Genomic DNA, 72,089 nt, shown 5'->3' with positions numbered 1-72,089 from the left:
AAATATCTATTCCATAATTTTTAGAGCACCTGCTATGTGCCAGGCATTGTTCAAAACACTAGGGATATTAAAAAAACAAACAAACAAAACAAAACAAAACAAAAACACTAGGCATATAGTGCTAAACCGGACTAAATTCCTTTTTCTTATGGAGCCTACATTTTCATGAGGTGGAGAGTAAATTTTAAAATAAAATGAAGAAAAAAAAACAAAATAAAATGAAGATAAACTGAGATAACGATAAAGACTAAGAAAATAGGCACTATACTAATTAAATAGGCACATAGATTAAAAGGGGTGTGCTAGTATAGAACTGCGGTCTACTCTAGGTAATTAGGGTGGGTAGGAGGTGCTTCACCTACGAAGTGCCATGCGAGTGGAGTTCTGAATGAAGAAGCATACTCCAGGTAAAAGTCTGGAAGAGCACGTGTAGAAAAACTGCTTTAGCAAAGATCTGCAGTGGATGACCTGGGCTAAAAAGACAAACCAACAAGCTGGCCAATAACCTATATTGAGGGGATAGAATCTTTTTTTCTAAATGAAATGAAATAAGAAAATTTTGCCAAGTTTTTGAAGAGAAGAAAAGAATGGCTTAAGTATCCTGTCCACATCTGCTTAAATATTCTTCAGCTGATTTTCAACTGCCCGTATCTGCACCTCTTTGGGGCTTTCTCCGAAGCTTTGTAAGGATGAACTGCTCTCACATGAGTAGGCAAACGTATTGAAAATCCTGAGGCAGCCCTCGGGCAATGACTGCTGTCTATAAATACCATAGTTCTCTCACCTTTCTGGTGGGATAACTCCAAGAAGTCATTATCCAGAGTTTCTTTGGGAAAATAAGCTTTAATAAGCCACAGAGATAGCACGCTTTATTGGCTGTCTTCCTTCCTTTTTCCACTCCCATCTTATATATTGTTTTTCTTCCAAAAAAAGATTCTCACACATGAATCTTTGTCTAGCATCTGCTTCTGGTGAGAACCAAACTGAAGCAACGTTGATTTACTTTCTAAAATGATGACTTTGGTTCATGGTAGAAGAAAAGATTCGTGAAGCACTCTTAAATCTTTGGCTTGAGCAACGTTGTTGATGGTGATGCCATGTGCTGACATTGGAGATTTGGAGGCTAGCCAGTCAGTGGAATGAGTTAATCTTATTTGCAAAATGCTAATTGTGAGTAGAGTTCGGCATCCCAACAGTGACATCAAGTAGACAGAACTTTAATTTGCTGGTGCTGAGAAGGAGGAGAGATCAGGGTGGGAGATGTTCTAGAAGTCAGCAATGCCTAACCAATCTTTCACTTCATAGGACTAAATGAGGTCAACTAGAAAGAGTGTAATAAGCAGAAGAGAGTTTTGAGGACAGAGCTGTGGTGCACAAACTTTGGCGAAAAGCTAGAAGGGAGATAACAAAAAATATAAATAAAAATTTAAAAAAACATCCAGGGAGTTGATGGACAGTTAGGCAAGAGTGGCAGCTGCAAGAAAGTTTGAGCAAAATGATCCAAAAAGATTGGGATCCTCAACTGTGTCATATGGCGGTGACAATTCAAGGAACGTTTAAAAAAAATGTTGCATTTGGTAAGACAGAGGTTATTGCTGATTTGACAAGTGTCATTTTGCTGAGCTGGTAGGAACAAAACCTTAATGAAGGGAGCAAAGAAGAGACTTGAAGGTGAGATGACCGATAAAGAAATTATAGGCTAATGGGAGATTGTTAAGAGGGATAAGCTGGGAAGTGTGTCAGTATCTGGACACACACATAATCGATTCCAGTCGGTCTCCCCATTTCCAGTGATATTGTGTTTGTACGCTGATAGGATGGAATCATATTTACTGTCTACTGATAGAATGGAGCCATCATCAGAAGAGGTTTTAATGACTTTTATAGCAGTTTGTCAACACACACACACACACTCACACACACTCACACAGTATGACTAAAAAGTAGAAGTTGCTTGAAGGCATATTTTGGCTGAATGCTGAAAGGCTGCAGGTTGAAGTCAGTAATAGTCTAAAATTAAAATTGAAGCTCACATCTCTTGTTTAATGAACACCTCTGATTGAAGAATAAATAATAAATTGAGACGCCTGGGTGGCTCAGCGGTTGAACCTTTGGCTCAGGGTGTGACCCTGGAGTCCCAGGATCGGGCCTCGCAATGGTCATCCCGCATGGAGCCTGCTTCTCCCTCTGCCTGTGTCTCTGCCTCTCTCTGTGTGCTCTCATGAATAAATAAATAAAATCTTAAAAAAGAAAGATAAGAAAGATCTTTCAAAAGAAAGAAAGAAGAAAGAAAGAAAAGAAAGAAAGAAAGAAAGAAAGAAAGAAAGAAAGAAAGAAAGGAAGGAAGGAAGAAAGGAAGAAAGAAAAAGAAGAAAGAAAGAAAGAAAGAAAGAAAGAAAGAAAGAAAGAAAGAAAGAAAGAAAAAGAAAGAAAGAAGAAAGGAAGGAAGGAAGGAAGGAAGGAAGGAAGGAAGGAAGGAAGGAAGGAGAAGAAGAAGAAGAAGAAGAAGAAGAAGAAGAAGAAGAAGAAGAAGAAGAAGAAAGAAAGAAAGAAAGAAAGAAAGAAAGAAAGAAAGAAAGAAAGAAAGAAAAGAAAGAAAGGAAGAAAGAAAGAAAGGAAGAAAGAAAGGAAGAAAGAACCGGACTTTCTATAACACATTAAACACATACATCATGCATTCTTAAAAAAATAAATAAATAAAAATAAATAATAAATTTGTCGATGGCATTTGTGATAGTGTTGTATGGGGACAGAAGGTGGCTACCCTAGTGGCGAGCACAGCCTAATGTATAGAGTTATCAAATCACTGTGTAGTACCCCCAAAACTCCTGTAATGTGTGCCAGCTATACCCCTGTAAAGAAAAGAATAAATAATAAATTATACTTAGATTTAAGTAATCATATTTCATTTAAAAATTACATCAACCAAATTTAAGCTTGAGAATACAGTGTAAGACAATTATTTCTCAGCACCGTCAATGGCTAATTTCTTCTGTGGTCACTAAACTGCTCATTGTGATGCTGAAACACTTTTATTTTCAGGCAGCCCATGTAAGAATATCACTCACCTTTTGATGCAAAGCCCAATATTTTTATTCAGATTCATAGCTGGAAGAATTACCAAAAAAAACTTTGTCTTCAACTAATATAAATGGAGGCAGCTTATACAAATCATGTCAACAATCTTCGTTTAAGTTTTTGACCTCCAAAAATTCAAACTGAAAAAAAAATCTTTTCAGAGCATTTTTTTGTCAAGTCTGTTGTTTTGAAATTTGATTAGTGAGAACAATACATGTTTTGAGTACCTCAATTTTCTCTAAACTTCTTCTCTTTTGTTCCTGTTCCTTATATAATTATAGTACCTGTCGAAGATGATTCTTCATGGATGTTACTCTATTGTATAAGATTTTTTAGTTTTTCCTATTTGTAAGATGAAGGGTTGAAGTGACAAAACAGATACTCTGATTTTAATTCATTCTTACAAGGTCCAAAAGATTACCAAGCAGGACCTTTCATGGAAAATAAAAGGATGACACAGATGGAATTAAAGGACTAACAAATAATCATTAAAATTTTATTTTTAATGTAATTAATGCATGCATACTAAAAGACCCTGCAAAGTTAATATTATAATGTAATTGCAAAATTCTTTAAATGATTACTTAACTTTTATAAGCATATTTTGACCCCAAAAAGGTATAATAGCTTTTCTACATTGATTTAGCAAATGCATTTAGTTCTGCTACTTATATTAGCTCATAATCTATTTCTTTTCTTATCTAACTACTCAACAGCTCTTAATAGTTTCATACATAAGTAGATATATGTGTATACATGTTTAAGTTGCATGTACTTTGCATGTATCTAGTTCCAGATCAGCTGTCACTGTGAAAACACACATCTTGACCACTTCCTGTGTGTAAAGCACATTTTCCAGTTTTCCTGTATTGTGGTTGCCCTACAATAAACTCAATTTTCCCCTTTGTTAAATACAATCACAGAGACCTTTTAAGTATTCCTTTTCTCGTTCTATTTGATAGTTGTTGGTTTTTTTTTAATAAGGAAAATAAACAAAAAGCTATAATGTAAATAGTAGCTTAAAAACTCCAATAGGAGAGGCGCCTGATGGCTCAGTTGGTTAAGCATCTGCCTTTGGCTCAGGTCAGGATTCCAGGATTCTGGGATTGAGCCCTGCATGGGCTCCCTGCTCAGCAGGGCGTCAGGTTCTCCCCCTCTCTCTGCTTCTCCCTTCCACTGGTGCTTTCAAGTAAATAAATGAAATCTTTCAAAAAAACCCCAATTGAAGAAAATTTGAATGGAATGGCTCCCCAACTTCATCAATTGGCCCATCAATCTCCCAGGCCCAGGCAAGAAGGTAGACATAAGATCACATGGCTATTTTTTTTTCAGGATCTTTGAGGTCATAGATAGGCATATATATACATATACATATATATAGGTATATATATATATATATGACTATATGTATATATATATAAACATATATGCATAGAAACTAGATAACACAAGGAATAAATCCTCCTCTAGTTCCTCTGGAGAGGGTGAGGCCTTCCTGACACCCTGATTTCATCCCAGTGACACTGATTTTCAAACTTCTGGCTTCTAGAACTGTGGAAGAACATTCCTGTTGTTTTAAGCCAAAAAGTTAGTGGGAATTCGTTACAGCAGCCATAAGAAAGTTATATATCTAAATATATTATGTTGTTATTGTATATAGGGATATTATATATTATTTTATTACATAATATATAAAATATGTAACATATAATTTTTATAAATCATTATATATCTATATTATATATTATGATTATATATCTAGATACATATATAGATACAGATAGAATTATACAAAAAGAACTATAGATATATAGACGACATAGAGATATAGCTCTCCTTTTCTGTCTTTATCTATGTTCATTTCAATTTAATTCCTACATCCAGCAGGTAAGTGTTTTAAAAGATCCTGAATATTTATGGATGAATGTGACCATATCTTTGATTGATTCAACACATACTCATTGGACTTGTAAGATACTATTCTATTAAGATGCCAATGTTTTTGAACACTTCAAACATATGCCCTTCGGGTCCTTTATATTTGTTGTTTTCTTTTTAACTTCTCCACTCCAATTGTACTTACTGCATGCATCCTCATAGCTCTCTTGCTTACTGATCTCGTGAATATACTCAAATGTCCCCCATCTTAGTGAGGTCTTCTCAGATCATCTATTTTTTTAACCTTTTGAAAAATATAATCTCTGTTGCCATGGAAGGCATTTTTATTTCTATTTTTATTTATTTATTTATTTATTTATTTATTTATTTATTTATTTATATTTATTTGTTTATTTGTTTATTTATTTATTGTCTACTTGGTATAAAATCTCAGCTTCAGGAAGCCAGGGATTTTTGTTTTTTTGTTTTATGTTTTACTCATTGCTATACCTCGATAACTAACACATACTAAGTACACAACAAAATATGTAGTGAATGAATGAGTGGAAGCAGATGAGAATGAATTAGAGTCATGAAGACCTATATTTAACTCCCTTGTGATTTTTCATTTGCTTCAAATGTGTGTAAATTAATTAATTAATTTGCTTTAGATACTGGATTTTAAACTTCTTTCATGGGAATAATGAAAATAAATTATGAACCAAGTTGTCATTCTACTAATAAGATCAAGGAACAATCATTTATAAAGTAGGATTAACATATATTGCCACATAGGAAGTCTATCCATTATAGATTATAATGACATAATTTATAATGTTCTCACAATTTTTAAATAAGTTAGAATTAAAAACAATGTTTTGAAATAGTGAGCTAATGTATGTTTTTCTATATGTTAAGAAAGAAAAGATATTTGGATATGAGCCTGAAGTCTGACAATATTTGAATAATAATGTAGTCTAAATTGTGCATTAATCCCTCTTGTCTAGTTAAATAAGCTCCTCTTCTACCCATATGACCCACTCTTTTAAGCTCATTATGTGTTTTCCTGAGCTACCTTCTCTAATTTAATTTTAAGTAATATCCTCAGTGATTTTTTTAGCTTGTATAAGAAGATCATTTTTAAATCTTGTCTTAAGACTTCTCTTCTGCATACCAATTCCATAATCTTTGCTGCTCATATCTACTTACATGTCCAAAGCTATTCCCTAATTACAACAAAATTATCTTTGTTTTCTCTAAAGAGCTATTTATCTTTCTATACTGAATGATGATATTTGTTCCTTTCTACCCTTTGCCTTGCTCATGGTATCATTACTGTCATCATTATTATCATGATTATCCTTCACGTTCTGCTTATGGATTAGCAACTGGGCAGCCTATATAAACTAAAAGCTTCCTGTGGGATCATTTAGGATGTGATATTTGATTTGTCTTCAAATGGCCAGTACATTATTATTCTTGGTTTCTCACTGAGTTGAACATAAAAATAAAAATATATTTTCAGAGTATATTTTGGTTTAAATAATTTCACAACGGCATATTTTTATCTTCCCGGCAATAATAGAATCATTTAGTTAGAACATATATGGTATCGTAGAAAGATCGAAGCTTGCCTGAATTCTCAATTCATCACTACTTACTAGTATGACCTTGAAGAACTCAAACATATTGTCACTTCAATTCCTTATTTATTATAAAGGGAAATATAATAAAGTCTACTATACATATTTTACTATACTATTATCAGACTGAAGTAAACATTATGTGAAGAGTACTTTGAAAAATACAAAATCATATTAAAATGCAAGAGCACATTCAGACAAAACAGATATTTATAAAGCTGTTTTATTGATTTTAAAACTTAGGAATAAAAATATTTAGTTGGAAATAAAATACAGATCCTTTGTATCATAAAGCTTTAGAATTATATTACCCTAATTATAACACAGATACTTAGAAATTATTCAAATATTATACTGTTTCTAAGATAGTTGGAAGAGAACTGAACATCTCACTTAAAGTTTTATTTTTTGTTTTCTGAGTTTTTTTTATTAGTATAAATGCATGTTGAATAATGTGACACCAATGCAAGTCTAGCTAACTTAAACAATGGAAGAGAACTGTATTCTTTCAAACAGGCATATATACATACTTGTGCATATATAAATTTGTTACTGAAAGAGTCAACAACAAATGTTATCTATACCTAACACTGTGGACAAAGGAAAAAACAAAACTATATATAGGTTATGGACTTACCTAACTAAAGAACAAGCTCAAAACTTTAAAAAATACAGAGATAAATTTATTTGGGATAAAGGGAAATTTATTAGACAGGTTAGGATAATAAACATTAACCATAAAATAAAGGAATTGATAAATTCAACTATATTAAAATTCAGATCCTCAGGACACCTGGGTGGCTCAGTGGTTGAGCCATTCCTTTGGGCTCAGGGCATGATCCTGGAATCCCAGGATCAAATCCCATATTGGATTCCCCTCAAGGAGCCTGCTTCTGCCTCAGCCTATGTCTCTGCCTCTCTCTGTTTATCTCACATGAATAAATAAATATAATCTTTAAAATAAATAAATAAAATTAAGATCCTCTGATTATGAAAAAACACCTGATACAAAGAAAAAGTCAAGCCAAAAAGAAGATATTTTAACACATATAACTATCAAAAGATTAGTGTGAAGAGCATATAAAGAATCCCAACAATCAATAAGTAAAAGAGAAACAATTCAGGAAAAATATAGGCTTAGTGCAAGTATTTCATAAGAGAAATAAAAAATACTTTAAAAAAATGTTCAGACACTCTGGAAAACAGTGTGGAGGTTCCTCAAAGAGTTAAAAATGGAGCTACCGTACGATCCAGCAATTGCACTACTGGGTATTTACCCCAAAGATACAGATGCAGTGAAATGCTGGGACACCTGCACCCCAATGTTCATAGCCACAATGTCCACAATAGCCAAACTGTGGAAGGAGCATCAGTGTCCTTCGACAGACAAATGGATAAAGATGTGGTCTATGTATACAATGGAATATTCCTCAGCCATTAGAAAGGACAAATACCCACCATTTGCTTTGACATGGATGGAACTGGAGGGTATTATGCTGAGTGAAGTAAGTCAATTGGAGAAGGACAATTATCATATGGTTTCACTCATATGGGGAATATAAGAAATAGCGAAAGGAATTATAAGGGAAAGGAGGGAAAATGAGTGGAAAAATTAGAGAGGGTGACAAAACATGAGAGACTCCTAACTCTGGGAAAGGAATAAAGGGTAGTGGAAGGTAGGTGGGGGGTGGGATGGGGTAACTAGGTGATGAGCACAGAGGAGGGCACTTGATGGGATGAGCACTGGGTGTTATACTATATGTTGGCAAATCGAACTTCAATTTAAAAAAAAGTAAAGAAAAAAATGTTCAGAGGTGCTAAACTATTTTACTAATTTGAGAAATGCAAGTAAAAACCACAAAGTAGAACCATGTAAAACATAGTCAATTGGTTAATATAAGTAAGTCTAATATTGGAGAGAAGTGAAAAAGAATATATATAGTCATCACACATTTTATTATAATACAAATTGTTATAATTACCTCAAAAATGACTTGACAAATCTTATGAAACTGAGTATCACTTTCTTAATGACACAACACTGATATCCTCATCAGGAGACACGCATAAGTTTATTCATACACTGTTCCTTATAGTAGCACAGTGAAACAAGCCAATGCCCCCCATCATGAGGGAAAGGAACAAATGACTATTATATATTCATATGATGCAATATTAGATGGTTATATGAATGAGCTAGAGCCATATGCAACTACATGTATAAATCTTAGTAACATAACATTGAATGAAAAATGCAAGTCATAGTAAACTATGTAAAATATGATTGAATATTTAATTCTAGAATTGGATAATAGATTATGAATATTTCCATAGTATTCAACATCAATAAATCAGTGAAATAGAAGAGCAGAGCACATGAAACAATAAACACTGTGACTTTAACCAAGGACATGATTAATTAAAATGCACCTGCATAAAAAAATACAGAGGTGGGAAATGATAACTAAATTTGAAGTAAAGAATCTGCAGAATTACACAACTCTACCAGTTACCATAATTAAATAGACCTCCATCTTCCCATCATTAATAAAGGAATGACCATATTATCTATTTCACTAGGGTGTTGTAAAAATTAAATAAAACATATAAATAACATAGCTAAGTAGAATAATATTTACTAAGATAATATGTAATTAAAATAATAATTAAACTAAATAAAAATAAATCACAGTTAACCCGGGCTGTGTGTTTTTTTTTTTTTTTTCAGAGGCTTAAGCCTCTGCTTCTCACTTATTTTATTTTACTTTTTTAAATCCTGTTTTGAAGATCTCTTTTGATGATTGCATCCAGTTCAGACGCTCAGCTAAACTTTCTCCAAGGGCAAACTACAAAAATAAAATTTCTCTATTTTAACCTCCATACTAAAGTTTATGGATTCATTTTTTCATCAGTTCACATGTGGATTAAATAGATAGATGACAGATACCACGGTGGAGGCAATGTGGCACTGGAGAAAGAACCGTCGCGTTAAAATCAGAGTTGAATTTGAAATAGTATTTTTTTGTAATGACATTGGAACATTCATTTTTGCCATGTTTTCTGTCAGATTCACTTATTATTAAATCAGAATAACAAAGCTCACCTTTGCTGACCATTGTGAGAAAAATGACCCCAGAAACCATCCACTAGTTTTCACAAAACCCCTAAGTCCTTCTTCCTCCTTTTCTGATTATCATGACTGAAATCCAGTGTTTGACACAAAAAGCTAGAAACGTTGAGTAACTCTGCCTTAACTCAGTCTCTTTCATTTTAATTTGTATATATTTTAAAGTCACCTTTAAGAGGCAGAGAGAAATTTGAAGTCAAGGGACAAGAAATGGCCTTAACTGAATGTAAATCTTGGTTGACACACATCAACTCACAATAATAGTAATGGTACGTAAGGTATACCTCATGCTTAAAATTTGCCAGGCATGGTTCCAGGTGTGGCTTTGTATATTTCATTTGATCCTCGTAATAGATTTAGAAGATTAATAGTCTAGGATGCATTTTCGTATAGATGAGAAAACCAAGACATAAAGTATTATGGGCCAAATTGTGTGTGTTTCCCCCCCCCCCAATTTCATATCTTAAAATCCTAAACCCCAATATCTCAGAATCTGTCTCTATTTGCAAGTAGAATCTTTAGAGAGGAAAATAAGGTTAAATGGGGTCCCTAGGGTAGGTCTTTAGCTAGAATGACTGGTGTCCATATAAGAAGGGGATATTAGGACACACACACACACACACACACACACACACACATATGAACACACCGGAACAAGAAGGCCATCCATCAGTAAGCCAAGGAGAGAGGCCTTAGGAGATCTCAGACTTTCAGCCTCCAGAATTGTGAGGAAATAAATTTCTGTTGGTACTTTGTTTTGGCCACTTGAGCAAACTATTGCAGGTTCAAGTTCATCCAGCTCCTAAATTGTAGAGGTGGAATATAAATCAGGCTACTCATCTGAGTGTGCACTGTGAACAACTCCTCTGCAAACTTCCGCTGAGAAAACAGGATGAACCCAAGATGGTCTGAGACTGGGAAAGTCCCTGAGGCTTGCCGAGGCTGTGCAAGACACATCCTTTCTCACAATCTTACACTACCAACACGTTTATTTAGTTACTTTTTTTTTTTCTATAATGAACAAGTGGCTTAAATATTTGGCATGCCTCAAATTATCTTACTTGCTGTATCTGCTTCCTTTCTTCCTCGATGTGTCTCTTTCCTCCCTGTCTAAATTCTAAATTTCCTAGCGCTGCTATAACAAAATATTACAAACTTTGTAGCTTTAAACAACAGAGATTTACCCTTTCATAGTTCTAAAGGCTATAAATTTGAAATAAAACTGCTAGGGAGACCACTACCCTACTACACACGCACACGCACACACACACACACAGAAAAACCATATGAACACACTGGAACAGGAAGGACATTAGTAAGCCAAGGAGAGAGGCCTTAGGAGATCTCAGACTTTCAGCCTCCAGACCTCTACCCTGTGGTCTCCCTAACAGGTCCAGGGAAGGATCTTGACTTGCCTCTTCCTAGCTTTTGAGAGCTACGGTCAATCCTTGCCATTTCTTGGTTTGTGACAGCATAATTTCAGTCTGCCTCCATTTTCATTTAGCATCCTTCTCTCTGTCCATGGCTCTGTACCAAAAATTCTGTCTTATAAGGAACAACATCAGACATTGAATTTAGGGCCTACTCCATTGACATATGAGTCCATCTTAACTTGATTTATTCTACAAAGACCATATTTCCAAATAAGGTACTGGAGGTTACCAGTACCAACACACACATATCTGTTGTGGGGCACAATGTAACCACAACACCTCTAGAGACTTTTTTTTTCAGCCAAAGAACTACATGAATCAAAAATGAAGTCACACTGAATCTAAGCAGACCAAAATATTTGCAGTAGGTATGGCTTATTTTTGAACTTTTGTTTTTTAATATCATATAGAGTGATTAACTGTATTTGGTCTCCTCTATGAATCCAAGTATAGGACCATATCTCACTAGATACTTAATAAATGACTAATTAATGGAAGCAAAAATGATTTCCAAAATGTTCTATTTTTCAATATTGGGATACTGACACAGTGAATCTTCTTCATTCACTTTTGAGTTTAGAAATATGATTATAACCCATAGAGAAAAAGAGACTAGGAACCAACAGTGGCTGGCAAAGTTTATTACTTTAGCTAGATTAAGCTTCTTAAAAACTGGTGCCATATGGTATATTTCCATGGGGCCTTTTTTTTTTTTTTTTATGTCCCTCTGACATCTTGCACGTTCCTATTATAAAAGATCACTGATAGAATAGTTGTTCCAAGTTTGCATCAAGTTTCTCCTTGTTGTCCATCTTCATTTACTCATTTTGTAAATATATACTGATTGCCCATATGTGCCAAACACAATGCAATGAAGATTAAAAAACGAACATGAAAAATCTGTACCTTAGAGTTTCCAATCATTTTCACATTTGTTATATGTATTTTTAAAGATTTTATTTATTTATTCATGATAGACACAGAGAAAGAGAGAGGCAGAGACACAGGCAGAAGGAGAAGCAAACTCCATGCAGGGAGCCCAACGTGGGTCTCGATCCTGGCACCCAGGATCACGCCCTGGGCTGAAGGTGGCGCTAAACCGCTGAGCCACTCAGGCTGCCCTGTTATAATTTTTTGAATTAAAAAGCTAATGCCTTCCAAATTATTGTGTTCTTTTACTTATTTTATGTCTGTTGCATCACTCATGTCCAAGCAGCAAACAAAACAGGAATCAAAAAAATACAAACTCCTTGAAGACAGCCTGCCTTGGATATTTCATGAATATCCCTTGAAGATCCTGTGAAGTGCAATGTGTTGTGATAAATTATATATGTGCTGCATCACCGTGAGATAATAGAGAAGAAAGAAAATGAATTTGTAACTTTAAAAAGAAAAGCTTTTATGTTGTAGAGATTGGAAGTTGATATTGCAGTTTTCTGCAGCAGAGTTTAAATCATCGTAGTATATTTGATAATATCACACGTCACCACCCCCATCCTTCAATATATACCAATTGCCAAAAGACAGATGAACAATACCTTGATCAATAAGGTAGATTCATTATGCAATTAGGGAAGTAATTAAGGATGTGAAAGACACACCAATACTTTTGCCACGGTGAAAACCAAATAGAATGCCACTCACAGAATTTAGACTGTTATTGCCTTTTCTGGAAGGAAAATGTACAGATTTTATTCCAGGTCAGCTAAAAACTTGCATTATGCCTAAGAAAGTAGAACATTGCCACAGCCTTTTATGTTACCTTGGAAAAGGTTATTTCAACATTATCATTAATTTATTAGTACAAAACTGGCTAATTTCCCCAAGGTTCTTAAAATTTGAGAGCACATCTTTGAGGCTTCTGAAGTGCAATTATTGGAAAATGAATAAAAAGCTTAAATTGGAATAAATGTAATAATCTTTGTTTGACTTCTCCTAATATCACAATCAATCCAAAGAGAGTAGTTTTACCCTGTGTAGACTTTAAAATGAAAATATGCCTCTCTCCCAGCTTAGTGTTTCAATATATGTGTGTGTGTCTTATTTATTAAAAAAAAAGAGAGATTTGTGAGATAGAGTAATCATACCTCAATAAAAAGAAAAATAATTAGAAACTAAAATCCCTAAAATCATTGATATATCACAACAGATTTTGGAGGGTATACAAAGTCCAGATACATGTTCAGACAATTGTCTATTTCTGTGACTTTGACCCCAAGACCCATGTAATCTCTAGACCTGATGGGCCCTGAAAACTCTTTAGTCTCTGAAATGCAAATGTCGCCTAAGCAAGATAACCCAGAGAAACATTGCATTTCTGAAGCTTGGCTAGAAGTCACATCTGAGATTTTGTCTTTCTCACGTGATCAAGGAAAGGGGGAGAGTTTGAAGGTTGGAAAGTGAACAGTCTGGAAAAGGGAAGCAGCTGAATGGACAAAATCCAAATGCCCTTTTGCTGGTAGGAAAGTTGTGAACACCATATTTTAAAATCTTGTGTCTTATCTAGCATCTCTCCTTAATTCACACAGTAAAACAAGGCCAGGCCTAAACAGTTTGCTTATTATTGTTTCTTTTCCTTTTTTTTCTCTGACTCACACAGTGGACATCACTTAACTTCCCAAGGACAAGAGTCACCTTCCAAATAGAAATTCTTTTTGGGGTATGTGATGCCACGCAGTGTCTAAAATGTAGGTTTCTAAGGATTGTATTATTCCTTAGCTCGTTTCAGAATTAAACCTTTTTGGAGGCTTAGGGCTGAATCTTTTGTACCCTGATGCTTAGAATGTAACACGGGCAAAATATGTCTTAATAAAAGGGAAGGCCCAAATTAAGGACAGCTACTTAGATATACTTGGATATATCTGAAAAAAATCGCTATTTTTATTTCTTTATCAAGAATACAGAATTGCACTATTGAACTATGTTGCATGTAGCTCCTTAGGGGAAAAATGATGTCATCCTTTATCATTGCTTAACTATGAAGCTTGGAGAAGTTTTCCATGCTCACTCTTTTCAGACTGAAGCTATATTCTTGACATTAAAGAAAATACCATCATATAAACTTTCATTTAATTGTATTTTTAGTCAGCAAGCTTAATCTAATTTAAGATTCTAGAATTTATAACTTGAACATATAGATTATTTTTAATAAGAAAGAAAATCAAGTTTAGTATCATAAACCCAAGCATTTACTTTAAGAAATTAATGAGAGATTTTATAAGGACAGACATTTCATTGCTAATAATTTCTTAGCTAAGGAAAAAATTCAGCTATATTCTTCTACTGTTCACTTTAGATATTCAATTTTCTTAAATTTGGCATCTACAAAAATGACCTGAACTATAAGAGGTTATGCACAATAGAATTACTAAAATGCTTGGAAATTAAGGATTTTAAAATCAACCTACAGCCTTCTAGACAGTCTTCCTACAAATATTTTGAGCTTTAATATTAAAGAATACCAAGCACCATAAATATTCTTCTGTAAATCTAGATTAAAAGATGAGTATCTTAAAGTTATACCTTTGTGATGCATTGTTGTTATGTTAAATTTGAAAATAAACATCTCAAACTACACAAAAAAAGGAAACAAGGTCATAGTTAAATTACCAATTTTAATGAAAAACAGCTCAGCTAAACAATAAGCCTAACTAATAAAAGGCTTTATTGCAATTTAGAGCCAATTGACAAAATGATTATCAATGAGTGGCTGTTTTACAGAATTGCTTTTACTCTCCCCAAACTGTTATGCTTCTCCTGAAACATTTTTCATGTACAAAGCTCAACATACCAACATTTTCTCCCTCAGCATGGTGAAGGTTATGTATTAACTTTCCATTTTGGAAGACTGTTTTACTTTCTCTTTATAGTCTTTATTCTTAAGTCCCTCCTTTTCTGGAAAACTCAACTAGACAATTTCAGAACCAGGAGTAAATAAATGTTTGATTTGGTCTCATTTGCTACGCCGTAACAAATAACAGCAGTTCTTTAACTGATGGTAGGTCGACCTCAAAATAGTAATTTGTATCCATCAGAGGTTTTCCAAACAATGAAAAACAAAGTACTAAAACCATCCATTCACATGCATTTTGCTAGTTATTGGTGACTAGAGCTAAAAGTGAATGAATGCACAAGTCCTTCAATTTTTTTAAAAGATTTTATTTATTTATTCATGAGAGACACACACAGAGAGAGGCAGAGACACAGGCAGAGAAAGAAGCAGGCTCCATGCAGGAGCCCAGCGTGGGACTCAATCCTCAGACCCCAGGATCATGTCCTGAGCCGAAGGCAGACCCTGAACTGCTGAGCCACCCAGGTGTCCCACTCCTTCAAATTTTTAAACTTCTTATATCACAATCAGCATTTGCTTACCTACTTTCGGATAACGAGAATTGTACTCCTGAAAAATCTAGGAAAAAAATAGAATTCTTCCTCTCATGAAGTTGATATCAAACCTAAGGCCCACCTTATGTTATTGTGTTTTGCTTTATCACTTTGCAGACACTGTGGGGAGGGTTGTTTTTGTTTTTTGTTTGTTTGTTTGTTTTCTTTTTTTTTTTTTTTCACAGATCGAAAGGTTATGAAACCCTTCATCAAGCAAATCTATGAGTGTTATCTTTTCAACATCATTTGCTCGTTTGGGGTCTCTGTATCACATTTTGGTAATTTTCACAGTATTTCAAACTGTTTCAGTATTATTATATTTGGCATGGTGATCTGTGATCACTGATTTTTGATATTCCTATTGTAGTTGTTTTGGAGTGCCAGGAGTTGGGCCTGTAGAAGACAGTAAATTCGATTGCTCAATGTTGTGTGTGTTCTAACTGTTCCATCAAGTGGCCATTCCTCTGTCTCTCTCCCCTTCAGCAGGCCTCCCTCTTCCCCGAGATGCAAAAATGTTGAAATTAGGTCAATTAATAACTCTGCAATGGCCTCGAAGTGTTCAAGTAAAAGGAAGAGTTGCATGTTTTTCACCTTAAATTGAAAGCTAGAAGAGATTTTATTTAGTGAGGAAAACATGTCAAAAGCCAAGATGTGCCAAAACATGGCCTCTTATGCCAAGCAGTTAGCCAAATGGTGAATGCAGAGGAGAAGTTCTTGAAAGAACTCCAGTGAACACATCAATGATAAGAAAGTGAAAAGCCTCGTCGCTGATATGGAGAAAGTTCTAGTGGTTTGGATAGAAGATCAAACTACCCATAGCATTCCCTTAAGCCAGAGCGTAACCCAGAGCAAGGCCTTAATTCTCTTTGATTCTATGAAGGCTAAGAGGAGTGAGGAAGCTGCAGGTGACAAATTTGAAAATTAGCAGAGTTTGGTTCCAGAGGTTTAAGGAAAGAAACCTTCTCCATAACATAGAAGTGCGAGGGGAAGCAGCAGGTGCTGAGGGAGAAGCTGCAGCAAGCTGCCCAGATCTACCGAAAATAATTAATGAAGGTGGCTACGCTAAACAACAGATATTCAGTGTAGATGAAACAGCCTTATTCTGGAAGAAGATGCTATCTAGGACTTTCTTAGCTGAAGGGAGAAGTCGATGCCTGGCTTTCAAGCTTTAAAGGAGAAGCTGACTCTCCTGTAAGGGACTAATGCAGCTAATGACTTTAAGTTGAAGCCAGTGCCCACTTACCATTCCAAAAATTTCAGGGTTAAGAATTATGCTATATCTACTCTACTTGTGCTCTATAAATGGAAAATAAAATCTGGATGACAGCACATCTGTTGACAACATGGTTTACTAAATATTTCAAACTCACTATTGGGAGTTACTGCTCAGGACAAAAACAAAACAAAACAAACAAACAAACAAGCTAATAAACAAACAAGAGGCCTTTCAAAATACGACCCAATGACAGAGCACCTGGTTGCAGAGCAGCTCAGATAAAGATGTACTGTAAGATGAATTTTTTTTCCACGCCTGCCAACACACACGTATTCCACAGTTCATTGATTAAGGAGTAAAGGTTTTATTTATTTAAATACATGTCTTATTTAAGAAATACATTTTGTAAGGCAATGGCTGACAGAGGCAATGTTTCCGAAGGATCTGGGCAAAGTAAAATGAAAACCTTCTGGAAAGGATTCAACAATCTAGGTGCCATTGAGAATACTTGTGATTCGTGGGAAGAGCTCAAAATATCAACATTAACAGGACTTTGGAAGAATTGGATTCCAACCCTGATGGATGATTTGGAAGGGCTCCAGACTTCAATGGAGGAAGTAATTGCAGATGTAGAACCAGCAGGAAAACTAGAGATGGAAGTGGAGCCTAGAGATGCGATTGGATGGCTGCAATCTCATGATCACATTTCCATGGATGAAGATGAGCAAATAAAGTGGTTTCTTGAGATGGAAACTCTTCCTGGTGGAGGTGCTGTGAAGATTGTTGAAATAACAAAGTCTGTCACTCCATCTCTCTCTTCCCCCTCCTCCCACTCTCTCTCTGTCTCTCTCTCTTCTAAGAAATAAAAAGAATCTTTTAAAAACTGACCCCTCAAAAGATATACAATATCACATAAACTTAGTTGGCAAAGCAGCAGCAGCGCTTGAAAGGGTTGACTTCCAACTCTGAATGTTCAACTGTGAGTAAAAGGCACTCAAACAGCATCACATGAGACAGAGGAATTGTTTGTGAAAGGAATTGTTTGTGTGCTGCATCATTCTTTCAAATGATGCAGCACACTTCATTGTTATCATGTTTTAGAAAATTGCACAGCCACTCCCATCCAGATCAATCAGCAGCCATCAACATGGATGTAAGACCCCTCCACCAGTAAAAAGATTACAATTCCCAAAAGCTTGGATGACGGTTGGCCTTTTTTTTTAAGCAATAATGTATTTTCTAATTTAAACATGTACATTGTCATTTTAGACATAATGCTATTGCACACTTAGTACACTACAGCACAGGGCAAACATAACTTTTATATGCACTGAGAAACCAAAAATTCATTTGACTTGCTTTATTGCAATATTCACTTTATTGCAGTGGTCTGGACCTGAAGCTGCGGTATTTCCAAAGTATGTAAATTGTAGAATTTGTACAAACTTTGCATTTGCAAATTGCAAAGCAAAACAAAAATATTCGCAATTCTACTCTGCTAATGCTGAACACAAGTGGAATAAATGGATTGAAGTAGCCATTCGTTCACTTACTCGTTCATTTCTCTTTTCTTTGTAAATTATCCCTTCAACATTTTTATGTATGTTTACGTGCTAAATTCTTTCATTATGAAGAAAAACAAAACAAAAACACAAACACAGAGCCTGCATCTAGGAGCTTGAAGTCTAAGGTGCACATGCAAGTACATAATTACCATATATCAAGTGTTCCATTCTCTCATTCATTACATGTTCATTGAAGCCCTTCTGTGGACCTGTCTCTATGCCAGGGGCTGGAGATACAATAGTATACGAAACTGTCTCAGTCCTGCCTTCATGGATTTCTACATCTTGAGAGATTGTAGGACTGGGGGAGACATCTGGTTGTAAAAATCCTACAAATAGGACCAGATGGATTTCACAGATATCTACAGAACTTTACATCCAAACTCAACTGACTACACATTCTTCTCAAGTGCACATGGAACTTTCTCCAGAATAGACCACATATTGGGTCACAAATCGGGTCTGAACCGATACCAAAAGATTGGGATTGTCCCCTGCATATTCTCAGACCATAATGCCTTGAAATTAGAACTAAATCACAACAAGAAGTTTGGAAGGACCTCAAACACGTGGAGGTTAAGGACCATCCTGCTAAAAGATAAAAGGGTCAACCAGGAAATTAAGGAAGAATTAAAAAGATTCATGGAAACTAATGAGAATGAAGATACAACCGTTCAAAATCTTTGGGATGCAGCAAAAGCAGTCCTAAGGGGGAAATACATCGCAATACAAGCATCCATTCAAAAACTGGAAAGAACTCAAATACAAAAGCTAACCTTACACATAAAGGAGCTAGAGAAAAAACAGCAAATAGATCCTACACCCAAGAGAAGAAGGGAGTTAATAAAGATTCGAGCAGAACTCAACGAAATCGAGACCAGAAGAACTGTGGAACAGATCAACAAAACCAGGAGTTGGTTCTTTGAAAGAATTAATAAGATAGATAAACCATTAGCCAGCCTTATTAAAAAGAAGAGAGAGAAGACTCAAATTAATAAAATCATGAATGAGAAAGGAGAGATCACTACCAACACCAAGGAAATACAAACGATTTTAAAAACATATTATGAACAGCTATACGCCAATAAATTAGGCAATCTAGAAGAAATGGACGCATTCCTGGAAAGCCACAAACTACCAAAACTGGAACAGGAAGAAATAGAAAACCTGGACAGGCCAATAACCAGGGAGGAAATTGAAGCAGTCATCAAAAACCTCCCAAGACACAAGAGTCCAGGGCCAGATGGCTTCCCAGGGGAATTTTATCAAACGTTTAAAGAAGAAACCATACCTATTCTCCTAAAGCTGTTTGGAAAGATAGAGATGGAGTACTTCCAAATTCGTTCTATGAGGCCAGCATCACCTTAATTCCAAAACCAGAGAAAGACCCCACCAAAAAGGAGAATTACAGACCAATATCCCTGATGAACATGGATGCAAAAATTCTCAACAAGATACTGGCCAATAGGATCCAACAGTACATTAAAAAAATTATTCACCATGACCAAGTAGGATTTATCCCTGGGACACAAGGCTGGTTCAACACCCGTAAAACAATCAATGTGATTCATCATATCAGCAAGAGAAAAACCAAGAACCATATGATCCTCTCATTGGATGCAGAGAAAGCATTTGACAAAATACAGCATCCATTCCTGATCAAAACTCTTCAGAGTGTAGGGATAGAGGGAACATTCCTCGACATCTTAAAAGCCATCTATGAAAAGCCCACAGCAAATATCATTCTCAATGGGGAAGCACTGGGAGCCTTTCCCCTAAGATCAGGAACAAGACAGGGATGTCCACTCTCACCACTGCTGTTCAACATAGTACTGGAAGTCCTAGCCTCAGCAATCAGACAACAAAAAGACATTAAAGGCATTCAAATTGGCAAAGAAGAAGTCAAACTCTCCCTCTTCGCCGATGACATGATACTCTACATAGAAAACCCAAAAGTCTCCACCCCAAGATTGCTAGAACTCATACAGCAATTCGGTAGCGTGGCAGGATACAAAATCAATGCCCAGAAGTCAGTGGCATTTCTATACACTAACAATGAGACTGAAGAAAGAGAAATTAAGGAGTCAATCCCATTTACAATTGCACCCAAAAGCATAAGATACCTAGGAATAAACCTAACCAAAGATGTAAAGGATCTATACCCTCAAAACTATAGAACACTTCTGAAAGAAATTGAGGAAGACACAAAGAGATGGAAAAATATTCCATGCTCATGGATTGGCAGAATTAATATTGTGAAAATGTCAATGTTACCCAGGGCAATATACACGTTTAATGCAATCCCTATCAAAATACCATGGACTTTCTTCAGAGAGTTAGAACAAATTATTTTAAGATTTGTGTGGAATCAGAAAAGACCCCGAATAGCCAGGGGAATTTTAAAAAAGAAAACCATATCTGGGGGCATCACAATGCCAGATTTCAGGTTGTACTACAAAGCTGTGGTCATCAAGACAGTGTGGTGCTGGCACAAAAACAGGCACATAGATCCATGGAACAGAATAGAGAATCCAGAAGTGGACCCTGAACTTTATGGGCAACTAATATTCGATAAAGGAGGAAAGACTATCCATTGGAAGAAAGACAGTCTCTTCAATAAATGGTGCTGGGGAAATTGGACATCCACATGCAGAAGAATGAAACTAGACCACTCTCTTTCACCAGACACAAAGATAAACTCAAAATGGATGAAAGATCTAAATGTGAGACAAGATTCCATCAAAATCCTAGAGAAGAACACAGGCAACACCCTTTTTGAACTCGGCCACAGTAACTTCTTGCAAGATACATCCACGAAGGCAAAAGAAACAAAAGCAAAAATGAACTATTGGGACTTCATCAAGATAAGAAGCTTTTGCACAGCAAAGGATACAGTCAACAAAACTCAAAGACAACCTACAGAATGGGAGAAGATATTTGCAAATGACATATCAGATAAAGGGCTAGTTTCCAAGATCTATAAAGAACTTATCAAACTCAACACCAAAGAAACAAACAATCCAATCATGAAATGGGCAAAAGACATGAACAGAAATCTCACAGAGGAAGACATAGACATGGCCAACATGCACATGAGAAAATGCTCTGCATCACTTGCCATCAGGGAAATACAAATCAAAACCACAATGAGATACCACCTCACACCAGTGAGAATGGGGAAAATTATCAAGGCAGGAAACAACAAATGTTGGAGAGGATGTGGAGAAAAGGGAACCCTCATACACTGTTGGTGGGAATGTGAACTGGTGCAGCCACTCTGGAAAACTGTGTGGAGGTTCCTCAAACAGTTAAAAATAGACCTGCCCTACGACCCAGCAATTGCACTGTCGGGGATTTACCCCAAAGATACAAATGCAATGAAACGCCGGGACACCTGCACCCCGATGTTTATAGCAGCAATGGCCACGATAGCCAAACTGTGGAAGGAGCCTCGGTGTCCAACGAAAGATGAATGGATAAAGAAGATGTGGTTTATGTATACAATGGAATATTACTCAGCTATTAGAAATGACAAATACCCACCATTTGCTTCAACGTGGATGGAACTGGAGGGTATTATGCTGAGTGAAGTAAGTCAGTCGGAGAAGGACAAACATTATATGTTCTCATTCATTTGGGGAATATAAATAATAGTGAAAGGGAATATAAGGGAAGGGGGAAGAAATGTGTGGGAAATATCAGAAAGGGAGACAGAACGTAAAGACTGCTAACTCTGGGAAAAGAACTAGGGGTGGTAGAAGGGGAGGAGGGTGGGGGGTGGGAGTGAATGGGTGACGGGCACTGGGGGTTATTCTGTATGTTAGTAAATTGAACACCAATAAAAAAAAAAAAGATGATAAGTCAAAAAAAAAAATCCTACAAATAAATGGCAATTTTAAACTGTGGGGACTATTATGAAGCATACACAAATTGTATATATGAATAAGATGCAACAGAGTCTAGGCTGAGGGTGAAGTTACCCATAAGGAAGTGACTTCAGTTAAAAGCTGAAGGTTTTATAACAAGTAAAGCCAAGTGATGAGCAAATGAAAAATAATGTCAGAAGGGAGCTGGTTAGAGCCATATTCTTGATATGCTGGTAAGTGAAAATAAGGGATTTGTGTGGAAAAATCTAAATATGTGACCATTACTCACTTTATGCAAGGAGTCTTTCCTTTTGGGGTCTTTGGATTTTTTTTTAAGCAAGCTGGCCTTTCTTTATTTTCATTTCACACTCTCATTTAATATGTGGAGCATTTAGTGCCCACTGTAATAATTAGTATAGAGAAATGGAATCAATTAAAATGTTTCTAGAATTTATGTAGTAGTAACCTCATGAAAGTTTAACAGACTTCTCCAAATAATCATTCCAAATTAAAGGATGTATACCATTCATGAAAGATTTTATACTATTCACAAAGATGCTACTAAATTTTCCCAGATTGCTCATGGCTTTGTTACTTAAAACTCATGGCAACAATAAAGTATCTAATGAAAAAAAAAATAAAAAAAGGAAAGAAGAGCAAGAAAATCAGTGTGCAGAAAGACCTAGTCCTACTAAATTCCTATAATCTGTTCCCAGACAATGTGCTCTCATGGAGAGCATTGAATATAATTGGACAGTGATCTAGCAAAAAATGTCAATAGAGGACTTGCAGTAAATCACTCACTGTTCTCTTGCTCTTAACTAGGATTTATAGAACTGTCCTGTGGAACACTAGTATTTCTCAAACTGCAGACAGAGAGAAAGGGGCTGGGGGTGGAGAGAGAGAGAGAGAGAGAGAGAGAGAGAGAGAGAGAGAAAGAAGTTATATTTTCAAATAACTGTGAGCTAAAAAGTTAGTGACTTTGTAGAATCTTCAGTTATTAGACCTAGTATGTACAATTGCCCCAATTACTTTGACCTACAAGCGTTGTTTTTTTAATGAACAGCTTTAAACATCTTCAGAGATATTCCTAAGAACACACACTTTGAGAAACACTGGTTTCAATGACTTCTTCTTATGGCATAGTTTTGTTCTGCAAAGGATCTAAAACTGTAAAGAAAACTTATTATATTCATGAGTGTTATTCACCAATTATATCCTGCTCTTCACTTTCCAGAAACATAGCTGTATTGTATTTTCTGCCCCCTTTGTTGTAGAATTGGTCAAGTGACGTTTCATACAAATATTTATTTATTTTTTTAATATCTAATTTTTAAAAAGTTTTTATTTATTTATTCATAAGAGACACACAGAGAGAGAGAGAGAGAGAGAGAGAGAGAGAGGCAGAGACACAGGCAGAGGAAGAAGCAGGATCTATGCGGTAGCCCGACGTGGGACTCGATCCGGGGTCTCCAGGATCACACCCTAGGCTGCAGGCGGTGCTAAACCGCTGAGCCACCGGGGCTGCCCTCATCCAAGTATTTATTAATATAAATGACAGCTTTCAAATTTCAACTTGAAGAATTTAATTGGCACTTTGAGATTCACAAAGATTTTTTTTTCCCTCTTCTACCATGTTGGCCAACAACATTTGAGATGACAAATACTCTGTTGACCTAAGTCCCTAATTGTGATGAGGAAAGCTTCCCTCATGACTAGTGATCTGCCTTTGCCTCAGGTTGAGATCCCAGGATCCGGGGATCAAGTCCCACATCCGGCTCCCCCACAAGGAGCCTGCTTCTCCCTCTGCCTATGTCTCTGCCTCTCTCTGTGTGTCTCTGATGAATAAATAAATAAAATCTTTAAAAAAAACTAAGAAAAAAATTAAGAATATCAGTATTCCATTGTTTTCTCTCTTTGGAATATCAAAATCTACCATTAAAATTTTATGATTTTTCCTACCAGAATTGTGATATATCTATCCATTGACCATATGGCATTAAGTCAATGATAATTGATTGAGTATAATTTTAAGCCAAGGTTACAGTTAACTTAGATGAGCATGTTCTCTAAACTCTAAACTGAAAATTATCTTGAAGAAATCATCGGTTAAGGACAGAGTATTTAAGTTAGATCTACATATGATGGGTTTTGGCCCTCCATCTTAAATATATGACCATGTGCTCTGTGAATAAATTGGCTCTCTAATCCAGAAATAGGAAAAAATAGTACCTAGCTTATAGCTATATTTTATACATTAAGTAAAAATAATAGGGCTGTAAGCATCACACTCATAGTAAAGAGTATTATCTTCATGGAAATAATTTGATAGTAATAGGAGCATTTAGAAATGGAACATATGGGGCAGCCCCAGTGGCTCAGCGGTTTAGCACCGCCTGCAGCCCAGGGCCTGATCCTGGAGACCCTGGATCCAGTCCCACGTCAGGCCCTCTGCATGGAGCCTGCTTCTCCCTGTGCCTCTGCCTCTCTCTCTCTCTCTGCATCTCTATGAATAAATAAATAAAAAGTCTAAGAAAAAAAAAAAAAAAGAAATGGAACATATGTTCAATGAGAACCAGAATTTATTTATTTTTTAAATTATATTTTACTCTATTACATGTATCTTTTAGGATAGTCTAGTCTCCTGACCCACATCTGAGGAATTATTATCTCATATATGCAATGATTAAAGAAAAGATTAATATGTACAGCTATAAATCATTTTAATAGTAATCTATTGTGGCTGATGGAGTTTTAATTTTTAATCATGTTTATTATTGATGAGAAAAGTCCTTTTTCTATCTTACTCATGTAGACTTCTATACAAAAAAATTACATCAACACTAAAATATTGTGTCATTTTATGAAGATGGCTGATGAGTGTTTTACAGACCAGTTTGTCATTATTATGAAAACTGTATTAGGCTTCTGCAAGGAAGCAGAACCAATAGGATGAGTGTGTGTGTGTGTGTGTGTGTGTGTGTGCACATGGAGGGAGAGAGAGAGAAAGAGAGAGACAGGTTTTAAGGAACTGACTCACATGATTGTGAGGTCTGGTGAATTCAAAGTCTACAGAGCAGGGTGGCAGGCTGCAGACCTAGGGAAGTATTGATGTTGCAGCCTTGAGTTCAAAGACAGTCTGGACAGAATTCCTTCTTTCTTGAGGGATCCTGAAAAAATTTTTAAGGCCACCAACTGATGAGATAAGGCCCCCTCCAACCCATTGTAGTGGTAAATCTGCTTTACTCAAGGTCTACTTATCTAAATATCGATCACATCTAAAAAATCTCTTCACAGCACTATCCAGAATGACGTTTGGCCGAATATCTGGGCACAAGAGCCTATCCAAGCTGAGACATAAAGTTATCACAAGAACAAACAATCTCATGTCAATTTGAGTACAGAGAGCAATTCTATTTTCTAGTAATAAATTAATTTCAACAAATCACAATGACAGATAAAATCTTATCCTTGAAGCCAACTAGATAGAGTAAGCTTTCTTTGATTGCTTGAGCTCAAGAGTTTAAAAACTATAGTTTGGGAATTGGAAGTAGCAAAAATGTTTTTAAGTGATTAAAACTGGCCCATAATCTAAGCCCAGAGGTGTTTCATAAAGAATTTTTATATACAAATATATTTTATACAATATTATAGGGAAAAAGAGAAGACAGTTTCTGCTTTGTTGAAAAATCTAAGAATGTTTTCCAATTAGAACTAAAAATACAAGGAAAGGTATAACTATAGAAACCAAGCTTTCTCCTTTAAGCCTTATACTACACCTCTAGGATAGCACATTTGACATAGAATGGCCTTGATTTATTTGTTTATATGCTTGTCTCTTCTGCTAAAATATTAGCTCTTTGAAACCAGGGATGGTATCTTGGCTTTCTCTTTTCTTCCTTCCTTCCTTCCTTTTTTTCTCTTTCTTCCTTCCTTCCTTTTTTTCTCTTCTTTCTTTCTTTCTTTCTTTCTTTCTTTCTTTCTTTCTTTCTTTCTTTCTTTCTTTCTTTCTTTCTTTCTTTCTTTCTTTCTTTCTTTCTTTCTTTCTTTCTTTCTTTCTTTCTTTCTTTCTTTCTTTCTTTCTTTCTTTCTTTCTTTCTTTCTTTCTTTCTTTCTTTCTTCTTTCTTTCTTCTTTCTTTCCTTTTTTTATCTTTGGTACTCATCCTGTAGCTCTTAACAAATGTTTATTGAATCAAATCCATATTTTGACGTTTGAAATGCTTTCACATATAGTTCATATTTGTTCCAACCATGATGTATTAGTTTCTATTACTGTTGTAACGCATGAACACAATTTTAGTGGCTTAAAACAACACAAATGTATTATTTTATATTTCTGCAAGTATGAGCAGGCTGCATTCCTTGCTCCTTCAGTTGTTGAGGGAATGCAGTTCCTTTTGGTTCTATGACTGAAGTTCTCAGTTCCTTGCTGGTTGTCATCTAAGAGCTGTTCTCAGCCTCTAGGGCCTGTCTGCATACCTTGGCCCATAGTTCCAGTCCTCTATTTCCAAAGCCAGCAACAGTGGTTCAGCCTGATTCCTGGTTTGATCTCCACTGCTTTCTCTGTCATCAAACCTCTTAACCATTCTGCCTTCTTCTTTAGCTATAGGGATCCATGGGATTACATTGGACCTACCCACATAATTCAGTTGAACTCCCTGTTTAAAGTCAAAAGTCTTAATTCCATCAACAAAGCCATTTTTGTTATGCAAAGAACATATTACAGGTTCTAGGGAATAGGGTGGGGGCAATTTGAGGGGGCCATTATCCATTCTGCCTTATGAAATATCATTTTAAGAATCTCTGTTTAATAGGTGAAAAAACAGAGATGACATGCCATCCCATGGTCTACAAATGATAATCACAAACCTTTAACCCTAATTATCAGCAGTAGGTCCCTCTACTGTACTAAACCATCATTTTGTCCCCTAAAATAATAATTAGAGAAGCCTTTCTGGATTTAGCACTGAGATCAGAATCTTCAAGTAAAAACATAGCCTATTGTGGCTTTTGAGGTAAGTGGGTTAAGTTTATATGTATCTTATAAATAATAAATAAATAGATACATGCAAAGTGTATATGCATTCAAAATAAAGGTGAATCGTAACTAGAAAGAAAAGCAAGGGAACTGGAAGCATATATGCTAATGAGCCCTATTCTTTGTTTATTTCCTTCTTCACGGTTGGACCACAAACCTTAAGACCTAAAGCAAAATTGATGTCAAACAATGAACTGTTTGCAGAGTTTAAACACAGATAAATTCCTATCTACTGGGCTAACAGTATAAGAGTAGGTGGAAAAATAAGCACTACAGCCTATGGAACAGACAGAGGATTTGTATAGATTGGCAATAGCTACCTTATGGTTTCAACAGTCACTTTATAGCACTACTTACTTCATGATGAGGGTTGGCATAGCTACGCATCTTAATAAATTCATATCAAAGAATGACATACCTTCTCAGAGATAGAGAGACAATTTCTTCACATACTCTAAAGCGTCCAGATTACATTTTGGGCATAAAATATAAAATCTAATAGCTGTGTTTTGCAGTTAGTATGTGGTTTGTGGCTGTTGCCATCAAAGAGAGAGAAAAACACCATAAGTACACTAACATTGTCTTAGCAGTGAGGTACTTTAAGAACTACACAAAACAAAAACTCATGAATTATTCATTTTAAATTGTAGCCATTTCACTAGAAGCAGCTCAGTGTCTATCTACAGCACAACCCCAAAACAGACACACACACACACACAAACACATACACACAATCATATTTCTCTATGTGAAAAAAGAATGCAGGCTTAACAGAATAAAACTCTTCTAAAACTGTAATATTACCGTTGTAAATGCTAACTTTACATTAAATAAAACTGTAATTATATTGTAATGATAATACTCGCCAGTTTACTTTTCCCAAGTAAGTCCAGTGAATGTATTGCAAAACCAGTAAGAAAAACAAATCAATTTTGTTTTGTTTCCTTTTGATTTTTCATTTTTTCCCCTAGCTTAAAAGATTGAAATTTTAAAAATGTGCAGATTTAAAATTTTGCCCTTAACACTTGATATGCATTAATGAGAGATCAAAGCACTGGCATTCAAAAACAAAAGAAAATCCCCAAAACATTTGTGTTTATGATTGGAATGTAGTCATATAGACAACTGTATAAACACGAATACTCTGTCCACATGACAACAAATCAACTGGTTAAACAGTGAACAAGTAACCAATACTTTATTTATATGATGCCAAGTGCTTGATATTTTGTTTGTGTATAATTTTGATAACGATATTGGTGGTTTAAGCCACTAGATGTTTTAGATAAAGAATATACTAGAATATTCTAGACAAAGTCACATGTAATGTATATGAAAATATTTCTATATAGAGCTTGCTCTGTGTCTAGCTTCTACAGAGATCAGAATCAACCTTATAGGATAGATGTGGTATAGTGAAAGTTGAGAACTATGCATGAAACAAATCATCTTTTCCCAGTGAAGCAGATATGTGTGTGTGTACATGTGTATGTACATGCATGAAAACATTCCTTGCCAAACTTTACCTGATTGCAGACATCATGGTGGTTGTTATCTTTATTATTATTTTGCTTTAATTTGGGAGTGGTAGTATATTTATATGTAAATATACACAGGAGGTAGCTGGAGGAGAGGAGCACAAAGGTTTGGGAATTAGAATAGCTGGGCTTTAGCTCCATCTGAAGATGGCCTTTTCATGTTATTGGGCAAATCACTTAACCTCTCTAGATCTTGGATTTCTCATCCTTAAAAAGAGTCTTAAATGAGTTTATTATCTCTAAGAAATTGACTCATTCCTGGCAGACAGTGTGTATACTTTCAGATAACGTCAGATCTGTCTGGTTTCTCCGTTATAGCCAGCCTAGACTATGCCACAAATAGCAGCTCCGACCATCTGGGAGCTAGGAAATAAACCTGCTTTTCATACATGACTTAGATCAGAGTTTCTTAAACTTTTATGTACATAAGCATCACCTAGAGGCTTTCTTTAAAAATACTGGCTTCCTCGTCCCAGCCTCAGTGACTCTAATCCAATAGACATGTGGCAAAGCCTAAAAACCTGCACGTTAACTGTCATCCAAAATGATTCTGATGCAGGTGATCCTCAGACTATGCTTTGTGAAAAACCTATCCACACCTAACAGAAGCTCTAACTGCATAGTGAGCATCATCTGCATAGTGAGCGGTTAACATTTGTCCTTGGATCATGGCTATAATTCAAATCGAGTTGCTGGTATAGTCCTGATTGTTTTGCAGGTGGTTTAGTCTGGTTTCCCCAGAAGAGAACACTGAGAGCGGAATTTGTGTACAAGTGTTCTCAGGAGAAAACAGAACCGGAGTAGAGCTAACGGAATAGCTTAAGGCCAAGAAAGAAAGCAAGGTGAAATTGCAGGTGCTGAGATTGCTGGAGTATAAATTACATTGCAGTTTGTCCTATGTCAGGGTAAGGCAGCTGGGCCCTTAACTATGACACCAGTACCTCATTGGCTGCTATATGCCCTGTGGGAACTGAAACCCCTAGGTATTTTCCTCTCTGGGAGAAGTGGCTTAAGCACCAAAAGGACAGTCCTCTGAAGATGACTGCAGATCCCAGCCCTTCAGAGAGGAGCATGTGGAAGTTGGGAGTGCATTTTTCCAAGGCTATCTAATCAGGTGAGACGCCAACAACTTCTACTCAGCTGGCTGTCTCATATTCTTATCTTCCTTTGTTAACTCTGTTTAAATATTAGAACCTTGCAAGCTAGACATTTCTAGCTGATGACATTCAGTTGGTCTGAAAACCCTGAAAATGGAAATCAAGTAGTAAAGGAGTAGAATATGTCATCCCAAATATGCTGCTTTGGCATATTGATTATTTTTGAGTTAGGGGCTATTTAGAAATAGCAGGTACAAGAAGGACATTCTGATCTTCCTTTTTCATCCTGGAAGCAGGAGAAAAAACTCTGAGGGGAGGTGCCCTTCCTATACCCTGAGGACAAAAGACATTGTTTTAATGGAGACAGGGGATTGAACCTGAGAAATTTGTACAAAGGGACCTCATTAAACTAATCCTTTACCTTCCTACTCTGTTCCCTGCAGTTGACTGCCTCAGGTCAAACCCCTTTATCTTTGTTTATCCAAATGGTATAAATTTCTGTTCTGGTCACTTGTTTGGGTCTTTGTTCTTTTGTGATAATTCCCTTGTAAAAATGTCACCAAATATGTATGTTTTTCTCCTGTTAATCTGTTTTGCTTCAGTTTAATTCTTAGGCCCAGTCAGAGACCCTGAGAAGGGAGATTTTTTTTTTCTCCCCAAGGGTAACCAATTCACTTGGCTTTTTCCCTCTATGTTCTTCTGATTCATTTGCATTGCCTATTTCTGACCTCAGTGTGATTTCTCAGGGCTCCATCATAGTGTATAATCCATTCGTTGTCACAGAACATTCAAAGTTCAGAATATAACATTGCTTCTTGTCTTTAGCAAACCCTCAGGAATTCCCAGCTCCAGTCCTCAGGCCTCAGGCCACTGCCTTCTAAGGACCTGCTCACTTGCTGTACATTCTATTTACTTGACCTTTCCTCTCAGTGACTCTTAGACTCTGCTACAGGATAACAGCCCATCAGAACACGTCCAGTTTGAGTCCATTCAAATAAACCAAAATTAACTGGAATCCTTGGACCAGCTCAGAATTAGGTTTGGTAAAAAGAAGTCTTTGTGATTGCATAATGGTGGGGGGAAAAAAAAAAGATATGCTTATGTAACATTTTAACACTGGAGTTAAAATGTCTTAAAATTCTTTATTTAGTTAATTTAATCCAATGCACAAAACAGTCTGTTCTCTAAGTCCTATATAAATAAAAAATGCTAATTAGGACTATATAATAAAGATAGTAAAAAAAATCATTGGATATTTTTTTAAAAATCAAGTTGGAAACTATTTCATGTGCCTTTAATGTCTTACTATTGGGCTATTAAATTGCATATAAATCTAGAAGTAGCTGCAAACAGTTTTTTCAGTGGAAACATGTTTAGAGATTTTTTTCTCTCTCTTTTGCTATGTCAAGTGGTGATGGTATTGCTAAGTCAAAGTTCTAAAAACACATTTCTTGAAGTTGTACTGTACCTTTAGTGAATAGCAATGAATAAGGCTGATTCTGGGTATATCAACCTAAATTACATGACTGAAGGAAAATTAAATAGAACTCAAAATATTGAAGACTTTTTTTCTACAAGATGACAGATTTAAGGTACCTGGAGGTAGTCACATATTTATATACTGTTTACATTTTTTACAAGAATACTTCTCTGCCTATCAGACAAAAAAAAAAAAAACTTAGAGCTGTATGCATGTGTATAATGTGTTTTTTTTTTTTTAAATCAACTAAGTAAATTTGAAGATCTAATTAGCTTTACTCAGCAATTCACGAATGGAGCAGTGTCCCATCTAACGAATAGAAAAGAGCTCCAAAGAGCTGTAGAAAAGGTAAGTTTTTAAAGACAGAAAGGGGTGGGAAAAAGAAGTTTATTAGCAAAAAATGTGTTGTTTCATGCAAGCACCTCCTTCTAAGCCACAAGAGATATGTTGGGAAGATTTCCTCACTAGTGCTGACCTGGTAGTTCTAGTTAATGGTTACATTTTGAGAGATGCTTAAACTGCAATTAGGTTAGGTATTAAGTCTTGATTTGTGCATTTGGGACTTAGCATACGTGGCTCCATTTTGTCTGTTGTCTTCTTTTTGACAGTGTGTAAATGAGGATTTCTTCAATATTGGAAAATGCATAGCATCTGTCAATCAATTCCATTGGTTCTAGACACATGATGATTTGCATACTACTGTTATGTATTACAAGGATTTTGATCAGTTATTTATAAAGATCTATTCTACTGGGGATCCCTGGGTGGCGCAGCGGTTTGGCGCCTGCCTTTGGCCCAGGGCGCGATCCTGGAGACCCGGGATCGAATCCCACATCGGGCTCCCGGTGCATGGAGCCTGCTTCTCCCTCTGCCTTTGTTTCTGGCTCTCTCTGTCTCTCAGTCTTTCATGAATAAATAAATAAATAAAATCTTTAAAAAAAAAAAAAAAAGATCTATTCTACTGAAATTACTAGTTTGAATATTTTCTTTGCATATATTTGATTAGATATAAGGTGAAAATTAACTAGTTGCTTTGGTTCATTGAGGAATCTAACACACACTAGAACTTAACAAAATAACTTTTTGGCACCCCCGAGCATTTATTGAAATGGTATGAATTGCCCAACAACTAGAGTTTATTGTTGACAAAGGAAGAGGTAGATTCCAAAACAAGACAGTTGAAAATTCAGATTTTGTGAATGGAAAACAATGTAGGTACAGGATCTTTCCATGAAAGCAAAAGATGCTGGGGTGGATATTGTAGGGATCCTGTTTAGTTTAGAATAGCAGAATATAGGGCAAACAGAATCTTATTTGTAGGAAAAAAGTGTGGTCATAGTTATAAACTTCAAAGTATTTTAGGTTTGATTTGAGTGTATTTTTATGTGAGAATTTTAGTTATATCTAACTAGATCAAGTGAATAGGGCATAGAATGCTTTCATATACTGTTTTGTGGCATGTGTGTATCTGCCAAACTCAACCTAATTGACTCAGATGTTTTGCCATATAGACAAGCCAAGGTAAACCACAAGGATTGTATTTTTGTAATACTAATTAAATTTAATTTTTCACTGCTCAAAGCCAGTCATAATAGTCATAAAATCTAACTTTCCCCTGTTTTGGATAATGCCGAACTTTTGTGCCAAAGAGCCCTGATAGTTTACATTAGGGATTCCACTAGAATGATTTATAATAGCTCACACAGACTAAAGTGCTTTTAAATGTTATGTTGGGTTACTAAAATTATTGAGAATTCAAACAGGATATGACAATTTAAAGAATAAATTTGTTTATCGATCTCTCTTCTACCATCTATCCTTAAAGTTATAAACAGACACATGCACCCATACACACACACACACAAATACACACATGTGCAAAGGAAAGTGAAATTGAATTGAATTGAATTTTGTTTGAATCACAAAAGCATGTAAGAGCACGGTATATTTTGGGACTGTCATTATTTCTACCATTTGGTTGGTTTTAAATAAGGAAATAGTCCAACACTGCAATTGATTCCACATTATTTTATAAGACTCTTTCATTCACTTGATTTTACTAAAGTTATTCTTTACCTAAGAATTAATGCATATGAGCTAAAATTTTCCAAGGAAATTTTCTTCAAAATCCTAATTTTATTTTCATCTACCTCAGAAAATTGACATTTATTATAAATTTGTATACTCCATTACATTAACAATAATATGTAGGTCTAAAATAGCATTAAAGAATTTGAACCACTTAGAAATTGATATCCCTCCACATTGAATAACCAATGGTATTGCAAGAATTAACACAGCTCTAATGTTCATTTAAATCCAGAGCTATAAGAACCATTTAGAGACAGTTTGTGATGAAAAGATATGAAAAAGAATAGGGAGAAAGCTGCTACTCCTTGTCAGCTGACCTCATAGGAGGTAAGTTTCCTTAGACCTATCCTGCAGGGAACCAAGAAGTCTTTCCACAGGTTGGCAAATGTCCTTGTGATTTCAGTTTCCTCATTGATTCAAAGATTCAGAAATACAAAGTAGAATTTAAATCAAAATCAAAATTTGTGCTTTAAAGGAATTTCAAATGATGAAATGTCATGCTAAAATGTGATGTACTGTATTATCTTTTAAAGATCTTTTTTACTCCTCATATTTTACTAGTGATTTCAAGTTGGCATATCCTTTAACCTCTAAAATGTCTATTTAAGTAAATAATTAGATTAAACTTAAGATTTTAAAAAGCAATAAAATAATAATAATAATAACTAAAAAATAACATAAAGTAGAAATTAAAATTATGAAGTTCAGTTCTTTTCTGCATTTTCCAGTTTAGGTGTCTTTGGAAAATATACTCATATTTCAATGGTCTGAAATTTATAGCTTTTAAAAAAGAAAATGCATTCTACAATTATAGCTAATAAATTTGATGTATATTAAATATTACAGCTAGTGAGTAGATATTCATGTCACTTACTAGATATCGACATCAATAACAATTGGTTATAACAGAAAATCATATCAAATGATTTTTGGAAAGAAGCACAAGTTATTGATTCAACATACGTTCAAAAATAAAAATAAGTATAGTGTGCTTATGACAACAGATGTATATATAAAAAAAAGCAAGATGATTTTAGTTGACAATCTGTTCAATGATTCAGCAGTGTCATGTCGTTCCCCTCAAAATGTTTATATTATATAATTTTAGTCTCTTCTGAAAATACTGGTCTATAATCTTTAGCTGGTAGTCCCAAGCTTCCTCCTTCTTTTCCTTCTTCTCCTTCTCACTCTTCTTTTAACTTTTTTTTCATTGAACTGTACCCACAGTATACAGTTCTCTGCCATATACAAATGGTGGGCTAATGACAGTTTTAAAATTTTGTTCTTTCTTTCATTAAGAGGTAAAATCTATTTCCCTTCCCTCTGAACCTGGATTCACCCTCTAACTTGCTTCGATCAAGAGAACGAAGCAAAAATGACATGGTCTAACTCGAGGGTGAGTCCCAGATCTGAAGATTCTGTTTTGGCACTCTTAAAACACTTTACCTTAGAAACCAAATGGCATGTTGTGAGAAGGCCTCATTCTGTGTGAAGGCCACGTGACCGGGGACTGAGGCACTCTTCTTGATATTCCTAGGTGAGCTCCAAACAGAGTGTGGGCATCAACCATCAGTCATGAGACTGAGCTCTGTTGAATACACCAAACCAGCCTCCTAATAATTGGAGTCTCAGTTGACTCCACATAAACCAGTATAATCACACAGCTGGTTCATGTCAAACCAAAGAATCATGAGGGATATTTTTTTAGAAAAAGTTGTTTTGCTTTGTCACTAATTTTTTTAGTGATGACTAATTGATTTTAAATTATCTATTACCAGTTTGTTAAATGCTAACAAATAACAAAACAAACTTTTAAGGGTTGCAGGCAAAAATGTAATGTATAGAGAGAAGAGGTCTAAGTCTATGACACCTTCATGACTCATAAGTATTAGCATGGACTCTGAGATTAGTGTTATGGCTCTCAGATTGGCGTCAAACATGGCAAGTGTTCTCGACTTCCCTCTGGGCTTTTTTGCCTCCCCAAGTCTTTGTGGTACAGTCTCTGGGTCAGTTCCTGTTCAGCACACTAAAGCTGTTCTGAAACTTCAGTTCTTTTCTGAATCCAAGAGTGGTGATACAGCCTGGACAACCTGTCTGACATTTTTCAGGCCCTGTTTCTGCCAGCTGGCATGGTTCAGTGGATTTATTCAACTAAATGGTGGTCTAGTCCAAATGAAATAAGTCAGCAGAATCCACAACCCTTTCATTCAATTGACTTTAAAGTCACATGGTTTTCAGACCCATGAATAACTCATGAAATTCTCTCTAGAGGTCTCTTGTAGAATAACCAAACGGTTTTATTATAAATAGTTAGAGGAGACTGGACTATTCTAAAGTGTGTTTTGTAACTGTGAAGGCCACATTGGAATTTCATGATAAATGTAATAGTGAATAGTGTAATTCAGTGATGTAAAGAAGGGAGTAAGGAGCAAAGAAGAAAAATGTTTGTAATTCTAATTTGAATATTTCATGGTAATTGGCTCATGTATTCACCAAGTTCTGTGAAGCTTACACATGAGTAGTATTAATATCTAGTTCTGGTGACAGACATGTAAACAGTTCACTATAGTGTAACTCAAGATGAAATGAAATCTAAAAAGGGGGGCTTAAGGAACATTCTTCATTCATACATAGAAAGGAAAGGTTAATTCTGACTTTAGAAATTAACTGGAGAGGAGAGAATAAGGTTTGAGGAAAGCTTCTTGAAAACAGACACATAGGAGTTTGTATGAGAGATTAGGTGATAAGCAATGAAGAAGGTAACTAAATTCCAGATTCAAGAAGTGCAATGAACAAAAGAATAACAAATATAGGAAATTTAGGAAGTTTTATATGACTAAAGTAACGGGAAGATAAATATGAAACAGAAGATTGGAGCCAGGTTTTATCAGCCCTCACTATGCAGTGTGGACATTTGGGGGTGGGTGGGTGATATGGCACTAGGGAATATTTTTGGAGGGCTAGTTGGATGATATGACCAAACTAGTATTTTAGAAAGATAGCTAATGACAGCAAGGAGGATTCTCTGAGGAGTGGATCCCTGTGTAACTTGTATAATATTTAAGAGTCTGCAGCTATAGTTCAATAGACAAAAGATGAAAATATGTAAGAGTAAATGGAAATTAAAAAAAAAAAAAGGATAACCAACAAAGACTAATTGACCAAATGAAGAATTTATCGTGAAAGTGAAGATGGAAAGAAACAACTTGGAAGTTTCTAAACCAGGAGACTGAGGAGATAGTTTGGTAATTTTACTGGTGAAGATGATAGGAATCTTTTGGTACAAAGAGGGAAAAGAGGTATAATAAGAATATGCTAATTTACAGGGAGATTACAAGCAAGCATGTGCAATTCATTTGTATAACTCACAAGAAAAAAAAAACTGAAAAAGTGACATCAGTAGAAGATACATCTGTTGTAGAAAGAAACTGAAGCCATGAGAAGAGAGGAAGTGTGTGGAACAGAGTAGAATAAAGCCTCTAGGAATCCTGATGATTCAGGAAAACATGAACAGAAATGTCAGTGAAGCAGAATAAGAAACTCATGAAAGAATAGTATTTTATTTTGTTTTGTTTTGTTTTGTTTTGTTTTAAGAGAAGTGTTATTGAATCAAGGGAGAAGTTCATGGAGATGGGTGATCCAAGGATCCAAATACCCAGAAAGGTTCAAAATGAAGAACAAAACCCATAAAATTAGATCCGATAATGAGAAGAGAGTACTAAGAAAATCTAGAAAGCAAACATAAACCTATATTTCAAGACAGTTGGCAGAGAAAGGAAGAGAACATTATAAAAATGGTATCTGAAGTACACAGATTATCAACATATACAACAGCTTCTCAGAAGAGATCAGTCATAAATGATCCAAATATGCATCTGAGTGTAGAATAATGAATTTTAGATTAGTGATTTACAACATGAAGTATTTCATTTAAGGAATATGCTATTATAAATTCCTAAACGATATTGGCACTGCTAGAACAGAGAACACATGGACTATTTAGAAGCCACATCTGGGTAGTTTTCATTTATTTTCATCTAAAGTTATAGCCAAATTTGTCTTAAACATTTTGTTGTATAATTTTATATGATTTGAATATGCATTGGGCACATCCAAGGGAAATGTATAATTAAAACTTGATTATGATTTCACTTAAAGCTATAAATTTTTTTAAAAAACCTAAAACTAATTCATTATTTCAATACCACATATGATCGTTAGTGATCTTAAAATTCAACGTTCAAGTTTTTCATTCTACCTGAATAGTGTCAGGATGCAGAGTAAATAGACAATGTTGTTCATTTTAATACTTGATACTGTCCATTTTGTTTCACTTCTATGAAAGGATCACAAAGTTCCAGAGTTTGCTAACAATAGAACAATAACACAGTATTTTAATTTTTTTTCTTGAAAGAAAGAACTATAGAATCCCCATGTTTATAAAGAACAGAAAACATATGAAACTAAGCAATACAAGGCAACTTACTCTCAGAAATTGTTTATAAAACTCTTTTTAGATTGCTTTCCATCGAATTAGAAGCACCTCTTCCACAGATTCACTTCTGCTAATGGTATTTTAGCTCAACACAAGGTTAGTAGCAGTTTCATTTTCTGCAATAAATATTTTGAGGCAAAATCCTCTACTTTTATAGTTAGGGAGTTCTAGATGAATCGTGACCAAATATCCCAGCAAATATTCTAACAGGTCAAATCTGCGAAAGTGATAGCAAGTCTTCCACTACCTGTTTTGTTTAAATATAGTTGGAAAACTTGAGAAAATACCTCAAGGGAATATGGATATTTTTCACTTGTTTGTGATTAAAAACAAATAATAAAAAAAAAAGGTCTCCTCTAACTGAAGACACTTAATTAAAGCTAAAGAAGAAAGCTAACCACTTAACAGCAGGGGTACTCATGGATACAAATGCTTCATTAATTGGATAAAAGATGAGAAGAAAAACCTTTCCAAAAATATTGCTATGTGTTTCTAAACACATTTCATTAAGTGCATTGTTTAATCAGTGGTCAGCATAGTCTAAAGAGAGACCGCCCACAGTCATGGCTCCAAGACACTTTTAGATAACACATCAAAATAAAAGAGCTGGATGAAAAATGAGAATAAGACATTATTTTTATTATAAATATAGAGCAGAAAAACCACTATCTGCTCATATGTAAGGCATATATTTCACTGTAAAGCAAAAACCATTCATTCATTCATTCAATCAATCAATAATGATTTCCTATCTACAATGCTAGGTCATATGCAATGGGCTAAATATCGAGTATTGAACAAGAAGGACAGAACTCAAGAACAGGGAGTTCCAATTTCATGTGATAAGTGCCATAACACAGCGGAATACAAAGTACTCAGAGAAAATTGAGGTGATACAAAGAAATCAGTCTTGGGAGGACAAAGAACATTCTTCGGAGGAGTTATTTCTATGCTTATTCCTAAGAATGAAAAGGAATTAACCAGCCAAAGAAGAGGGAAAAGAATGTCAGAGGTGGTTTTAAAAGATAAGCTGGAACATTTTCAATATTTTTAAAGTTTGAGTAAAAATCGACTCAAATCAGACAGTGCCAAACCTGGAAGTGGTTAGCAGAGCTCCACGGACAGGAACTGGGGGCAAGACTTTTAGGGTGAAGACATGGAGGCCAACCAAGGAAATTATTTGATTGGCTATAGCTTAAGCTCTGGCCTATTTGAGAAAACTTAGCTGGCTGTTTGTGATTGGCTGTCCCTAGTTTTTGCTATCTCATCCTTGAGATGCTTACAGTCTTCCTTGTTTAACTAGTCTAACAGCAGAAAGCACGATACACACAGAGACCAAGAAAACCATGAGACTTGGAACTTCTGCTGTCTTCCACGTGGCTAGACAACAGCAGAGTAAGGGATACGGAATGAAGGGAAGAGCAGAGATAACGTAGAGGCAGGGCCCAGACCGCGGTAGACCGTCATAAACTATGTTCACGAGAATGGATTCCACTTGAGAAAATTGGAATATGTATAATCCATGTCAATAACTGTAAATTTTTAGAAAGTGGGTTATATTTTTAAAATATCACTACACTATATATGAAGCACAAGTAAGTGTTTAAAATCCATTTTTTTACATCTATCCAAAGAAATAATAGACTGGAAATATCAGTAATAATATCCTCCTACAAGATGAATTCACAACATCACAAATTTCATGCAATAGTTGTTTTGAGGATGATGGTACTTATCACCCTGGGCGCAGACTGGCTATTTAACTCTAATAATGCAATTTTTAAAGACTAAAACTCATTAATAACGAGATCAAATACTCCAGAACAAAGTGTTTCCAAGTGAGACTGAAAGCCAAGTTTGTCTGAAGAATACAAATCTTACCACGTATGTGAAGGAACTCTTGAAGAACTGCACATGATGGCAGAGACCACCTTTTATATACAAGTGGCACAAAGATCTGCAACCCCTCACCTCCACCCAAAAAATGGATTTGGCAAAGGCGATAAAGGTGGCATCAGCAATATTATAGACATTGTATAAAGCTTGGCTTTGCCTACTTACACAAGAAATAAACACAAGGTGCAAATTCTCATTCACTTATTTTTAAGAAAAGAGTAGTGAGTGAATGAAGAGGAACTTTCTTTTCCACTCACTCACCAAGCTGTTTTAGGGAAAAGTCTAATCTAAGCAATAATGGGGGATATTTTAGCAATAGCAGCTAGTGCATTAACTTGATGAAGTGAAAGCAGTCAGTGTACTGATAATACTAAAATAAAAGAATGAAATAATAATAAGCTAATGGTAACAGAATGAATTCTTTAAGGCATAAAAGGTTTAGCTTCTGGTGCACTAATCACTAATGGAAGCAATGATAATTCTCCTCTAACAAGATATGCCATAAATATCACCTGATAAGCCTCAAACTACATTTCAACTTTAAGAGCTGGATTTTTTCCAGAGATACTCAGCCACATAATGCTATGTATCTTTTAAGATCAGTTATTGCACATGTGCGGTGGAAGATATTATACGATTTGTAGCAAAAGCAGTTATGCTTTGGAGATAAGAATCCTACTTTCGAAGGGAGCAGATTTGCTTCAGTGTTCTTCAGTTTATTCTTTTTTTAAAAGTTGTAAATATTTTTCTCTTGTGGACCAGACTGATATTGATTTTATATGTTTTATAACTACTACTTATGACATAATCCAAATCCTAAAGATGTATTACAAATGTCTCCACATTCCATTGCTGGTTATTTTGATTAGCCGGAAATTGAGTGTAATCTTTGAATGGTCTTTTTCTGTGGGTATTTCTATTATTGTGTGAGGCCAGGAGGCATTCCCTTTTGGGTTTTGCCTCTTACAGCACTCTTTTTTCTAATCTTTTTCTTCACTGCATCACGATCATGCAAAGACAAGGGAAATAAGAGTTTTCTGTTGTGACAACAAGACAAAGTACTCTCAGTTTAAATATACTCCTGGCTAGAAAAATGCAATAAACCATGGTACCTATGGAAATACATTAAGCATTTCTTGAAGTTAGATTGAGGAATTTTACATGGACATAAACAGAGAGCATTTGTGTGAATGATTGGATTTTTTTCCTTTGAGAACAGTAGAGTATATCAAAATTTTTCAGAGCAACTCTCTGCAGTTGGGAAACATACTTAATTTCAGCAAAACTATTAAAGCTGGGAGAAAAAGAGAATCAATAAAAAATGCAAATCAATCTTTATTTGAAGCATGACCTGAGAATATATTTTAATAAGCAAAGTGCTCTGCTCACAAGCTTTTATTAGAAAATGTCTAAGGCCCAAAATATGATTTAAAGGGAAGCAATTAATTGTTGGTATTAATTATCTTAGGCATCAAAAACTATTTTCATGTTCATAATATCAGATATCTTTTATTTTGTTTCTAATACAAATGATTCACCACTTTGTCTATCCTTCTTTATCATCAGTAGTTCTCATGATGTTAAAGATAGAAAGAGGGCAGCCTGGGTGGCTCAGTGGTTTAGCGCTGCCTTCAGCCCAGGGCGAGATCCTGGAGACCCGGGATCGAGTCCCATGTCAGGCTCCCTCGTGGAGCCTGCTTCTCCCTCTGCCTGTGTCTCTGCCTCTGTGTGTGTGTGTGTGTGTGTGTGTGTCTCATGAATAAATAAATAAAATCCTTAAAAAAAAGGTAGAAGTTAAAGAGTAGCTTCTCTTTTCTTTTTAGTGACTGTAATGATTGATAGGACTACTTACAACAGAAATATCAAGAAATATTATTTCTTAATGTAGGAAGAAAGGAGGATATTAAGAAAGACAGACACATAACTCTATCTGTGCTAATAAAAATACCCCAATTGACAAAAAGCAAAGATGCCATGACTGAGATTTAGAAAAATAAAAAAAGGAATTGGAAAAAAGGGCGTAAGGGCATTAATTATATTAGGGAAATAAAGGGGAAAAAAGGAAGGAAAGAAAAGAATAAAGAATAAAGGGTCTTACTGGTTAGTTATACGTGTGAACTTGGCTAGGCTATAGGACGCAGTCATTCAATAAAACACTAATCAACATTTTGCTGTGAAAGTTTAACGCAGATCCGGAGATATGGTTAGGATCTACAATCAATTGACTTTGAGTAAAGGACATTGTGCTGGTAATATAGGTGGGCCTCATATAATCAGTTGAAGGTCTTAAGAACAAAAAAAGAAGTTCCTTGGAAAATTTAAGACTTCTCAGTCCCCATAATCACAAGAGTCAATTCCTTAAAATGAATCATCTCTGTCTCTCTGTCTCTTTTTCTGTATCTATCTCCTCACTCTTGATCTCTCTTTCTCTTGTTGTCTCTCTCTACATATCTGGTATAAAGTTGGTTTTGTTTCTCTAGAGAACCTTGACTGATACAGAAGGTAGATCTCTTCTAAATGTTCTCCTTCTGCTGTTGAAGCAACATTTCTTTAATCTCATCCTGTACAGAGAATTCACTCACAAGTATTGCTAAAAAGAGGAATTTCTGCTATCATGTAAGAACCAACTGTTTCTGAATGAAAATGTCCCATTTTTTCACAGTTGCATTCTCAGTAATTTATTTTCTTATTTTCTTTTCCAAAATATCTGAAAAGAATGCTTTTGTAAGAAACTGAGAACATTCCTTAATGTACATTCACACAAAACAAAGTACAAAGATATGCTTTGGGCCTCCAAGTTTTCCATTCAGAGATCAAGAACGAGGGCTTACGTTGTTTATAAATCTGCACTCTCATGAAAAGTCCCATTCAAGTGTATGATAAGCACATAAATAATTATCATTATTTTCCACTAAGAGGACTGATAGAGAAGTACCCACGTAATGTAATCACAGACCTAATAATTAGTATGTAAGTATGCCATGCTATGTGAATATTCCTGTTCGTGAGAATATTTCTGTGATATATTTGATATATTTTTATACGTACATGTGAAAATGTGAGCAGTGATTAGATGATCAAATCTTAAATCTCCAGTGATGTAGAAGTGCTCTGGTTCTTGTACTGCACAGATGCTAAGTTTATCAGAGTAGTTAGAGAAGGTATCACGAAGGTGATAGGACCTGAGACCGTTCTGAGGACAGGCACAACTTGAGCACCACATGGCAGGTAGGGGCACACTCAATCTGGGATGAGTTTGAGGCAAAGGTTCAAAAATGGCTGAAAGCCTTAGGATGTTGGAAGCCACTACAAAGGAGGGTAACATAAAAGGAGATTTCACATTTTGCCATTTTAAATTCAAGAAAACAAAACAAAACACAACTTTGTGCTCCCAATTCAGGCTCCCTGGGTGATTACATGGCTGCCAATAAAGAAAGGTTTACTAAAAAAAAAAAAAAAAAAAAAATGAAGATGGTATAAATTGCAATAAACAGTAACACTTTAAAATAATTGCCTAATCAATATTAATTCCTCTGGTATCTATTTAACAGCATTAATCACAGTGAACTCATTTAGTATTAATGTGAATGTCACAAGTAATTCAATTGGATTTCCACTGCAATTCAACATTAATTACCTTAACTGGGCCATTATTTTAAAGTGTTACCCAGTAAACATGAAAATAAAGGCAATAAAATAATGAATTAAAGAATTATAGTGGGGTGCTATATATTTTATCACTATATAATAAAATATTTGATTCGTTTGAAATATTTTCATTGGAGGGTTTCATTTGTTAGTTGAATCTATACAGTCACATGTGCCCATGAAACTATGAGATGTCAGTTATCATATTTGTAAGAAAAAGGGTAGGGTTTTGTAAAGAAATTTGTTGCATATTGAGATTTCTCATTTAAGTTCCAATACCTAGTAACACTCGTTATTTTAACTGTTGACTCCCGATCTCCAAGGGAATATATGTATGTGTATTACCACTGAAATGACTCATGGCAACTGGTTTTATGGTATTTATGCTAGTTTTTCAAGTTTTTTTTTTTTTTTCAATTTTCTCACTATCAGGTAATCAGCTTTCAGATGTCACTTGTATGAAAAACTTAATCTAGCAGTCTTCTTTTCAATTTTAATTTTCTTTCTAATATACTGAAAACTGTAAAGATAAGGAAGGGAGAAAGGAAGGAAAAGAAGAAAAGAAAGAAAGAAAGAAGAAAGTAAAGTAGAAAGAAAGCAAGGAAGGAAAGGGAAAAAAGGCCCCAGGCTTGTTACGAGTATGTGTGAAGTACAGATCAGTAGGCCCTAAGTGGCAAAATGCAGACCTCCAAATATAAAAGCTGTCATACACTGATTATACATAAGATATTTCAGCTTTGAAAGCCTCTAAATATTCTTCTGACTTTTAGGTTGTGCTCTAAGGTGTTAAGATTTCCTCATTCAAAAAAAAAAAAAAAAAACAAAAAAAAAAAATAAAAAAAAAAAAAAAAAAAAAAAAAAAAGATTTCCTCATTCAAGTTAAATTGTTCTGAAATGTATCACAAAATGTAAACATTATATCTAACAATTTGTTTAAATTCATTTATTTGAGAAAGAGAGAGAGATCACATGACCCCAGGGGGAGGGGCCGAGGGAGAGGGAAAAGCAGACTTCTTGCCCAGCAGGGACCCCAATGTGAGACTCAGTCCCAGACCCTGACATCATGACCTGAGCAGAAGACAGATGTTTAGTTGACTGAGCCACACAGGCACCCCAATATCTAATATTTTATTTTCCATTTGTATTTTGTATATAAGTGCTCGAGGAAAGCGGTGCATTTTGTTTGACTTTACACATTTCATAGGACTGAGTGGAGAGTTTTGCAAAACAAAAGTCTGCTAAAAAAATTTAAAAAAATATTTTTTTATCTCATCATAGATTTTAGAAAAAACTGTCTAATAAATCACTCATTCATACATATTTAGATACCATTCACTGGGTAATGAAATATACAGCGTGGGCTCTTTCAGTGGTTCTTAGAAACAAAGCATCTTTGAAAGTTCTTCAAATGAAATCTTACAGGAAGCCCCAATATGCAGATACTTGATCGAAATGGGGGATATGGGACCTGGAGCCCCAACTTTCCCTTCATGATGAGCGCAGCCTATAGGGAACTGCTGAGGAACCACAGGACTCAGTGAACAAACCTGAACCAAGCAGATGGCAGGGATATTGGATTCAAATCTGAATAAAAACTGAGCTCTCTAACATGTTGACTATAGGTTGTTGATCATGAAACTTAACTTTTCTGAGCCTCAATCTGTCTACCTACAAAATGAGACTAAATATATCTTCTAATGAGTGTTTTTGGGAAGAGAATCATAGATATAACTACTGCTATTATTTGGTTTAGTGTTATTTCGACCAATCAAAAGTCCATTTATATGTTTTTTACAACAGAATATGAGTAGCTATAAAAAAGTAGGGAAACTTGCCATTTCCTATGACACAGATGGACCCGGAAGGCATTTTGTTAAGTGACATAAGTCAGAGAAAGACAAATATGCAGAGAAAGACAAATACTGTATGGTCTCACTTATATATGGAGTAGACAAAAAAGAAAAAAAAAAGGGGGCCACCTAAGTGGCTAAGTCAGTTAAGTATCTTAGGCTTGATTTCAGCTCAGGTCATGATTTCAGGGTCTTGATATCGAATCCCACCTTGGGTTTCACATTCAGCGGGGAGTCTGCTTGAGATTCCCCCTCCCTGCCCCATGTGTGCCTTCTAAACAGATAGATGATAGATAGATAGATAGATAGATAGATAGATAGATAGATAGATAAAATATTAAAAAATAAAAAAAGCTCATGGACACAGAGAACAGATAGATTAGTAGTGGCCAGAGGTAGGGTTTGAGGGGTAAAGGAAATGGAGGAAGGTGGTAAAAGGTACAAACTTCCAGTTAGGACATGAATAAATCATGAAATATGATGCATAGTGTAGTGATGGAAGTGAATACTGTTTGGCATACCTTCATGTTGCTAAGAGAGTAGATCTTAAAAGTTCTCACCACAAGAAAACAAATTGTAACTATGTCTGGTAATTTATCACGGTGATCATTTTATAATATGCACAAATACTAAATCATTATGTTGTACACCTGAAATTAATATAATGTTATATCTCAATTATATCTCAATAAAGATATACTCACTGAATGTCTTCTTTATTTCAAGCAAAATAGGGGTTGAGGATAAAGCAGCAAATAAAAGGGACCAAGGCCTCCCCTGCATAGAGGTTATATTGGGGGCGGAGATTGATACTTATTATATACATTATGCATTATTTCAGATGCTTATGTGTAACATAAATAAAGGCGGAGTAGGGGTGCCTGGGTGGCTCAGTTGGTTGGACTTTGGACTCTTGATTTCAACTCAGGTCATGATCTCAGGGTTATGAGATTGAGCCCCACGGCAAACTCTGCAATGAGCGCTTAGTCTCCATGGGATTATCTCTGTCTCTCTCCCTCTGCCCACCCCCCTCCCAATTCACATGTTCGCTCTCTCTCTAAAATAAATAGAGAAAATCTTTAAAAAATATAAAGGCATAGTAAGGAAAGATCCGGAGCGTTGTTTTTGTTTACCTGGTGTTTAGGTAGGGTGCTCAGGAAAGCATTTGGGACAGCGTGAGGGAGAAACCCATGTGGGTATGAGAAGGGAGAAAATTCTTGGTAGAAAGAATAGTCATTATAAAGGTCCTAAGGAGGAGTATCCTTGATCTACTGGGGAAACATGGAAGAGGCCAGTGCCAGTGTGGCTGGAGAGGGAGTTGATTCTGAGATTGGAAGACATCTGATGATTCGAACAATGATGTCAGATGACTGATAAGCTGAAGGAACGACTGCTGTATGGGATCGCCTGAGAGGAGAGGCAGTGTGAGTGAGGGAAAGAGCTCTAGGAGGCTCTGGTCAGAAGGGATGACGGCTGGTGCCTTGGACTGGGGGGTTAGTGATGGAGTTGCAAAATGTACACTTGGAACTGGGAGGCATATAAGGATTGTTCTTTTATTACACAATGGATTATATATATTTTTATATATTTTTTTATTTTTATATATATTTTATATTTTTATATATATTTTATATATTTTTTATATTTTTATTTATATATAATTTTTATTTATATATATATATAAAATTTTCATATATATATAATGATATTGGCTACCCACACACTTGAACTAGAACAAGATTCTAGTTAGATTCCTGTTTGTCCTGATGCAGAGTTTAAGCTGCAGGAACATGCCACTTCTTTCCATTTCCCTCTCTGACTTTGTCTTCCCACCCGCATCCTTCCGCGTGCATGTGTAACTCCTTCTTCAGCATCGGAAGCATAATTTAACCTGTTGAAGCCTTCCTTGTTTGGTCTGTAAAATGCTCAGCTTTGCTCTCTAGCTTGAGAGCAAATCTAATAAGAGACCTGGGGAGGCTTTGAAGATTGTTGAAATGTCCACAGTTGTCAGATGCCATCAATATATTAAAATCTATGACATACTGTGTTTTATGGTTACACAACTGTATCCTGTGATTCTTGTGGTCCTTTACTACCTTACGAACATCTCTGTAGAGATGGGACTTTTCAGTGTGCTGTTTCTTTTTTCAGTAGCTAGGTGTCTGAGAGAGAGAATGCGAGTCGGGTTCTCATGCACTTCTTCTACCTCAGGAGAATGTGCTGTGGGGCAGGTTGCAGACGCTGAGGGAGCCCTCTCCAAATCCAGAATAACTACGACACTGCAATATGACATAACACACCACAGATGGAAGAGTGTTATTGTCTCTCATGCATATAAGTATGGTGGAAAATATGTTTCTTCATTGTATTTTATAGCTTGCCAATAGCAGCTAGACTTTTTTTTTTTTTTTTTTTTGGCTGGGGGTGGTGGTACTATATGACTAACTCCTCTAATTATTGCTTTTGTATTTCCTATAGCTTCATCCAATTTATATCATCTTATCTGTTTAATGGTTATGCTCTTTGACCCCTGGATTCCATCACTTTTTCCAGAATGCTGTGTTTTGCATGTTCATATGACTCTTATGATATAGACAGAAGACCGTGCTGTTTGAATTGTTTTTCTACAGGTAGTAATAAATATTTTTGAGTCTTCTTAACAATGAGAAATTTATGAAACACTAGCTGAGGTTGATCAATGTCAGTACAAACCTTTTTTTTTTTTTTGGTTTTACTTGTTATCATTTTTGCTTTTTTTTAAATTACAAACCTGCCTAATGAGGAGGGATTGTTCAACAGGTGAGAGTATGTTTATTTTTGATAATTGTAAAAACCTTTCCTGGAGCAATTCAGTAGTGATGACATTTCTATTTCTAGAATAATACCTTTTGATAATTTTTTTCATACTTTGCATCTGGTTTTGCTTTCCTCGTACCAAGGAGACTATTTCAAACTGTCCATGGGAAATGTCTGCAACACTTATTTATATTGGTCTATATTATAACAGCATAATTGAGATATAATTCGCATACCATGCATTCAAGGTGTGCAGTTCAATAGCTTTTAGTATATTCAGTTGTACAACCTTCACCATACTCAATTTAAAATGTTTTAATCACCCAAAAAGAAACTCCCATACCTTTTAGCAGGCACGCTGTCCTCAGTTTCAGGCAAACACCAATTTACTCTCTGTTTCTATGGATTTGGATACTCTGGACATTTCTTACACATAGAATCATACAACGTCCAGTCTTTGATGATGGCTTTCTTCACCTACCATAATGTTTTTTTAAGATTTATTGATGTTGGGGCACCTGGGTGGCTCAGCTGGTTAAGCATCTGCCTTTGGCTTGAATCATGATCTCAGGGTTCTGGGATGGAGCTCTGCATCAGGCTCCCTGCCTGGGGGGGGGGGGTCTGTATCTCCCTCTCCCTCTGTGCTCTCTCTCCTTCTCTCTCAAATAAACAAATAAAAACTTAAAGGAAAAATGTCATTCATGTTGAAACATGTGTCAATACTTTATTCCTTTTTATTTCCAAATAATACTCAATTGGGAGGAGACAGCACATTGTATACGTCCATTCATTAGTTGATAGACATTTCAGTTTCTACTACTTTTTTGGCTACTATGAATACTGGTGTTAGAACATTCATGCCCAAGTTTTTGTGTAAACACATGTTTTCATTCCCGTGTATATACCTTGGAACACAATTGCTGGGTTATATGTTTAATCTTATGAGGAATTTGTAGATTGTTTTCTAAAGCAGCTGCACCATTTTACATTCCCACCGATAGTATATGAGTACTAGAATTTCTTCATGTCTTTTTTTTTTTAATTTCTTCATGTCTTTGATAACACTTGTTATTATTTGTCTTTTTTATATTCATTATCCTAATGATTATAAAGTGGCATCTGATTGTGGTTGGAATTTGCATTTTCCTTAAGGCGAATGACAGGCAACTTTATGTATTTTCATTGCACATTTGCACACTTTTTTTTGAGAAATGTCTATTAGGATGCCTTCCCTTTTTTAAAAAAATATGTTTTTTAACTCAATGATAAAAAAATATGTTTTTTATCATTGAGTTGCAATTCTTCTTTATATATTCTAGGTTTCTTATCAGATATTATATTTAAAATATTTCTCTCCCATTCTGTAGATTGCTTTTTCACTTTCTTGATGGTGTCCTTTGAAAGACACACCATTTTAATTTTGGAGAAGTTCAATTTACCTGTATTTTTCTTGTGTTATTTGTCCTTTTGGTGTCATATCTAAAAATTCATTGCTGAATTCAAGGTCATAAAGAATTATACCTATGTTTTGTTTTAAGAGTTTTATACTTTTAGCTCTTACATATAGGTCTTTGACCTATTTTGAGTTTTTTTAATATAATGTGAGGTAAGTATACAACTTAATTCTTTTTCATATACATATACAGTTGTCCCAGTACCATTTATTGAAAATACTATTTTATCCCAATAAATTTTTATCTTAGGTAAAGAAAACCAATTTTCAAGGACTTAAGCACCAATTATCATTCCTCTTTTATTCGACAAGCATTGGCTAATCACCTATTTTATCTATTTTATCTTGGACTTTATGCTATGAATCACTAAGATCACTCTTCTCAGGTAATTACAATCCAATCAGTTACTATATGAATTATTAGGCCTAAATAATATGACACTGTCTACACCACATGTTATAAATTTCTGCTGTCTTCTTATTCCTTTCCTGTATATGTGCATGTTCACGTGCACACATGAGTGCATGTTGGAATTAAAGACATTGATGTATATAGGTATCATTTAATTATATAGCAATAGCCTCAATTCCAACACCTAATGGTGGATCCTCCACATTTATATATTTTTTCTTCTTTTCCTAATAACTTAAGAGATTGATTTCACTAAAATGTGAATAATAAGCTATTTGCTATTTATTTTTTGTTTGGTTATTCTATCTTTTCTCTGTCTATTCTAGTTTCTTAAATGACTTCTTTCTTATTTATTATTTTTACAAAGAAATATATGCAGACATATTTTTCTTTATGCCCTTTTAAGAAAAAAAAAAACTTTAGTAGTTTTGCAAAAACTACTCAAACTGTCAAGTGCAGTAATTTTTGTGAAATTAGGAATACTAGAACTAACCTCTGCAATATTTTATTGTATCTGGCTCTATATCAGTGAGCTGATTAGTACAGGTGTGATACTTGAAATTATAAGCAGAAGGTTGAATTTGTAACAGGTATATTGTTTCATTGTTTTTCATATCATCTTCAAGGTACTCTGGGTATTTGCGGCTCTATAGGATAGTTGCAATGACAAAAACAAGGATGGATTAGGACAGTCCCAGAACACTTGCATGAACTATCCTTTGCACTAATAACCATATATTTAAATTCCCATCTTCAGCTCACAGAGATTGGCTTGGTCAATGCCTACAGTTGTTATGGAAGCATCTTTGTGATTTCCTGGAAACTATAAAAGTCTTTGCCTAGATCAGCAGCTGTTGGTCATATGGCATATCTACCTCTAACAGCAGCTTTCATGAATGCAGAAGCAATCCCCACTGGAGATCTAAAATGTTAAATCAATTTCTGTTTTAAAATCTAAACCAAAGTAACTGATGTTTGATGTTGCTGTTAAGAATTTTTAATTTTTGCAAAGCTCCTGGGAATTCTTTGAGAAAGCCACTCAGAATATGAGTGCATTTTATTGTCTATATCACATTAAGTCAAACTCTCTACATTCATTTACCTTAAAGAGAAAGATATCCCCTTAATGATGTATCCATTCCTCATTCCTGAGCAAACATATGCTTTGAGATAAAATTTGTCCATATCACAGAATAGTTTCTGGTCAACCCAAAGGGAGATAAAAACTGTATGAGCATTTCCAATGACACTATTATCCTACCTGGGAAATCCATTCTGTTTAGCCCTTGAGAAGTAAGGAATGGACTCTCATCAAAATCCAAAAGAAATACACTCCTCTGAATTCATTCTTTTATAGCCTTTTATGGAACTTTGGAATAACCACACACATTGAATGAGAGTTTTGAGCACAGCTGCAGCTCACTTGCATACCCCCCACTATTGAAACCATGGACAGTAGGAACATTCTGCTAGCCACATGTAAAGAGTGATTCTGGTATTTAAAGAAAATAAGTATGCTGGAAAAATTCCCTAAGAATAGTTTTCTTGAACTGACTTTAATATGGTGTTAAGAGTACTTCGTCCATCTACTGCAGCTGCAATTGAAAATTAGGTTCCCCTTCCATTTTACCATGCCTGAGAAAAGACCAAAATATGGATTTTTGGATGCACAGCAAGCCTTGTGCCTGGTGATTCTGATAGTGAGCTCTGAGGTCAGTAAAAATTTTAGCTACAATGAATAATGGTGTATGAACATTCATGTCCAACTTTTTATTGTCCAGCAACACTATTTATAGTATATGAAACCTTAGAAAATTATTTTAATAATTTCTCCACACCCACAAAAGAGGTACTATAATAATACATAGTTCTTAGTGTTTTCTTGAATATTAAATGAAGCAATGGAGGCATAATATACAGCATCATGTCTGGCTGTTACTGGTAGCAAAAACAACAACAACTCATCACAAATTTTTCATATTTTTAAAATGAAACAGAGAAGAATCAAAAACAGGTACTTTGCACATTGAAGAACAAGAAAAACCACTAACTTTTTTCTCCCATCCTGCAGGAGTTTATGCAAAAATCTATAAGATCTCTATGTAACTATGTAAAAAGAAAATGTCTGTCATACTACAATACTTTTGAAAAGTTCGAAAGAAAAGGGCAAAGAGCGTGTCCAACACAAATGAAATGTTTTCATTTCTAGTTAGTTAATTAGTTATACACTAAACTTGTAGCCTTCAAAAGACTTCAAATGCAAAAGGCAAGATTGCACGCTTTCAGAGATTCGGAAAATGGATGATTGGCTTCCTTTAACCAGATTTAAATTGTACCTAGCTTCTGCAAGGCAGGCACATGTATCGATTTAATAATTAAATGCCATATGTTCATTCCCTGTTCTACCCATGCGTTTTTCCTCAGGCTGTGAATATGAATGTTGAAGAATTTGAGAGTCTAGACTTCAGTGGGTAGTCAAAGCTGGTAAAAGAAATGTATTGTATGTCATGCCAAAACAAATCTGAAAGCATTTGCACTTCTTGTAATTGAAAATATAGCAAGATATGCAACCCTCCTTGGGCTCCTCAAATGTCACAGAGGTTTCTAAAGGACAAATATGTGTTTGCTTGTTTCCTCCATTGTCTTAGCAATTGTTGAGAGCTTTCTTATTCAGTAAGAAACTTCAAAAACTGGAGATTCGCATCTTATGGTCCCACTCTCTTTTTAGAGATGAGGACATTAAAACTGAGGATTTAAAGAAATCACTTTCATTACATATATATTTGATTCAAATACCATCTTTTAGAAAAAAAAAAGCACGATGTTAATAAAATAAAAGATGAAAATCCATTCAATATATCTACACACTTCTTTCTAAACATAATATGTATTTCTAAACTTTAATTTGGTAAAAATTGTAAATATACATACATATTTATAAGTCCCAAGGGAATATGTAGCAGATTATATCATGTTACTTATTATACATTATACATTATGTCCTTATTTATGTATTTTTCCTATACATATGGGCATGTACGGCTAAAACCTACTCCAACTCAAACTTTTTAGTAATGAGAAGGTCTTATATAGGTAAATTTTACTTAAATATTTTCAGAACTTCATATTTGTATAACATTCTATAGGTATAATTGAATTCATACCTGAAAAATAAAACAAGTATAATTGAACCCACAGTTAAAAAACAAACAAAACTAATAACACACATACACACCCTGTTGTATTATCTAGCCATTATGACTCAAACCAAGATAAAGAGGCTAGGGAAAGCATAAACATCATCATATTCTCTCCCTTCATCTTCATTCCTACCATTCATCCCTATATCCCTCTTCTCTAATAGCTAACAATCACAACATTAACCAGTTACTTAACAAGAGCATTCAACCCCATATCATGGGTGAAGGTACATACGTAAGGGAGAGAAGAGCTTGTGCCTCAGCAAACTGGTCAAAATGACCCATTATATGGATAAATAAAATGTGTAAAATAATCTATACACACACACTGTAACCACAAATGCATGGCGTGAATCATATTCTGGTATCTACATAAGAAGAATGATTTAAGTCATCGTGTCCACTTTGCCTTTTCCAAAATATCGCCATTGCAATGAAGTCACTGAGCACAATTCTGATGAATTAGAAGTCAAATCTGCTTGATGAAGGAGCAAGCACAGCCAGAGAATAAAAATACTGGGTCGCTAACAGTACAGCCAAAAAGGAAAAGGTAATCTTGAGTAGGAGTGGGAACCCATTTTAATGGGAATGGGTTTGGAAATCAGATCAGAAGTCCAGGGTTCAAATCTCAGTTTTCACACTTATAATGGCAACTTCAGAGAAACTGTTCAATGCTTAGCCATGGAAGGTGAAGAGCTGAATACAATAGGCCTCTCTGATAGATAGAGACAATTGTAAAGGAATGATGATGTCTTTCAAGGGAGAAAGGAATAGTAATGTAGAAACATGGAAAAGAAAACCACAAACTGTCCATGGGAGTTAGCTATGACTTCACTAAGTGGACAACTTAAAAGGTAAGCAGTGGTTTAACTGATGGAAAAACGAAAGGGCATTCGGGACTAAGAGAATTATATGTAAAACCATAGGGCAAAATAAAAAAAAAAAAAAGAAATAGAAAAAAAAAGCATAGGTCAGTGAATGAGCATGATGATAAAGGGAGTGCAAGGAGGTCAGTGGGGATGGAGACTACTGGTTATGGAGAAGTGGAGGATATGCAGTCAGAGACCTGGGGAAAGCTGGATTTTCGAAGATTGCTTGATATGCATTAACCTTTGGTCTCTATCTTCTGGGTACACCAAGTCTCACGACCTCTACTATGTCTTTCAGTAGAAAGATCATGTGGTCCAACGTATAAATTTAGGAAGATAACCTTTGCTACGATGTAGAAAAACACTCATATAAAATTAGGTAGGAGGCCACTTGTAATGGCCTATGCAAGATATTTAAGGCAGGTGAGAGATTTGTCTAAGAGTGGCACTGGGTAATTGGACAGCAGATGCCAAATTCTAGAAATATTTATGGGCTAGAATCCACAAGCTCTGATAACCATTTAGAAGTTTGAAATGAAGGATGAGGGGAATGGAAATCTAGGATAAAAAAAAATGTGGTTTTGTTTGCTCGTTTGGTTGATGCTTTGGGTTTTTTGTTTGTTTTTGTTTTGTTTTTGTTTTGTTTTCTTGGCATGAAATGTATATGAATGGTGGTAGCTTTTAAGGAAAATATCATAAACATGCAGAAGTTATCAAATTGGTATTCAGTGTATTGATTTATTTTTTGACATAGTGAATCTAGTCACCAGAGAGGTCTCACATAGTTAGCTGAGTATATAATTTTTGAACTTAAAAGAATGGTCAGGGTTGAGATATAGAGTTTTAGAAGCCAGTAGGTTATTGATATAAACTTTATAAATGGTATAAACTGCTTGGGGCAGAAGGCTAGGATGTCCCAGGAAGAATGTATATATAAAGAATGTACACAACAAACAAACAAAGTAAATTTAAAGGATAAGATAGGTAGAAGAAGAGGAAAACCAGTCAGGATTAATTAGTAGGAATAATCAGAGAAGTATTAGATTTCAGGAGCTCTGGAGGCAAAAGGCCAAAAAGGAGAGATGTTTCTAGTAGTTTTCCCAGGAGTACAGGGATGTCAACAGAGCAAGTATAGCAGAGATCAAGTCAGTTGAAAGCTCAAGAAAGATCATACAGGAGAAAAATACCCAGAAAACAGTTCTGAGACCAGCAAAAAGTACACTATACTGGAAATGTATCATTTTTATTTGAATGAATGGTTATATGTTTTATATGTTATTAGGAGTCATATGAAACATGTTCTCAGAAATTATGAAAGTGTGTAAGGACTAGAATACTAAGCACCATGTCAAGTTTTTATTAGCATCCTTGGTACCTTCATATTTGGCAGAATTTTCACATTGATGAGGTAATAATATAATCTAGAGCAATTTTATGCACCATTTTCCTGATTCCTTGAAAAAATATTATCATTAATAATTATAAACTTACTAATGCTATTGGTAATATTAGGATTAGAATATTAAGCAGTCCCATAATGTCCTTGAAGGACTCAAACTGTAACATTTGATTTTTCATGAGTGTTTGCTGTTATAGAAGACATGAGATTTAAAAATTATAAAAAAAAAGGTATCAAAAAAGTATCTACATAAAATAAGCTAGAAACGTGCTCACGCATGAGAAAAGCAAGTCAGATTATAAATTGCACAGTGTAAGAACAACTTCATATTTCTGTGCATTTAGTATTAAATGGTTGAACATACGATCTCTCTATCCATATGTATATTCACTGCGACATATTTAGTGGAAACATATTCAAAATAATTCTTTGCATCTTAAGCCTAAAATCCAGTTTGCTTAGATTTTATCGCATGTGGAAGTTACTGTCTTGTACATACAAATTGGATCAGAGTATAGAAAACACCCCTATAAAGAGTAAATGCTGAAGCTATCTGGATCATGCACTTTTATTCCATGGTTTCGTTGCCCCCTAATTTTGGAGAACGATGTGATAATTCAGGAGAGTGGCTTTGTCCTAATGATCATCTACGTAGCACCTCAACGTACTGTGTCGCCTCTGGAAACACACCATCAGGGTACATTGGAAACATACCTCTGCTAGTTTGTCGGTGGTTTTCTGGGAAGCTTTGAGGTTTTAACTTTGATCTCTCCCCTCACACACTGAGATTTTCTCCTGACTCCACTAGCCCAGACGGAATTTCTACCCTTGATCTCTGAGGTAATCTTAAACATACTCTTGACACCAGCATCACTCAGTGGTAAAAGTTTCCCTCTTAACTGTGGTATGTTTACTCTTCAGTGTCGGTGTTGTCCTTTGCTCATCTAGACTCGAACGTGGCTTCTTTAAACTTTCCAACCCGGGAAGAGTGTCTCAGTCATTTAGTTCACATGTTTCCTGCCTTGACTAAAGTGTTTTGAGGTTCCATTTTTGTTTCCTCAACTCTTTAAACTCCTTTTTACTGAGGAAACTAGACTTTCTCTTTGATCTGTCAAAGAGTTTGTAACAATGTTTGACCACAGGGTGAACTCTACTTAAAGTGGCTTCATATTTTTGCCGAGCTTTCATTCAACCTCTTTTCATACTGCTTCTCTCCCAACCCACCCTACACCTCAGATATTGAAGTTTTGTTTTGTTTTACTATTTAACTCCTTCCTATCAAACCTGATCTCGGAAATTAATTTGCCATCCATCTCTTCTTATGCCATCATAGGATGTGTTGACTCAACTGAGGATATTTGGAATTGAGCTCTATGTTTCACAGGTGGAGGAAAGGGAGATGTGAAACACAATAAATGAAAAAACAAACAAGCAAATAACTGCTGGCACTTTGGGCAGAGAATGTTTCTCCAAATCCTGTCAGCCTACAAAATCATTTTCATTTTGTCATCTAATAAAAAGAAGCAGGTCAGGTACAAGGGAAGAAGATATTCATTAATCTACTTTGGCATCAGTCTTTCATGATAAAGTATGAACATATAACCAATACTTTCATGCACTCTAACCATGACAGAGAACTTTCATAGATACTATCTATTAGTTCCTCACATCAAAAAGAGGCTGAGTTAGCTGTTAGCATTTTTATCCTAATGTAATAAATGAACTCACGTTCGGGAAAGTTAAAGTTTCCAATGGCCCCCAATTAGCGGCAGTTGGATCTGGAACTCTATCCCGGGTCTTTCTTCTTACATCTTGTTTACTTTCCCCAACATCACAGCTGCCATGGTTATGATTTCATCATTTCTCAAATCCTACCCTCTTCCCAGTTACTTCTTTTTAACCGATGCTTTGCTTGCACCATATGGATCTCAGACAGCATTAAATGTGTTTAATACCAATTGCAGATGGAATTCAGACTTAAATATTTTAAATGAATCTCTAAAATAAGTTGAACTACTTTACTTGGTACTTATCTTCACTGACATATAGGCCTGGACCTGAGAGGTAGTGCCAGGCCATAACCACACAAATGCCAAAGTTAACGTCCTTATATTATTATTCCTCAAGCACTGCGATGTGACTATTAATACTAGCTGTCTTGTCACATTTGCCTGCCTTCTGTAGCTCATTTTTTGAAGCCATCCCTTTCATTAACCACAGGATTTTCACTTAGATCATCTGAATATTCCTAGAGTTGATGGGGTTCCTCTGGCACCAACATCCATTTATAGAATCGCTTGTTACTATAGCTTCAAACAGGAAGGTACCGATTTCTGAATTGAATTAAATTCATTTTAAAAGAACTGTAAAAGTTATCATGACCTCCAAGGGATGAAATACAGAATTTCTACTGCTAATTTTTAAGCTAGTTACATTCAATCATTCATTCATTCTGAAAACATTCATTGTATTACCTTCTTCCAGTTTTCAAAGTCATCCCTGAGAAATATATTCTTGGATATTTCATTTGTTTCTATTAAGGGTCTATTATGAAAACAAACAAGAAATATTACAGTGTGAAATTTTAAGCATGCTGTTTTTTAAAGGGATAAAGAGGAACTAATGTGAAAGTATAATCTCCTGGTGAAATCACACTTCTGAGATTGGCTTAATTTTGCACATTACTCATCTAGTTTTTGTATTTCTCTGTGTCTGAAGTTACATAGACCGGATAAAAGCTGCTGAGCTAAATCCAGTGCTGGAGTCTGAATATACTCCTTGCTCTATAGACTCACCTGGATGTCTCTCACCTTCTCTGTTGCCCTGAGTGCTGAGCCGAGGCCTACTTTTCACTGACAAAGAATACTTTTAACAGACGAGTAACAATTCATGTTTGGCTCTTACTGGCAATCTGTCTGATATATACATCACTACTCAGACCAAGAATTTTGGGGACCTACTATCATTCTCTCAAGTGCAATCTATTCTCCTAGCCCACCCTCCCACTCTTGACCAGTCCTTCAACAGTTCCTGTGTACACACTGGCCACTCTACACAACCAATTTGATGCAATCAACTGGATTTAATGATTATATATACTCAGAGGTTCAGTATCAAGCTTCTTTTTTTGTCCTGAAAGGAAAGGCATATATTTATGAGTACCTACATATCCTCACATGAAAGCAAAGCTCTTCCTATATTATGCATTTTAACAGAAGAGGACTTAAATAAGTGATGAAATTTTTGTAACTTGAAACAACGCCATTTACTGTTTTATCCTTATTTAGATTTTTAAAAAAATCAGCCTCACACAATACTATGGAGGTTAAAAAAAAAACAGAACTTTTTACATATAGAGAAGGAGGCACTCATAGAGTGAGGAAATATTGCACACTCACAGTTGCCAGTTAATTATAGAGACAATTTTGTTAAGGAGTTTGGGAATTACTTGAGGTTTAGTAGAGAAGGGTTTATAGAGGAGATGGAATTTAAGGTGGCTTGAAGACAACTGTAAAATAATAAAAAAATCTGAACTTAGGTTTTAAATCTAGTCTCTGTCATCTCATAGCTCTGTGCTTTCAGAAATCAATTTTATATATTCAATCTTCAGTTTCTTAATTTTTTAAAAGATTTTTTTTTGAGAGGCAGAGAGAGAGAGAGAGCAAGCACACAAGCAGGGGGGGAAAGGCAGAGGAGAAAGGGAAAAGCAGACTCCCCACTTAGCATGAAGAGATATGGGGCTGGATTCTAGGACCCTGAGAAATCACCAACCATCCTGCCTTATAGATTGAAATCTCCCAATAATGCTGCATGAGGATGGGTGGACTTTCATAAAAGAGAAAGGGAAGTATAAGCAAGGAAAGTAAGATGAGCCAAATAATAGAGGTGAAAAATGACAAAATAAATCCAATCTATTAAGTATACCAGTTTGATTGACATAAGGGGATCAATATAAAGAAGAAAGGGGCCAGATTGTGACACTACCCCCAGATGTCTGGACTTGACCTTTGAGAAGTGGGGAGTGACAAAAAGTATTCTAATGTGAATATCTATCCCTAAAACAGCATTTTGAAAACCCAATCATCAGCACAAACAATGTTTTCTAAATAATTAGGATTTATAGCACCAAATATTTTATGACATATTTATTTAGACGCAATGTCCAATTGTACTTCTCACAATGATCTAACGATGCAATGTAACAGAATTATTGAAATTACTATCAAATTATTGTTCAGCTAAGAGAATTTAAGAACACTAGGGTAGAATTTTATCTGACTATTTAAGGATGTATTCTAGCCTCCCATAGAAATCTGTTGCTCTATTTTAAGAAATTTATTTGGTTAAAATTTACACTCTGACGACAAATTTATCACAAATAGGTGATGCTCCCCCAAAACGTTTGAAAATCAAGCAAGATACTGTTATCGAAAGCATCAGAAAGCTGTTGTCCAGACTGTGTGTTTTACTTGCCTAAGATGTCCAGGAGGTAAGTCAGGGTAACTTTGCAATTTCAATCAGAAGGGTGGTATTGCCAAGTGTCCAAGAAGAAGCTTGAAAGCAGCTGTCACAAACACTGCCTTGGGAGGATCCCAGTCAACAATACACATCTCCTGCAGCAAGTGTTTATTCTTAACAGTGACTAATGCTTCGATGAAGGAGTGTGTTGGTGGGGGCTGTGGGTGTGCGTGTGCTAGAGCACCCGGCGGCCTCAGATGGGGAAGATGGTGACCCCGCAGAGCGCTATGCCAATGACATTGCTGGTATCTTGAAGTGATGCATCATGTATTATAATAAAATATCAACCATGACTGCTGATGTCTGACCTGCTTCTTGAAAGAGTTCGAGTCTTTGACGCAGTCACATTCTTAGTTACTTTGCAAAAACTCTGATGAAGAAAGTGAGAAAGATGTGTTAATATTTAATAAGCCTACTGATCGATTGCTGTGCCTTCTAAAATGTTCATCTCTTTGACTGGTGGGAAATGAACTTCATTAGGATTTCTCTGCTACCTTATAGCTCCTTGTTAACATTTCCCCTTTTGGGGCCCTGAGAAAAAATGGATAGCTTCTCTCCATGAATCTCTGCCAACCACACTCTCCCGCACTATTTTCCATATTCATTTGCTCCGAAAAGTGGATGTAAATCTCATTTTGCAAGGAAAATATTATCAGTTCTTTGTGATCTAAAGTAAAATTCGTGAAATGGTATTTTTATGATTCATAGAAGTAACTAGTAGATTGATTTAATATATGGAAGCTGGTACTATATTTAGTTTCAAGCTATGAATATCAAAAATATTAAGCACACTTTTTCATATTTTAGCTTCACTTTACATGTTTTATTTGAAAAAGCAAAAGAAAATTGTAGAACTTTGAAAAAAGGGAAACTACTAGGGAAAGATTTGTCTATATAAAATAATTATTATGAAATGCCTTTTATTTAAAACACCTCATAAAAGGAACTAGAGTACAACACATATAATGCTAGCTGTAATGCAGAAATTAAAATGCTGATTAGTAAGATAATTATCAGTATGACACCTCCTACATAAATCATTCACATTGAAGCTGAACTCAATGGTGGCACAAAAATTGTTACATGTATTGATAACCAAATATGTGCCCAGAACTTGTGAGATGTCGGCCTGCAGTGTCTCATTAAATCCTCAAACCAAAAAGTGAGATCTATCCTGTGGCCTCCTATTATTCCTATTTTACTAATGAGAAGGCTCAGGGAGAGATTATGTGAGAAACTTCCCCATGGCCACCCTGTTTAAAAAAAATATTTCCAAAGGAAGCTTAAAACCAAAGCATTGTGCATCTAGAGCCCAAGCTCCTAAAGAGTATGTATTCACAGCGGCAGGGCTGGAAAGGTCAGGTGGGTCCCTCCTCTGAAAATCCACTTCTTTTCGGAGAAAGCAGAAGAAAACACTCCAAGAGAAAAGCTGCACCGCCAAGGAAAAGGGTGTTTTAGAATCGGCTAATATGAAAAGCCAGACCTCCTTTTGATTATTTTAATTTCAATGAGAACGTGATTCAGAAAACAAGAGACAGAGACTGCGCAGAACTCTTTCTTGGGTTTTTATTCCCTTCCTAAACCAACATCATTAATAGTCAGTTATTAAAGACACCATTTCTACTCTAGTCCTTTGCTGAGGCTAGAATTATCTTGGTTCCTAAGCAATGAAGAACCCAAGCTGATGCCAATGAGTTTCTAGCACAACCCACAGCCAGCTGGCTACATAATCTGCAGGGCCCAGTACAAAATAAAAACGCAAGTTTACTTGTTCATAAATTATTAAGAATTTCAAAATGTTTACAGGAGAGCATTAAAACCAAACTCAGGGTGGTGTGCCTGCATAGACAGTACATCTCCGAGGCCTCTTCTCTGCCCACAGCCAAAGGCTGAGGGCTTATTCTGTGACCTTTTACAGGGGCGAAGATTCTTGACCATTTATATTAATCACCTTTACTAGAAATTGTAGATGCCAGTGATATGCAGACTTAGTTCTCTTCCCTCGCTTGAGACAGACTTAATTTTAACATTGAGTTATAATTTTCTCACTTCTTTCGGGACGCTGAAGGAAGATTACTCTGTTTCTTCTGAGAGAAAACCAATCAACCGACCAACCTGTGATTTCTAGGCAATCTTCAAAACGAGAAGCTTTGAACAAGAAAATGTGTTGACATTATAGTTCATCCATTTTGAATGTAATCTATCTCCGAGGCGATGATATACATATCGTTGTTACCTACCGAAGAGCAAATAAAACACAGTCATGGTTTGTCTTTTTGTTGTCGTTGTTGTTGTTAATAAAAGGGACAAGACTATGACATGATTATTTCACAGGATCCCCCACATCTGGAGTATATTTCTTATACTGAGGAAGGGGGTGGGAGGACAAGGATGAAAGGAAATAACAGAAAATATTTTGTCTATACCTCACTCACAGTTTCCCCTGCTTCCGATTTTACTATGTCACCATTTTCCAAGTAGAATTGGCAGGATGGAAACTAGGCAATCATGAGGGGTAAACTATTCAGTGTGAGAGAATACAAGGGCTGTATGCCAACCACATTAGCACCTGGAAGGAGACTTCTCACCTAGAAGCTGGTCAATAGTTGTGTATGGAGGTCATGCTTTTCTTAATGCTCTGAAACTTATCAAACATAAAATGGTAGGAAGATGTTATTATACGTTACAGGTTAGAGGAGGGACTCAAGATAGGGAAAGTCGGATTCCTCTTGAGCAGTCACTCCCATGAAATCTGCCTTCATCTAGCAACCTTAGGAACCAAGCGTCGTTGTCTACTGCTTTCACTGAAGCTGCCTCGTAGGGCCATGAACACTCTTGAACTCATGCCTCCAAGGAACATGGTTCTCAGATTTTTTGATGGCCCCAGAGTGGCTCCACCTAGAGTTGGGCTCCCAACAATGCTGTGTGTACAATATTAGTGACACAATACTGTTGAATACTCCATAACACTTCCTTAGTGTGTGCACACACACACACACACACACACACACACACACAAAACCCCTAGAGGAAGTTATGATTACAAACTCAGGGGAATGGGTGAAAAAGAGAATGTTGGGTGAAAGGTGATGATAAATTTACAAAAAAAGTACCAACAAACATCAGGACGATAAAATGGTATCTTTCATTCTGGCCATTATTTGGAAATAATTTGTGGAGCGAAACTACTGAAAGCATGTTTAAATTATGGTATTCACTTAATGCAATATATATGGGAACAGGTACCCTATTGTTCCAATCCCTTCCTGAATTGTGTTCCTGGGTTTAATTTGTAAGATTTACGCATTTCTCCTCTCTTAACCTTCCCATTCTTCATGAATAATTTTTTGGTAGAATCCCATGTTTTCTCATTACAGAGAGACTTAACTTAGTCCTGTCTTTTGTTGAATGTTGAATATTTAAATATAGCTTTCATTTCAACTGCAAGCTTTTTCTTACAGGTAGAGTTTTTGATTTTCAAAAGAATGAATCTCTTCCCAAAAGGCTTATATTTATATTTATAAGCAATTTATAAGGCAAATAAATGTCATAATAAGGTCACTCAGTCATAGTGTTAAAACATTCTAATATCTGATAGTTTGCGAAATAAGAAACAATGCTGATTTTGCTCTTCAGATTCATCATGTCGTATAACGGTTTTACATAAAGATGTTAATTTTAGTGTTAGCCAAACCACACACCTTTGGAAAAGAATAATCTGGCCTAAGGTAGATCCAGCATATGCATTTGTTTCACAATATGTTTTTAACATAGTTTTCTCTGAACTTTACTAATTTTCCTATTGATTAAACATGTCTACTTGAATTAGGCATATGGGATTTTCTGGCAACTATCTTAGATGAATCTTTGGGGGGCTCTAAGGTATACCTGGGATTTTGGATTTCATTATCCAGGCTTATTTCATTCTAATATAATAAAATTCAGCAAATGGCAGCACTGACATAGGACTGAAATAATCAAACATCCAGTTATTTTTGAGGAATCAGTTAATTACATGCTAATGCTGACTGAGCTTATATTTGTGTATGCATTTAATTTTTTTTCAAGGAGTTTATACATTACACATAGTATTTGCATATGCTGTTAAAAACAATTCAGTACGAAAAATAACAACAATTTTTTTCTAACACAGTTTGCTGTATCTTCTCCAAGAATCGTTCAGTGCTACAAATAAATTATATCTTTTAAGTGAATTTGGTCAAGTATTTTGATAATAATTAGGTGGCAATTAGTATTTTCTTGCTATAAAATCAATATTATCTAAATCATTCAGTAATTTTATGCCATAAGAGGTTATTTAAAATACACATCATTTTACTATTAACTTTTTGTAAACTGAAAAGGAAGTTTTCATTACCTAAGGCAAAAATTGTATGTAATTTCAAGAGTCTTTTAAATTAAAGGATAATGGGAATCCTTTGAGATACTTTTGACAAGGAGCATGTTCTCCCAGCGAGGGTCAGGGTTCAATTCCTAAAGTCATCCATCACATAAGACTGTCAAGGGCTGAATAGCTGCAAAACTGAACAGGAGATAGGATGCCCATGCTGACCTCCTAAATCACTTTCACGCACACCGTTCAGTAAATACCCACACCCATTCCCAAACACCATAGGCAAATGGCCACACATATTAAAAAGGGCCTTTGTGATGAGGAGAGGCAAGTTTTAATGTGATTTGAACATCAAAGAATTTTGTATATTTGAGATTTTCTTTCAAATGCTTGTTTTAATCATACAAAAAGATAGCATTTCATATTATTGTTTTAGTGACAAATCATTAGCTGAAAATATTTATCGATACTCTTTAATGCCAATAGTTTTGAGAGTCACAGGCAGTGTAAAAAAATGTTTAGGTAAGGCACCCTACCTATAGTTGGTCTGTCAAAACTACCCATTTAGTATTCAGAGTTCCTGAGGAACCTATAACATAGTGGTACTTGTGAGCTAAGTCAGAAATTTAGTGTTAATTTCAGGTGGTTCTGTCTTAACGACATTTTTAATCCCTTTTTCTTATGGTGTGGACTTCATGTTAAGGAACATAGGTTAGGGGGGCACCTGGGTGGCTCAGTGGTTGAGCATCTGCCTTTGGCCCAGGTCATGATCCTGGGGTCCTGGGATCAAGTCCTACATCAAGCTCCCCACAGGGGGCCTGCTTCTCCCTCTGCCTATGTCTTTGCCTCTCTCTCTGTGTCTCTCATGAATAAGTAAATAAAATCCAAAAAAAAAAAAAAAAAAAAAAGAACATAAGTAGGTTAGGTAATTCTCCTTGAAGTAACCTTAACACTGTCTAGTTAGCTTGTTTTGCTTACTAAAATACATTGTAAATTTTCTCTCTAATTCTTCATTTCTCCAACTAAAATGTGCGCTCTATTGTAGTGGACCAGCCTGTCTTCACAGCTGATATCCAGTGATAGGCATAAGTTCTCACTATTTCCTAAATGAATTAACTAAATAGCTACTCTACCCCTCCCCCCAAATTCTGGGCCTGAAGGAAGCCTTCCCATAAGTAAAAACAATTGATTACATGCAAAACAACATTCCTCTCCGAAGTACTAATTATGATTTTCCTGACAAGAGTCAATCCACATCTTTCCTACATATGAAATGGGTGTAGAGTATTTAACTTATTTATAAACTAAGGTAACTGGAAGGATGTTTTTCTCGAGGCTTACAAAATTAAATCAATTTGGGTTCACATTCACTCTTCCGTGTGAGGGAAAGAAAAGAGTGAGCGTCCTGTGGATAAGAACTGCCTTTGACTCGCTCCATATCCATATATTCATCAGGTGTGTTACAGTATTTGGCATTGTAGTTCAACATGTTTTTCTAAAATTAATTCAAACAAGTTCAAAAAATCTTTTATTCTTCACCAATTGTTTGAGTCAGGAGATGATCTTTAAAAGTTAGAGGATGTAGATTCACACAAGTGGATGACTGCATTTTTCTAAAGTTTTCATAAAAATTGCCTAATAAGGCATTTCAAATATACCCACAAAAGAAAGCATCCTGACCCAACTTTCTTAATGAACTCTAAATCTGAATTTTATAATACATAGAGATTTTGTTATACAGACTTATCTTGGCCATTTCTTTTTCAGTAACCAGACAAGGGAAAGTGCCATTTAAATATTAAAGATGATGCCCTCAAAATATCAAAATATCTAAATGATATCAATACTTCCGGAGAGATAAAAGAACAATGATGATGATTCAATATTAATTAAAGTGTTTCCTAACATAACAAAACCTTGACCTTTCCAAAAATATTTTGATTTCCTAACATGAGAAAATTAGAAAATTAAATAATGGAATTGGTGTCTCTCTAAAATGCAACATTCTGGGATCCCTGGGTGGCACAGCGGTTTAGCGCCTGCCCTTGGCCCAGGGCACGATCCTGGAGACCCGGAATCGAATCCCATGTCGGGCTCCCGGTGCATGGAGCCTGCTTCTCCCTCTGCGTGTGTCTCTGCCTCTCTCTCTCTCTCTGTGTGACTATCATAAATAAATAAAAAATTTTTTAAAAAGTAAAAAAATAAAATGCAACCTTCTTAGGTTGACTGAAAATGAAATTGTCTTAAATAATGATTTAAAAAATCATATGAGAAAGTTCCTAATTGGTATAATAAGTTGCCCAGAACTTCTATTATTCTCTAGAACTCTGTCTTAATTTTTAGAGGAAAATATAAAGAATCAATGAAGGAAAATATCCTTGACAGTTTCCCTAAGATATGAAATTCACATATTTTAAAATTTAGAATGATTTGAAGCATCAACCTATTTCATGTAAAAAAAAATCAAGAATTTCAAATAGTCTTGCTGAAATTTGTTCTCTGGGGGTCCTTATGAAAGTGAATAAAACCTTCATAGGCACACATCTTACCTCTTCTGCCAAGAGGCTCATAAAGCATCTTTTCAGTTCTGGTGTCCAGATTTTATTCAGCTGTAAGGTTATGGCACCCCCTAGCCCAGCCTAATAGAATAGCAGTCAATTCTGGCACAAACTGAAGTTTAAAGAACTTTAAAGAATATATATAAAACATGGGAGCTTTTAAAAAATATTCTCAATTCAAGGAGTTATTTTATTTGGTAGTACTATTTTATTTATTATTGTTTAGAATTTCTGGTATATAATCTGTTCTGACTCTGAGTTGTAACAATTGCTGGTGAAGTACAGGAAGCTGATTTATTCTAAAGATACCATGGAGCATAAACACATCCAACAGATTTTCACTGGTTCCCAAAATTCTGCCCGCAACTGCAGATCATCAAAGAGCCAGACACCCGGAGTACAAGTATGAAATACAGAACATGGCTGTGATGGATATTGACAAATCTTTTGCTAACAGGCAACAGCTCTTTGGAGGAAAAAAATACACACACACACACACACACACACACACATATACACAAACACATATACATTATTGAAAAATAAATCTGAATATAAGCGGCCACCATTCAGAAAAAGATATTTATCCTTATTTTATTGTATACTGTACATTAAAGAAAGAGTTGAAAAACAAAGAATTCTGATGCTCTGGTAATAAATTTAAACTGATTTTGCTTGTCCTATCTTTGAATCTTCATGGTTTCCTTATTAAGCCACAATGACTATTTCCAGCATATCTCAATAGTGCTGCTTGCATAGCACCTGTCAGTAAGAATTCAGCAATATAAACCTTAACGGCTTTGATGGGAATGTAAATGGAATACCAATTTGCCAGTGCAGCACAAGCCTGTACTATCCATGGAGTTCACAGGATTCCGATTAGTCTGACATTTTTTGCAGACTTCAGGAAAAGAACTATGGTAAAACTTGGAAGCAAACAAAAGGCAAGTTTCCTCACCTTACTTATAGTCCATTTTAGACTTATTTGCTGCAGGGATATTTGAAAGGCATCTTTCTTTATTCTGAGATACTGTAAATCTAGATACTGTAAATCACTCGGTCAATGTACATTAAATTTAATTTAGTCTGACCACCACTACTATTCAAAGACCAGCAAATTGATTGTGTTACTAAAAGGTGATCGCATTGATACTGCCATTTAATGAACTCCATGCTCGTACATTGCTCCTAATGCACACTATTTTAGATCACTTAGTCAACTGCACTCTAATTGAATTTATCATTTGAAACCTTGACTTGATGCTAATGGTCCAAAATAGCTGAGTCTTTCCAGAGTAGTCCTGTCTACAAAATGCCATATATTGATGTTTTCCTGCAACAAACACTTGTCTTTCTTGTCTTTTTGGCAGGGCCGGTTGTCAGTTATTGAGGTACAATTATAAGAAAACTTGCATTTAAAAAAAGATATTATTGACCTCTGCAAATTGACTGGCAACATCAAAATTTGAAAGTGGAGCTCAGACAGACTTAATGGGATATATGCAAATTCTCCATACACAAGCCTGAAACTGTCATATGGCTGCTGTTATTTTAAGATATGCATGATCTCCTTATTCTGTTCTACCCCTTTTATTTTCACTAAATGGAGGCAGCATGTTTGCTAAGACTAGTCTGGATTGAGAGAAATGGCAATAGCATTTGCTGGGTTCCACCGTGAAGGATCATCACCGGTGCCAGTTGGTTTTAGAAGCCAGAGCTGGGAAAAAAGTGAAACTGATGTAAGGTGACATTAAACCAGGAAAAAAGGTGTACAAAAAAAGATGTGATTTCTGTAGGTTTACAAAATCAAGGCAGCATTGTAGAAATTAGAAACGAGTAGAGAATCGTAACTGATTATGCTTTAATTTTTTTTTTTACCAAAGAAGAACCTAATTTAGTGTTGCATTGTAGTTCAAAAATAGCTCCGCATAATTCATAAGGTGCTGTACTTGAGGAGTGCTGCAGTTCCTCATTATGATAATGCTTTTTGATAACTTTTATTGAACATAAGCATTCCCATGATTAAATCTCTTAATAGGCATCTCTCTTCAATACTGGTTGCCGTAATTTCAAAGCTATGCTGTACACATTTCTGTACCGAAACAAGGTGATATCAGAGACTGCTAGCTAAAAATCAAACGGGAGGATAAATATATGGAAAATAATCTAATTTACAATAAGATTTCCAATGAAAAATTACTACCTATACAAAGTTTTGAGCAAAAAAAAAAAAATAAGGATTTTTCATCACTGTTTTTACTCATCTAACCTAAGAAAAGTAAAAAGGATGAAGCATATTTTTGAAATTACTCCAATTTTTAAATTCCCCTTTCTTTTACATCTGGGTGTGCCATTAAGTTCAACCTCATAGGATCCATTAGCTGATTACTTCTATACCTACACCATGTCCCTCCACATTTGTTATATGGGGTTTCATAAAATTCTAATGTCCAGATAATTATAAAGTACTCCATGACCAGGAATGCTCCTGACAGTTTCCTGGTTGCTCAGATCCTACAGGAAGACACAAAGTGGCCCAGGTGGATGCGTTGCATGCAGTAGGTTTGCATCATAGCTGAGGGACCCTTAAGTAAGGAAATCCCAACCTTCCGTTATGATTACAAGTAAACCTGCCTAATTGAACCTGGAGGGGAACAGTGTAATATCAATTATCATATTGTGCAGCATACTAACCTGTTCTTTGTTTTGAAGGACACACTTTTTCAGCTTTCTAGGCTACTTGGTATACAAACATCCATAGCATGGTAATTTGGAATAAGAGAATCAGTGCCTCTGCTTGCACAGAAATATGACAGATTCACAGAGAATCATCTCTCCAAACTCTCCTTCTGACCTCAAATAGAATGCATTTTCTGCTCTGCATATGTTATCTCATATATCTTTAGGCTTTCATCAGTACATCTGGCGTCCCCAAGTCAACTATCAGCTCCCAGAAAACAAAACTCATTCTCATACCAATATATATCCTTAATGCCCAACACAATGTCATAATGTGCTTTGTACTCAATGCATATTTAAGATTTTTGATGATAATGACAGATTAATTGATTGATGGTGGAAATGATGCTAAAAATGAAAGCTGAAGTCAATTTTCCAGAGGTTTTCCCCTCACAATGCCAAACATCTAGGTATTTAGAAATCCAAAGAAATCTTGATGGTGGAAGTTATTTAGAACATAGAATTTTACTACCCAGAGTGTCACTCTTCAGATCCTGTGTTTTGATATGATGTGGAAATAGTATTTGTTTGTGAACCTGAGCTGGTAAAACGTATGCACATTTACTTAGAAGAATTTGTGCAGAAGATGCCCTTGAGACAAGAAGAAACAGAAATTTAGAATGAAGAGGAAAATAGAGTTAAAATGAATGCTAAGCCAAAAGTCACGTTCACTTTTTGGCAGCTAATAGCTAGAAAGCTTGATTTGCACTGTGGAAACGGGGACCTGATGCCCAAAGTAATTCACTGGTAAAAGTGCCTGGAGTATATTTCTCTGGTACACACAGGTAGCTTGAAAGTTTCGTTGTCTTTATAATACTGCTACTAGGGATTCCTATCATATATTTTTAAAAATCCCTTTATAATCAAGAGTTTGAAAAGCACATTAGGGATAAACAAACAACTGGATAGGGAGACAAAATAAGCTTCTTCTTTAGAAATAATAAATTGTATCAATTGAATACCTTCTCTATCAAGGGAAACATAAGAGGGAATACTGTTTTTTTTGGTTTTTTTTGTTGTTGTTGTTGTTTTTTTTTTTTTTTTTTTTTTTTTTTTTGCGGACAGCTTTAAATGTACCTTCATACTTAAGGTAAATATGAAAAGAATATCAACATACTTTGCAAATATCAGGGATCTTATTTTGGATAGTAAAATAAAAGCACTGCCAAAGTCTGAACCAAGAAAGGGTCAGTTCTTTTAGAGAGAGAGAGAAAAAAAAAAGAATCATTTGAGATGTAAATATCTGACAAATAACATACAGCAGCAAAGGGAAATTAAAAGGGGTTTTGGAAAGAAATGAACAGTTTCTAGTTGTTAAGGTAATTAACCTTTTTTTCAAGATCATTAAAAAATGTTTTTCCTGCACATTACTAATTTTCTTTCAGGTTATAGGGGTCATTGTTTAGCAGAACAAGAGGGGAAAAATTGAGAGCTGGTATTCATCTACCAAGGGCAAAGGGGACACAAACAATATTAACAATCAGTGTTAAGTTCTTTCTTTCTGGCCTGTGTCTTCCTATCCCGGAATTCCACGGCAGGCTAGTGAGATACACCTGTGAAAATAGCACCCATTCAAATATTAATTACCAGTGAAAATTATCAGTGCAAAACAGTTCCTTCAGTTTTTTGAATATGTCCCACTATTTCCACACTATTTCATCGAAGGAGTGATGTTCTTCTTAGCATTCCATATTGCGTGAAACATTTTTTTTTTTTTTGACTGCACTGCAGAAAGATTTCTTTTTTGATGCCATGCACTGTGGAGCTGATTTCTACAAGACAGCTACATTAAGGACAAAAACGCTGTTCTGGATTACTCTCACAAAATATAAATGCTGAAAGGCTGAAGAGAGGGAATAAACAGCTATAATAACCAGTTTTGGCAGAGCACATGGTCATGCTGACCTCCTTAATTCCATAATTGCTTTAGCTTTTCATGTGTAGAAGTTTTATTTTCATGGGTCCTGAGCAACTCGGAATACTTCTGACTATTGTAAGAGCCTTTTGATAGAAGTTGAGCTCAAGAGCACAACTTCCTAGGTATCTAGAAATTATAATAACCGAATCTGATTAATTGCCCATGTGAGTTTCTAGGAGACCAATCTAATCGGCCTAGTTACCATCCCGTTCTAATAGTTTCTTTACGCAATATGAGGACAAAGCAGAGAAACCATTTGCAGTGTGATTGTTCAAGAGTTCAACTATCCTAAAAATCAAACCAACAAGTAAGAATGCTGACGAAATGATATAGAACCAAGGATCTCATCTACAGAAAGAAGAAACGTGATATGAGAAAACATAAATGTTTTGAGGTTAGGTAAGCCTGGGTTTGTGTTATTCCATACTAAAGCTTCTTCAAATGCCTTATTTAATACATTTTTTTTATTGGAGTTCAATTTGCCAACATATAGCATAACACCCAGTGCTCATCCCGCCAAGTGCCCCCCTCAGTGCCCGTCACCCAATCA

General features: G+C 35.4%; 1 long non-coding RNA gene across 6 annotated transcripts; it reads left to right on the top strand.

Annotated features, from left to right (window-relative positions):
- Window positions 1–34,889: 34,889 nt before the first annotated feature.
- LOC144318009 (uncharacterized) lies at window positions 34,890–62,243 on the top strand. Of its 6 annotated transcripts, XR_013383871.1 has the most exons (7): window positions 34,912–34,971; window positions 47,802–47,953; window positions 49,823–49,958; window positions 51,580–51,696; window positions 53,624–53,734; window positions 59,835–59,941; window positions 62,039–62,243. It is a non-coding gene; the product is annotated as an uncharacterized LOC144318009 (long non-coding RNA). The 6 variants fall into 6 exon arrangements; XR_013383869.1 differs by lacking the exon at window positions 51,580–51,696; XR_013383874.1 differs by lacking the exon at window positions 53,624–53,734.
- Window positions 62,244–72,089: the final 9,846 nt, after the last annotated feature.

Source organism: Canis aureus, chromosome 8, assembly GCF_053574225.1.
Source record: "Canis aureus isolate CA01 chromosome 8, VMU_Caureus_v.1.0, whole genome shotgun sequence".
Lineage (NCBI taxonomy): Eukaryota > Metazoa > Chordata > Mammalia > Carnivora > Canidae > Canis > Canis aureus.
This window is presented reverse-complemented; position numbering and strand designations above follow the sequence as displayed.